The sequence below is a fragment of the Ammospiza nelsoni genome, chromosome 1, assembly GCF_027579445.1.
Source record: "Ammospiza nelsoni isolate bAmmNel1 chromosome 1, bAmmNel1.pri, whole genome shotgun sequence".
NCBI classification, from domain to species: Eukaryota; Metazoa; Chordata; class Aves; order Passeriformes; family Passerellidae; genus Ammospiza; species Ammospiza nelsoni.
Window position 1 is genome coordinate 114,065,771 of NC_080633.1, and position 72,089 is coordinate 114,137,859.

Sequence of the window (72,089 nt, forward strand, 5' to 3'; positions counted from 1 at the left end):
ATATTTATGGATACAAATACAATTCCAACATGTTATCAAGCTGGCCAAAATCTACTCACGTATCTGGTTCCAGGGATTTGGCTACTGAACTTGACAACAGGAAAATGATTGAATTGATCAGCATTGTAAGGTAAATATGATATTGTAAATGCAGGTCTACCGATGAAGGGAGAGAATGGCACACCTGACTCCATATTATCAGAAGGCTAATTTATTACTTTATAATAATATATTATATTAAAGAATACTATACTATATTAAAGAATACAGAAAAGATACTTACTGAGTGCTAAAAAAATAATAATGAAAACTTGTGACTCTTTCCAGAGTATCAACACAGATTGGCCCCAATTGGCCAATGAGTCAAAATAAACTCACACCAGAGACTAATGAAAAAATAACCTGTGGGTAAACAATCTCCAAACACATTCCACATGAGCACAACACAGGAGAAGCAAATGAGACAAGAGTTGTTTTCCTTTTTTCTGAGGCCTCTCTCACTGCCTTTCCACTTCCCAAGAGAAAAACCCTGGGCAAAGGAATTTTTTCAGAGAATATGAATGCCACAATATGACAGTGAGTTTGCAGGAGATCCGTAGCAGTGACCTGCAAGTAAAAAACCACTGCTGCTCAGATTCAGTAACATAACACTATATGAGGTCGCTTAGAGAATAAAATAAATTTCTGAGAGATCAATATCTTACAGAAAGGCCTGTGATCCCCTCATCCTGCCCTTAGGCAAGGGAATGCAGGTGCAATCACTCTTTAGCTCCAATTTCTGATGTAAATTGGGGAAAGGAACTGGGGGAACTGGGTTAGAAAGAGAACTTGGGCCAGGGAAGGGAGCAGGGCATCTATCTCCAGGCTTCTGTGGAGACAGCTGAGAAATCAGTCCACTAGATGGAAAAGCTTAAACTTCTCTGTCTTCTATGTTTCTTATATAACCAAAGAGAGCTCTGCCATAACATGTGCAGTCTTAAATATCTTATTAACCAAAGTAAAGTGAGACATTGCCTGCCAGCTGTGTTTTTCCAATGTCCCTTGGCTCAGCTGCACACCATCTGTCTTTAAATCATAAATATACTAATTACATTTACCCTTTAAGGCTCTAATCACCTAGGCTTGAGTAACCCTCAGACCACAGGCTCATATTCACCTCAAATCCTCTAGCCAGACCAGGTGCAGCAGACAGATATAACCTCTGCAAGATTTTCTTGATGAGAATAGATTTTTCTGAGAGCAAAATCAAATTCAGGTGGACTTGGGTTTTAGACATGGTACACATTTTCTGATAGCAGGAGTGTTGCCCACAATATGCTTTTCTTAAATATTTGTTCCATTAGCATTTAAAAATTCAAGCAGTAAAGCTACCACTGTATTAATTGAGAAATAAATCTACAGAAATCACTACAAAATGAAAACAACGTTGGATAATGATGTTCTTTTAGTTTTTATGTTTTACCTCATTTGCCATTTTGAAAAAAAAATGCTCATTTAAATGTTAAATATTTTGGAGACAGCTGAATAACTCAATGGTTTTAATAATATTTTCTTTTTACAGAACTTCACCATCTACTGTAGCTCCAAGACATCTTCTGAAGAAAGCCGTAAAGAAAGGAAAATATGAGGTTAGAAAATGTCAAACAGAGGTCCTTGGTGTTTTATACCTCCCTGTCAATAATTCTAAGGCCTCTTTTAGCACAGCTCAGCTTCTGACATGGTAACACTTCCTGTGCAATACATTTGTAGTGATATATTCATCTGCATAAGAGAAGAGAAACAAAGTAAATATCCTAAAGAAAGGATACAGAACAAGCAGAAAAACAGGAAAGCTGAAAAAAACTGAAAGAGAAGGCCAGAAGAAAAATTTGTCTTAGCAGAATGTACTCAGATATTTATATTCACTCCCTTTGGAAAAGCTCATTGCATCCTCTTTAGTGAAAATGAAGCAAGTGTGTCTTTTTTAGCATATGTGCCCACATATCATCTCTGTGATAGTGTAAGCAAAAAGACATAAATACAGAAAAAGAGAAGCAAACTCAGGGCAATTATCTCCCAACTTTTCAGGCAATACTCCTTTCACCTGGTACAGTTGCAATTTCAACTGTCTTTTACAGTCCCTAACTTTGCTTTCAGTAGCAAACAGAGCTTATTCTTCAAAGACCACTACTAAAACTGCTGAACTGTATTATTTTACTGTTCTTGATAGCTGGTATTTCAAAGACAACAAACAAAGAAAATGACTGATGGATATACATTCATAGAAGGGATGGAAAATTAAAGATAAACCATTATCTTATATGTGTGATGGTTTTTTTCAGATTTACTGTATTCATTTTGAATGACATTTTATGCCCTCAGGGTGAGAAGTTCTGTTTACTGTACAAAATAATCTCCTAAAATTCTTTACCATTTTAAAAGCAGACACTAATCTTTCCACCTGTGCAAAGATACAGCAGAAAAGCAATCTGAACTCTCCAGATACATCCAAACTACTTTGAAACACAACTAGTGCCTGACAACAGAATTTCATTTGGAAACAGCAGATAGAATATTTAGCATTGCCTAGTCACACCAAAAGAAAGAAAATAAGGGGGAATAACTGAGCAAACCCAAAACTTCAATTGAGGTATTACATATTCTTTCTAGCAGCTCAGTAGGATTTCATTGATCTATTATGAGGAAGTTAGGAATTTGCATCGCATGAACCATGGGTAGCAAAAAGCCAGTTGTGATTTTTACATGAGATTGTCACTGTGTGCTGTTCTCAGAGGGTTCTGCTTAATAGTTACACACAACAGGACAGAGTACAGCAGAGAAACAGAAGTTCCACGCACATTACCAAAAGAGGTGTGTGGAACAATTCATACATTGCCCATGAGGTTGCTAAATGATGTGCTAAGAACCACTCTATGCTATTATTTTTGACTGTTTACCTGTTCTTGCAGTGTTCTGACATTGTCTTCATAAGACAGTGCAGCAACCCTGATGCTCCAAACCACTGGATTTATCTGTGTCGCCAAAGTAATTGGTTTTCAAATCACATCTGTGCTGCAGAGTAAAACATTTTCCTAAGTGAGGATCTATACAACCATCCATCAGGGTCAAAGGGTCACAACACATGTGTTACAGCCTCAGAGCAGGTCTGTCTGAGCACTGTGGACAAGTGCTGCTGAGTGCCAGATGGCACACACATGATCTGATGTGATGTTCTTCTCCCCCACACCACCGAGCTCCGCGCTCTTTGAAGACACACGCTGCTGATGTGAGTTAGTGCACATCTGCCCCCTGCAGCCACCAGCCTCCTGCAAACACGGCCTTCATGCCTCTCCTCATGTTTTATATCAGCTGATCCTTGTCATCTTTCACATATACAAAGGACATATGGTGCGGATCTCTGGCATGCAGGGACTCAGATTTGGCCAAATGGGAAGCAAGCCATGAAGGACACAGAGAGAATGTTGCTTTCATCACAAGCCAAGACTGTGGGAACTGTTCTAGACATTAGCAGACCTTTATGTTGAGGTTTTTCAGCATGGAAGAAGATGCATAGCCTATTCCATGACAGCCAAAGTAAATAGTGCTAGCAGGACTCCCTTATTTCTCTATTTTTGAACTAGACATCAGAAGCAGTTGCCAACGTGATGGTGACTGAAATAAATTCAGTGTACAAAAAACCATCTTCATTGCTATTCATTGGCAATATTTTAATGCTGTTGCTGACCCTCTACAGTAGTGACCAGTCAGGCTGAAGACTGTTGTACATTTCTTTTTTAAGGTAAATCACACGAGGGGAAGTCAGGCCAATAAAAAACAAATACCAGAAAATTCTTTTTAAATACTAGGCATCATTATTTTTTACAAAAAAATTGAATAGGAATTTTTAGTCATAGCCTGGTTTTCATCCTCAGATAATTTAATGTCACAGTACAGCAAGAATTCCTGGGTGGTTTGCAGTTTGTATCACCCTGGAGAGACATGGTCTTTTCCATTTCTCTGTCCAGCAGTTATCCAGGACTCGCATAACTACTCACAGTTAGTGAGTACAGTGTAAGAGTGATGCTGGGAAAGTATGCAAGTGTCTTAAATATTTTTAAATTAAAAAGAAACATTCACTGTGTTCTGTCAATTTCAGAAAAAGTTAAGTTACAAAAACCAGTTCTCTCTGTCTGCTCTCCTGTCCCATACACAGCCACTTAGAGGGAAACCAAAACTTTGAGATGCCTCATTAGCTATTGACTCAGTCATATAGCAGGGATAGTTGGCTTGTTCCTGTCTGTCCTGTGTATAGAAAAAAGCTGTCAAGAAACAGTCTTAATTTTAGTAGTTTAGGGAATGAGGGAGGAGAACTGTCATTCAAAATAGTTTTTATAATTTATCTTGGAAGTACAAAAAAGTTTCTGACAGACATACCTTTGCATCTGAAACTTCAGGTGCATCAAAGGTATCTCTATTCTGTCAGTGCAGCATTAAAAAAATCTTCATTTTCTTGCAGGAAAAGGTAGGCCTAAAATGTTTTACAGGACTTCCTAATTATAGAGTACAGCCATTGCCAGTCTCCTTAAGTCTAATTTAGAAAGAAACAAGCAAAGTAAAAAGCATAGGCTTTAAGGCCAGAAAGGATCATTAGATTATCCAAATTTTTATGTGTTTCAGGCCAACACATCTTAATATGTTTAGCTGCTTACTAAGCCTAATAATTTATGAATTATCCTGGTACTTTTTTTTTTGAAAACACTCCGTTTTGAATTCTTTCCTAATGCTCCCAGAGAATTGAACATACCTCAATAGATTAACTTTTTTTTTCACAGATCATTAGTGATTTAGGGCCATTCTAAATTTAAATCTGCATAACAGCAGCTTCCAGCTTTTTGTCTTTATTGTACCCCTCCATACAAATTTATGAAGTCCCTTTGTGCCTTGCTCTTGGGAAAGTAATTAAACATGGAAATCTATTCATTACTTAGTAGCCTTTAAAAATCTACTAAGCAGGCTGAGCCCTTTAATTCTGTCATTCTAACATATACTTTCCAGCTCCCAGACATTTTTATTCTGTCCCTGCTCTCTCTCCACTTGTGCAGCAGATCTTGAAGCTGTACAGATAAACTACAGATATGGAGGTAAAAAGATAAGTTAAACTCTGTGATGAAACATATCACAAAGGTAGCACCACTTTTTTCTCCCAGGAAAAACTTCTTAGTACACCTAATATGAACCTAAAATTCTTCCCAGGGTTTTCAGGAAGTAATTCTTCATTCTGTATTTATGGTCTGTATTCCATATTTCTACATGTGTAGCCTTAGTTTTGCTAAAATATTAAAACAGGCCTGTCTTATAAATCAGTCTGGACATCAAATAATCCATATGATTATATTTTTTTGATTACTTAACATGACTTTTACCAGCAATAACTTCATAGTTCCAAATCATAAATCAAAAATATTTAATTAGCTTTAAAAGCATTAGTTGATGTGACGCCCCTTTTCAACAGCTCTCCCAATTAATAATGAGCTGTCATTGGCAGTTCATTTCAGATCATCCTGTCAGCTGTTTGCAATCTGTCTACAAAGGCAAAATGCAGATTATATAGAGCATAGAGAGTAAAATAAAAATGAGATAGAGGAAATTATAAAGTTTATTAAAGTGAGAAAAGAGCTCATACTGCCTTAAAAAGAAGCTGATTGAATTCACCCAATAAAGCAAGTAAAAGTGAGATGGATAAAGGAGTCTACAGCTTGGGGAAGAAAATCTGAACAGTCTTTATTTCATGCTGGGCTCCTAATATAGTCATTGTCAGTTAGGATCTCATAGACTGCAAGGCAGTGAAGTGAATAGACATGCTCTCCTCCCACTTCTAATCTGTTTCTCCAGACTCTCAGCCTGTTAAAACAAACTGCACTTCTCTGCTTATTTACATACTCAAGTTTGCTCTGGCAGGTGGTAACAAGGTAGAGACTATATAATTCTTAGCAAAGGCTACAGCCATAGAAGCACTGTGATGCTTAAAACCAGAATGCACTTTCCAAGACGTGTGGGATCAGAATATCTTAGTTAAAACCTGTGCTGTTACTCGTTTTGCTGTGCCCATGCAAGTCTCAACATTTTCTTCCCATTCTTCAGTTCCCCTCTTATGGAAACTGATATGATTAGATGTCAAAACATAAAACAAATTAATCTAACTTTTATCACTGGAGTGCTAAATCGTATATAGGGTGAGTCAAGTCTCAAGGTCACCTCCAAGAGTTTTTCTTACCATTGCACTACTTTAGTTAGCAACTGACAGGAATTCTATTTAGGAATGACAGATTTACTGTACAGACAGCTTCTTCTAGTGGAAGTTTTCACTAGATTTCATCTTCTTTGAGATATTTTGCAAATATCATGTTGCCAGTTATTATTAGACCTTATGTTAATTTAAAAATAAAAATTCCACTTGACAAAAATATTATCGTACATGTGCCTCCTTTGGCTTGAAGCTATCAATCATCATGATGAAGTAGACATAAGTTATGAGATTTCCATGGAGGAAAGAGTACTGGTCCAGTGAGAGAATGTTATAACCCAGCTGTAGCAATAATTCCAAGCAGCTTTTAGGCAGTGAAGTCTTAATAAACTTAAACACTTGTTTAAGCCAGATTTATTGAAGCAGCTTCACATAATGTGGTTCTGGTTTAGGGTTTTTCTATTCTGGGCAAAGCACCAACTGGAAAGAGGCCTTGGAGTATGCACTCCCTAGTCCACTAGAGAGTCCTCTGAAAACGTCATATACCTTTTTCTCTGCTCTTCCGTGTCCTCCCATCACATGTATTCCTAATATTAAATAATAAGATAGTTCACTATTCTATGATGCAAAAGTAAAATAAAAGAAAACCAAAAGGTTCATTTTTTATTCACCAAAAGAGGATGCATGTTGCTAAGCTTACACCTGAGACAGCAGGTTTCTGACAGTTCCCATGTGGGGATTTGCCATTGCCTTGGATATCTCTGAAAGCTCTTAGTGTTGCTTATTTAGCTTTGGTTTTTTTTCCAATAAGAAAAAAGTCCACTCTAAATTTTCTATTTGCATGCTTCATGTTCATTGTGTTGTTCTTTCATGTTATCTTGAACTCCCTCTTTTTTTGAAGTGTAGTTTGCCCTATATTTCTCCCTCCAGAATGACTTCTATTTAGATTTTGTACTTTAGTCATTTTCAGGAGCTATTTTTATTTGCATGACCACTTTTCATAGGTTTCTTTCCTCCTTCCTGACTTACTCAGAGGAGTTTTTCCATTGGTATCTATTTTATTTCTGTTTACAAATTTAAAGGCATATAATATAATTTTGGAAGTTCTAGCAATCATTCCTTCCTTTCAAACATAAGCCAGTCTGGAATTCATCTCTATTCTTTCCAATAATAATTTATACACATGAAAACAAAGATTACTTCTCTTGCAAAGCACATTAGTCTTCACCATGCTGTGGGGTCTCCAGGATCTCTTTGAGTCTAAAAAGATTCTAGTTCAATTCTAGTCTAATAAACTAAAAGCAATACCTGAAATATGCTGCTTTGCATTGTGCTACTAAGTCCCCAAATTTTTTGCTGCTTCTCCAAAAATTAGTATTGTGATGAAAAGATAAAGTGTGACCTGATCAGTGTTTCTTGTTATTATAGGATGTGGGTGAAAACTAAAACTGGAAAGAGAATTATCTCAAATTGTCTCTATTATTGATGCCATTGAGTCTTAATGAAAAATGACTGAAAAAAGTCTCAGTCCAAAGCCTTCTCCAAGCAAAGCAGTGACAATGACTGTGACACTCTGTATTGAATTTGCATTGGGTTTGAGGAACTGCTATGCATCCTGGCCTGAGGATATCAGACAGTGGAGAACAAGGCAGTTTCCTCAGAACTCTGACACTCAGTTTGGTGTTAGCTTTCAGCCATGAGACTGTATGAACTGGCTGCAAGAATTCAAGCAGTATCATGGATACAATTATTTCATTTGGAAAAATGCAATATAAGTCAATAAACTGACAAAATCCAGTCTCACCAAGAGCAATTCAGCCCCAGAACAACTTAAAAACACATTCCTGTTGTTCAGGTGAGAACAAAATATAAGCTGGTGGTTTATGTGCTGTGACAGTCTGCTGTGTACCCTGGGTCTGGGTCTGACTGGGAATGTTCAGAACCTCTAGGGTTCAGAAGCAGCTTTTTTATACTTAGTCTCTGGTTATCACCTGTAAATAAACTATGAGCCTGGTGAATGTGCCCTGAAAGCTGTACAGTTCCTGTAACAGAAGTACAGATTTTTCTCAGGGTATGGGAAATATGAAGGAATCCTTCAGGAGCAGGTATGAAGGATTTAGGACCCTTTTTCCCCATCTTGCAGTCCTCAGTTTCTGAAGGCATCAGTATAGGATATATGAATGGGAGAGACCTCTTAAGTTGCTGAATTAACATATTAGACAAATACATCTTTTAATTACCATAATTTAATAAACATAATTCAGTCCCCTAAAAAAAATGTTTAAAACTGCCATTAAAATACTCTCTCAGAATGTGACGGTGAAATTATTCAGGGTTTTATGCTTTCAAAGCATCATCCTGACTTTTGTCCACAGTCAGCTTCTGTGGAGTGCATCTTCATATAGACTTTTCAGACAGAGAATTGCTCCAAAAAGTTAATGACTGATGTTGTATGGGTAAGGCAGTAAGGATGTGGAGATCATGTGAGGAGAAATTATTCCCGTTGAAAGCCCTAAATAGCTCAAGTTCACAGAAGTTTAGAGACACAAAAACTTAAAGGAGCATTTCAATATAGCACTACCCAGGCACTCAAAGTTGCACTCAGGAATGCGTGAGTTATACAGATCCTCATGTCTTCCAGTTGAAGCAGGGACAACATGGTAAGGCAGGGACATATTTATTTGGAGAAGCAGGGTTCAAAATGGAAAAGAAAGAAAAGGAAAGGATGCAGTTTGTTTGCTTTCTTAGACCTCTCTTACCAAATGCAAAATATTCCCTCTATTTTGTAGAATTCCCTCTAATGAAGCACGATCAAAAAGTGATCAATTTTAAGTACTTTTGTTGATGATAACAAGTCACTTTGAGTATTCAAGATGAAAGCTTACCTGTAATATATTCCTACCAGACCTTAAGATACTGAGTGACAGGTAAACAATGAAAACAATAAATTTGACCTGGATAATCAGGAAACAATGTTTGTGAGAAAAATCATACTGCATTTTATGTACAGATATAATGATGGGCTTCAAGCTAATATTTTCTGAGATGTGGAAATGAAATATTTCCATGAAAATATAAATTCATTGTTCAGCTCTAACTAAAGTGAATGCTACTACAAAAGAAATTTCAGTTATAAAAATTTGAAATATTTAATTTATTTACTGTTTATAGAATGAGTTCTAAGGGAGGCAAAAGGCATAAATGGAGTTCATATTGCAGAGAACAGACTACTGCAAAATGGGCTTCATAAGTAGAAGTGCATGACCATCAGTGAAGGTTTCAAATAAAGATCACAGTTTGTCTGTAGTAAATTAATAAGTAATTATTCCTTGAACTGATTGCTTCATGTATAAAATGTCAAAATTACCCTATTGAATGTAAAAACGGACAGCAATTCTAATTACAGGACTACTTTTTTCAAGAAATATAGGAAGGAACAAACATTTTTCATACTGCAAGTAAGCAAATGCAAGTAGCAAATCAACTACTAAAGCAAGGGTCAGAATTACTGCACTTCCATAGAAGTACAGGAGTGATAAGGACAAATGAGAACCAAAGCTAAATTAATTACACTCATTACACTGTGCAGTGTAATTACATTAATAACACTCTACATGGATAGTAGAGTGATTCTAGTATGGTTCAAAAAATACTTATCTTTGGGTTTAAAAGCAAAAACCATCCTATAAAATGATATAAATTTGTCTGTCAAATATTTAAGAATTATCATCTAACAGTGAAGCTACATGAAAACTTCACAGATTATTTGCACCCTGTTCTTTCTTTGGTGGACTTTTAATGATAATGGCTTATATTTGATTCAATTTTTTTAATACCTGTCTGTGAGCAGGGGATAAGGTTTTTGTATTCATAGAGACAGTGAGGAGAGTTCAGCTATTGTATGGTTGATGGAGGAGGAAAGAAATTGGATGCAGACAAGCAGGAAATATTAGCCTAGGGAGTTCAAACCCATACTACAGAGTACTAAGTTCTGCCTACCCTCACTCCTTTTATTTGTACCTCTCCTTTCCTTCTCCATAGCTATCTTTCCCAGCTCAGGCCCAGTACTGGTAACCCCTGATTATGGGATGGTGAGAGCAGTGGGACATATTTCAGGCAGATACTTCCTTTCCCAGCATGGCAGCTACTCATCCTGGTCTTCTGCACCAATCAGTTGTCACAGGTCAGAGTCTCATGCCAAACTTTCTTGCGCTGGGTGACTCTGACAGGTCCATAAGCAGCATCTCTATTTCTGCTGACCAGTGCAAGCTACTGACCCAGGTGAATTAGAGATCCCATGGTGGTTAAAGAGGATCAGGTGGAACAAAAAGAATGTCTGTGAGGTGCTGGTTTCTTTGGTTGTGTTGAAATAATTAGGATTTTTACATCTCCTATGCCTAGAGTATTTATTTATCTAATGTCCCAACTTTACACATTTCCTCCTGCAGATGAAAACCAACATAGCCATTAATAAAGTATTTTAAATATAATCTGAACATATATTCATTTTGTTACTTTACATCTCAGTCACTCTCCCAACACTTTTGCTGGTCTTCACAACAGGTGACCAGTGCATGTGTCCAAGGTGAATCTTGCAGTTAAACTTTTCCACATTTTTTGCTTATTCTCATTTTTGGTGTCTTCCATTTTTAAAACTAATGCCTCATTCCATGGTAAAATTTCACTTTCTGACACCTACAAGGTATTCAAACCATCACTTATTTCCTATGTGGGTTCCTATGAGGGTTCCTATGTGCAGCACTGGGTAATTCTAATTTTTTTAGAAAAGCCCCTCCACAATTAGAGTCCTCATCACAGGAAGAGATCCTTGTAAAACTCTGATTGGCTGTCTTGCCCTTTGCTGTCAAATCTCCAAGTGATTTAGGCAGCTGACAATGGAGCCATTTTCCTCCTCACCAATCAAGAACAGTTCCTCGTTTCCATGTACACTTTCTTCACACTGTTTCACTCTGTGGCTTTAACCTCTCTGAGATGACAATAGGGTCTCTGTCCTGCATTTGAATAGCACTCAAAGCACAGACTACGAAAACTTTTACAGTGTTGTGATAAAAAATTAAGATGGTCTCAGCAATGAAGACAAAAAATTGAACTTTGGGTTGTAGTCTCCATTGACGCAGATCCAGGTTAAATTGCTGTTGGCCTTCTAACTGCAATGTGTCACACCAACAACAGTATTTGCTGACAGTGGTTTTCTTTAGTAATTCAGAAGTCTGGAGCAATAAAGTTGTTTGAAAAAGGTAAACAGTTTAGCAGAGTGAAAAATTGGGTTGAGGTACTACTCTAGATGCTGGCTCTGTCTCTATCCAATATTTTCCACCAGAATAAAAATTAGACAAATATTTTGAGCATGCAAGGACAACACAGTAATGGGAAAAGCCATATTCAGAAGTATTTCTGAAGACAAAATATTTTTTGATTTAATTTCATGAGAAAAAATGAAAGAAAATCTGGAAGAGAAAATGGTCATATGAAAACATGACAAAACTGCAATTTACCCGAGTGTATCATCTCTCAGCTTCTAAGGCATTTGCTTCTTTACTGTGTTTCCAAAAACCATCCTCTATACTTGGTTCGTAAAATGTAGGACCATTAGCAGATCTTAACAACTTACATTTCAGATTAAACAGGAAAGTGATTGTCTTATGCTACTTCATGGTTTTTCTGCTACTAACTTTAGCATCCCCGCATCTAAAAATCATGATGGTGACAAACAAATGTGTAGATGGGTGGTTCGAAAAAGTTGGATGTATTTCCAGCTACTTAGAGCATGCTGAGCATCAAAAAGGGGCCAAATTGAAAGAAGGGATCCATGCCACAAATGTCTCAAAGAATAATTTGTTTTCAGAAAAAAATAATAAATCTAAGTTATTTGACTTCTGGGAAAGAAGAACTACGGGGTTTTATCCCTTTAATCATTTCATGATTTCTTTTTTTCCCTCATAAATATTTTAACTTGTCATACCAATCTCTGTTTTGCATCTTTGTAACATCTGTGGATCTTCTCTAAGATAGGGACTTGATCACTTTTCAACTCAATAGAAGGAAGATTTCTTTATTTTTTCAAAGGTGAAGCTCTTGATTTAGCACATTAGATTTGAGCTCAAAAATTTTATTAAATAACCTCAATTAGGTCTTCTCATTGGAATTGAGATATCACAAAAAGTAATTTTCAGAAGAAAACCCCACAAGTGCCTGAATTATTTTCAGTTCCTTGAGTAAAGAAAGGAGAAACCTTTTTTAGACTGAGAAATTAGCTAACCAGAGTGGAAAAATCAAAGAGACTAAAGAAAAATGCATTTCTTGGAGACTGATTGTCAGTTCTGAGCCTCATCCTTTGTCCTCCCACTGAAGTGTTTTGGCCAATAATCCTTCTATGAAGTATGTTACCCACAGAGATCGAAAGATATCCTTCTCACCATTCAAACCACTGGCATTTTCAGTATGAGTATTGCTTTCAAGATGGATTAGAAGGAGACTTGAAAACTTTGCTCTTACCAGAAGAATATGATTGCAGAAAGTTAGAAAACCAATCCAGTTAATCACAAAGAGGACAGGACAACCTCCTAGCTGGGACTATGGATGGAGTACTTCTAAAAGTTGGGGGTTGGACTGCTTAGAGCATCACAGGACACTGCACAGCTTTGGTGCAGTAATACACTGAACATGTCGAAAGAAGGAAGAAAACCCCTTTGGATAACAAGGTTTGCTATGTGGTGAGGAATCCCAGGGCAAAGTTTTCCTGCTATTCTGTAGTGGGAAAAGTGCTGGGCATAGAAGCTAAGGGGCTCATGAAGCCCACAGTGAGGGAAAGGGTAGAGATAATATTTAATCTGAAGGGATCATCTTGAATGGTCAGTTAATTTCAAGAATTGTGATTTGAGCATAGTAATCAATGTGTGTTGTCAATTACTCTGGATCTGACTGTAAAACTCCCACTGGATACTAGGTTCTTTGAAAAGCAATCACATCAGGTTGCAATGGAAGAGATGAGATAGCAAATGTATAGCAAATATAACCAATACAATTAGATTTTAAATTAAAAATATGTAGCAGTTGTGCCCAGGAGTTTTCCCAAACATTTAAGAATGATGTATCACCAACAAAATTCATTCATTTTTCCCTTGGATTTGTGGTATTATATTTTAAAGCATTTTTTGTCTGTTAGACTTTTTTATTACCCTCTTTGCATACTTGCAAATGTTGTTCACACTAGGTACATGATGCATTTTTGTTTACACCTTATTCAACTGAAGAATAAATGGCTGAAAAAATTTACCTCGTGAAAGTGAAATGCTGTAAATATTAAACCCACAAGTCTGAAGTTCTCAGTGGAGGATTATTTCAAGTTCACCAGTAGAATAAATATATATGTATTAAATAAGTGACCTCTTAATATACTTAAATAACCCCTCCTGTAAAATAGTTTATTTTTATGTTCTTTATTCCACCAAAACTGCATTGCAGTTTTCCAGTCTTTATATTTACATTATTTGCAACTCTTTCCATAAGTGCCGGTACAAATGTAACTGATGAAAATCCAGAATAATCATACAAATGTTCCTGAAAGCAAGGTGCATTTCTGAGCAAATTTTTTTCTGATGCACAATAATATATATGTATATATTAACAAAGCTTCATAATATAAAATATCTTCCATGGCAAGTAAAACTTCCCCACTTACAGCTTATTCAGATTTCAGTTACACAGACTTCTGCATTTCAAGTTAGTGCAAATAATGAGAGTAAGAGCCTGAGCAGAACAATGTCAATACAACGGAACAAGAGAAACAGCAAAATTTTACCAACTCCCTGCATACGGTTATAACATTTAATCAGTACATCATTAGTATTCTTCATATACAATGTATTTAAATAATTGGCTTGTCTGAACTATAGGCAACAAATTTACAAAATAAAATAACGTTTCACACAAATATGGAATGTCGGACAAATATATGAAAATAAAATGCATCTAGTAACAAAACGTTGTAAATCAAAAAGATAAAAGATGTCTTCTTCATTTTTGAAGATTTCAAGGCACTTTCTTGGCAAATCAGAATTCTCTCCTTGGTAGAAAGTCTGCAAAAGACAAAGACATGCCATTTTATAGCTGGTTTAAAAACAGAGAAGCAGACTGCTTAGCAAAATTCTGTTCATAAAACACAGTTTCCCGTGGATTGCATAAATCATAAGATTAACTTCAAATGCCAGCGGGTCTTGCCCTCCTGTGAGCACTAATGAGTTTCGCCAGGACAAATCCTCAGCGTCAGTGCCAAGAGGTTTAACACACAGAGGTCTGGCTTCTGCACCTTGCAGGGAAGCTCCCCATGCACACAGCCACGTGCAGTTCTGCATTCTGGGTTTCATTAAATGCTTTACTTCCATTTGCAGGGATCTGACTCGGGAACTGATAGCAAACCCACCGAAACCTCTGAGGGCTGTAAGGGCGGTGTGTGCCCGGTACCCAGCCCCGGAGCCACCCCGGCGGCTGCCCGGGGTGCGGCGCCTCTCCATGGTGCTGAAACATCCCGGGGACCAGATCCGCGGGCCGACTATTGGCTTTCCCCAAGCAAAAGCGCATTTCGAGGAGGAAAAGACCATGTCTTCTCTGTATAGCCGGATATTTACAGATGAGGAAGGAAAATATTTGCATAATGGCAGTGCGGCTCTTATTTTTTAATGAGGGAAAGGCAGCCTATTTTAGTACTGGCAGGAAAAGGCTTAAAAACAGTTGTCAGTTCTTCAAGTGAGAGAGCCTCCTTCTTCAAGGCAACCAAGAGTCTCCAAGATCTGTCAGACGTTAAAGTGAAGGCAAATTTTCTTACAGGCAACGGGATCTATGGCCATGTCCCCTGTACTCTAGTGTGAGGGTGGTGAGGAAAACAGATCCCTTGTGCCAAAAGATGAAGCAGAAGCAATCAGAGAATTATGTTAGAAATGTTATGTGTTTGAGGGATGAACGTATGTAACTTCTTTGTTGCACTCCCTACTAACAGGGAAGAGAGAGAAACTCCTGCCACTCTTCACCCTTCTCAAGAAAATGTTTCCATTCCAAGAATCAGTGGATATGAGTAAACATGAAGATCTGAGGATGTCTTATTTATGATGGAAACTATCCGCTGTACTTAGCGGAAGAATGGGCTGCGGGAGCGCAGAGACAGCTGGGAAACAGTCAGACCATGGCTATACATTTTCCTATAATATTTTCTCTGTTTCTAACAAAATAGAGAGAAAGCCAGCCTAGATACAACGTTAAGTGAATGCAGTGCACACGAGCTGCTAGCAATGATTACCATTTAAAACCTTTCTTCCCTATTTTTCATGTCTTTGAATGTATTTTTGGCAGGCAAATTAAAACACCTGGCTTTGCAAATCATAGCAACTTTTGATCCTTTTGTGTTTTAAAGATGGAAATAGGATGAGATAGATGCTTCTGTACTGTGGATATGTAGGCAGATCTTTGACTCATTCTCTTAAAAGAAAAAGAAAAAAAAATTTGGAACACCAGAAATCTCTCTGAAAGCTCTGATACATGAATCCAGAGATGTAAATGGATACAGGTAAAGGAAAAACAGAGACTAAAAAGGTAACACTGCAGAAAGTAAGAGAGTGGTGAGATGTTTGAACAAGCTGAGATTAAAAAGAGGATACTAAGAAACAAACAGGAATTTAAGTACCCCCCTGCCCCTCCAATTTTTTTTTAAGAGGACATTCAGGAAAGGATTCCTTCATTGAGTCAGGAAAAGGAGATACAGGCAAAGTAATGAGATGCCTAATCAGTCTCTAGTTTGCTGTCCTTGCTATATTCAAAACCATCTGCAGCACCTGGAAATCAAGAGGCCAAAGAGACTGAAAAATGTTAAGAAGAAAGGAAGAGAAAGAAATTATGTCATTTCTTCTCAGAACTGAAATATTGCCATATTCTTTAAAGCACAGCCACCAAAATGAATCCCACCTCCACTGAGAAATCAAATCAGCTAACACTGACTCATATCCTACTCTTCTTTTCTTATTCTTGATTAGTATGAATTGAAGTCTTGATGCAGGAAGAAGTGACATACACAACTCCCCCAAGCTCCAAGCTTGCAGTATTTGTCAGGAGGAGGTGGTGAAAGGAAACCATCTTTAAAAAATTTCGATAAATAAAATTCACTGAACTTATACATTTTAGTGGTTAATAATAACAACCAGAGTGTGTATTTACAATTAATTTTTGAAATTACAACCATCTTATTATTATTCAAACAACAGAAGAAAACAAGTCACTTGGAGATGTTACTTTTACACTCAGTGACAATGCTGTGTAATTAACATTTGACATGCTAGTCATAAACAAGAATGGACTGGTTTCTTCTTCAGGATACTTAGTGAAACCTTTAGCTTTCTACATCTTTATGTTCAGTTTCCATCACCATGAAGTGGTTATTAACTTTTCAGAAATTCTCAGAAGACTGTATGGGAATGAAAAGGGGTCCCAGAAATGAATTAAGTGATAGGTCATCTATGAAGATTGCATTGGTAGACATGAGACCAAAACATTCGGTTTCTTCCATGGATTAACAACAAAGTTCTCTGAAGAATGGCCTGAAATAAATGTGCTGATGATGTCCTTGGGCATTTTCTTTCACCAAGCACACTTCTTCTTGAAATTTTGAACAGTAAGAGGCCACCCAGTGTATAACTACGGACTGCAGGGCCACAAGTGAGTTGTAGGAAATTACACCGGGGCTTGCCAAAGGTATTTGTTCTTCTATGTATTTCCAGGAGGAGCCAGTCAGTTCTGCAAAGCCAAAGCTGCATGTTGATACACTCTGATAATACCACATTTTTTTATGCACACCTGATAACAAGGTATAAGTGTGAAGTAAACCAGTAGACCATTCAACAAATAAGAAAATGAGTGGGGAAAATGATACTTACATAGCAAACATCCTAGGACTGTGTACACAAAGGGCTCATTGCTAATCTTGTTAGCAATCTTGCACACCTTTTGTAATCTATAAAACAGAATTACCCACAGCAATAATGAATCTCAGTTTCCAGACACCCTCAAAAAACTGCATAAAATTAAAGTAAAATTTGTACTTGAATTTCAAACACCCTACACAGTGAAACTGTTATCTGATGGAAATTAATGAAATTATGTGTGCAAGATGCAATGTTAGATTGTACCTTAGCATAGTGCTCTAGAGGAAAAGTACAAGTGATACAAGGAATTAAATTTCAACCAGGAAGTTTTCTACTGGGATGTGGAAGACCAGGAATTTAACTCATTAACTTGGAGGCTATTGTAACTATCATTATAACACAGTCAGAAGTCAGGCTGCTTCAAACATTTTATTGTTCCATTTCTTATTTACTATTGATTTAATTCCATATTTTCCACATTTAAGTACATCTCCTAATCATCAGATTAAAGATACTAACCTCCCACTTCCAATGCCCCTGTGTGTGCCCTTGGTTTAAATGACCACCTGGTTCAAGTGGATCCTGAGTCACTACTGCCTTGCTCTCTGGTATTTGCTAACAAGAAATACATAGGTGCTTCTGTTGCTTGATATGTGTTTTAATAAAACTTAATATAAATTGTGCCAAACAGCAAGAAAGTGATTGCTATCTGGGTTTCAGTTCCTCAGAAAATATTTGTACAATTATAACCATGTCAGAAGGAGAGGAAATAACTCATCCTCAGACATCCCATGATGACTAAGGTGTCCCTGACAGAAAATATCAAACCCTTCTAAAGGCACAGGGAAAGATCTTGGCTAGGATCAGTCTGAGACAAATTTGAAGATTTATCTCTCCTTTTTAGAACAGAACATTTCAGGTGAATGGAACTCATTGTCTGCTTTGGGTTTGCTTGGTGCAAGGGGGAACAAAAACTGTGCTGTGGTTTAAATCACTCTTTTAATTTTACAATTTGCTTTGATCGGTGAACTAAAACATAAGTTCTTTATATCATTCAAAATCACAGTCTTGTTTTTAACTTTAAGAAAATTTATTTAATTAGAAGAAAAATAATATTACTCTTTTTCTGGAGAAATAAAGTGAAACAGGCAATACATAAGAGTCCAAATAATATTCACATGCTTTGGATCCATGTTTCAAGGCATACAATATGGTATTTTTGTTGCACAGCATGTAATAGAAATATGCCTTGCCTACTCCTGTGTCTGCTTAGAAAGCTGCATGTATATATTTTGTGGATCAGCCATGGATTCCTACAATCCAGCTTCTAATAAGCATAAAAGCAAATGGAGATGAGGGCTGCTCCATCCCCTTTCAAACACTAAATCCTCTGATGTGCTGAGCAATGGTGAGAGAGCACCTCAGCTGCTCACAAACAGTGTTTCTAAGTGATGCAGCCAGAAGGTCCCATTGTTTTTTCATGTTAAATCCTGAAAAGCTTCCAAAGCACCAAACTTTGCCCACAGTTTGTGCTTACACATCCTTAATGAGATTCACCTTCTCTAAGTAAAACACACTGCTTCTTTTCCACTGACTTTAATTGAATTGTCCATTGCACTAGGGAATGCTGAAGTAACTTCTATTTAAGGAATTTCTATTTTGGGGTTTTTCTTTGCTTTTCGTCCATTTTATCCAAGAACACTTCTATTTTTCAGCGTCTCTGACAAAACTATATTCAGGCTGTGTTAAAGCAAAGCTTCTGCAGTCTCAGAGAGGAAGTTTGCTTGATGAGAACCGAAAGTATCAAAAACAAAATGATGAATCAAATTATTTTCTGTTGCTTAACAATGGGCATATAATAGAAAATTATACTCACAAGCTGAAATATACTAAACCCCAAAGATATAACTCTACTATTAAGCATTAATAGAAGGTAAAGAATGGTTCAAATTTTATCTTGCACAAGGAAAGCTAAAGAGAGCAAGAAGGAGAATATCTGCCCTCTGCATTAGCATGCCCTACTGATTTTTTCAGTGTAGTTTTGGTTTCATTTATTTCAGCATCACTTTGAAGGAACTCCACGATGTTCAGCTGACAGCAAGTGCACTAACAGAAACTAACAGAAAATCTTTATATATTAGAAGACCTTGGGTATGTTTTTTAATGTAGTGCTAAAGAGTAACTGTTAAAAAATGACCAGGACATCAGACGCTTAATAGATAAAGTGTGTTGCTTGCAAGCAAGTATCACAGCTAGCATTAAAAAGTACTTTGCTACTTACAGGTTGGTGTTGAGCAGTCCCTTGTGTTGTGGTACAGTCGATGAAAGTGCTTGCTGCACTCTGAGGAAAATGTGACTGGCCCTGTTTGAAAGTAAGGAGCAGTTAACAACAAGCTCTCAGTGCCACTTCTCTGCAACTTCAATGGATGGCAACAACACATAGCATTAAGTTCATTTTTTTCTTGGCTAAAATTGCATTTAGTCTTTTACTACACCTTAAATAACTATGATGCAACACAAGTAGAATAATGCTAGTGAAATAACAGAAAGAAATTCTGTTTCTGTGTCTTTATGCTCATGATATAGAAAATAGAAAAATGACACATTAAAATGATGGGCTGGTTTAGCCTTGAAATTCCAGTAATTCAAAATCAGCAGTAAAATTTCTTATTTGGTGAAAAATAGAATGACAATTACAGTAGAATTTAGTTTGTTCAATAGTTGTCTGTAGTCTAATGTAGAAGGAATAATGCACCTAGACTGAGGATACTGTTTGTAAATATAAATAAGAGCAACATTCTAAGCAAATATGAGTTTCTCACCCCTGGAAAGATTTCATGCACTAATGCTTTTAATTTGCACATAGATGGTTTATAAAATTCTTAATATACAGTGTAGGTGTTGACAGAAAAAAAAAATGACAGCTGAATAACATCTAGGAACCTGATCTCCTGTTAAAATAATCCAAGTAAAAAGGCATACAATGTGCAGAATGCAGGATACGTTTCATCTTTGGCAAGGCAAATCCCTGTATATCCAGGGCGTAGGGTGCAGCTCTCTTCTTTGGATATACTGTGCCATCTGTTTACATTAATATTTGACTAAAAAAATAACCCTTCTTATGGCTAGGGAGTTGGAACTAGATGATCTTTAGGATTCCTTACAACCCAAACCATTCTATGGGTCTATTTTTCTACAAAACATGGCTTAACTGTAACAAGTTGCCAAAGACCCCTTCCAAAATTGCTGATGGCCGCAGAAAGTATTACTGGTGACATTCAAGTTGAAAAGGAGAGCAAAAATGTAATACTTGCATCCTGTAACCTGCTTAGCAAGACTATCCTTGACAGCTGGGGATGAGTATGATGTGGTTTGGACAGAAAACATTGACATAAACTGACATTAAATGAATAAGGCTAAATTTAAATGCAAATTTAGTACAAGTAGGAACCCTGAATAAGAATAGCTTGCTTCAAGCAATGCTTCAAAATGATTCATATGAAGCAGACCTTGTTGGCCAACTTTCCTTTCAGAGGAAATCAGGAAGCATTTCTGGGAAGAAAAATACTTGTTTCATAACTTGAAAGATGGTTTATGGGCCTGGTAAAATATATCAAGCTAATTCTCTCTGAATAGTGAAGCCAAACCACCATGAGCTCTACAGAAGATTCTTCTCTCTGACAGTGAACATACTTGAAGATTAGATTTATTTTACAGTAGTACATGGATTTCAGTAGATTTTTTCAGCCACAAATAAGCTTTTCAACAAACTGGAAGAGCAGCCTTTGCAAGTCTGAACTGGAATATTTTTGCCATTCTTTTTATCTGAGTGAGTAATTAGGCTCAAGAAAAAGTATGCAATTTGAAATTATCCAGCATATATGGAGACAACACTGGCTTTTGTCACTAAATAATTCCATGTCCCTTCAGGTAATATATGGTTTTTTAGCTCTCTTCCCTGTCATCAAAAATAGGCTGTTAATTTTATTGTGCCTTACAAAACACTCTGTGTCAGCTGGCTTTCCCAAGCTAAATTGATAGATTACTTTATGACTCACAAGATTATTTATGATTTTTCCTATAGTCAAGGACTGTTACATATGGTTCTTATTTGGCTTTAAAATGTGTCTATTATTCCTGGTATATGAGAAGTGTGCAATAATTTTCTTAACCCTGAAACTGTAAAGCTAGTGTACTATAAAGATAATATTGATTTCAGCTTCTCTTTTTTTTTTTTTTTTTTTGTTTAGTTTAGGATGTCCTAATTCTGAACTAGTAAGGACTGTAATCAAAGAGTTTAATTAATGAAGGCTGCTAGAAGATTATGATTGAAACAGAATAAAAAAACCCAAAGTTCCACTGTATTTTAAGAAAATGCCCATGGATTACAGGATCTAGTAAAACTATGAAAAATAAAATAAAATATAAAACAACCGGCAGAAAACACCACCACTGAATATCTTAAGATACATTTTTAAAAAAGAGTGAAAGACAGGAAGAGAGAGAGAATGAGAAAGATAAAGGGATAGATAGATAGATAGATAGATAGATAGATAGATAGATAGATAGATAGATAGATAGACAGACAGATAGATAGAAAAAAAGGAAGGGAAGGGAAGGGAAGGGAAGGGAAGGGAAGGGAAGGGAAGGGAAGGGAAGGGAAGGGAAGGGAAGGGAAGGGAAGGGAAGGGAAGGGAAGGGAAGGGAAGGGAAGGGAAGGGAAGGGAAGGGAAGGGAAGGGAAGGGAAGGGAAGGGAAGGGAAGGGAAGGGAAGGGAAGGGAAGGGAAGGGAAGGGAAGGGAAGGGAAGGGAAGGGAAGGGAAGGGAAGGGAAGGGAAGGGAAGGGAAGGGAAGGGAAGGGAAGGGAAGGGAAGGGAAGGGAAGGGAAGGGAAGGGAAGGGAAGGGAAGGGAAGGGAAGGGAAGGGAAGGGAAGGGAAGGGAAGGGAAGGGAAGGGAAGGGAAGGGAAGGGAAGGGAAGGGAAGGGAAGGGAAGGGAAGGGAAGGGAAGGGAAGGAAAGGAAAGGAAAGGAAAGGAAAGGAAAGGAAAGGAAAGGAAAGGAAAGGAAAGGAAAGGAAAGGAAAGGAAAGGAAAGGAAAGGAAAGGAAAGGAAAGGAAAGGAAAGGAAAGGAAAGGAAAGGAAAGGAAAGGAAAGGAAAGGAAAGGAAAGAAACTAACTGTAGGCAGAAATTCTTAACCAACAAATAAACTTTCAGTATTTTGGATTGATCCTGCTTTCCTCATTCATTCCAACTAATCTTACTCAAGGAATTCCAGCAATTTTGATGGCAATTAAACTAAATTCATGCAGAAAAGGACTATTAATTTAATGAACGGGTCCAGAGACATGCCTTCAACTAGTTCTTTTCTCTTTTTCTCTTCTATGATTTACCACTCTCACAATAACTTCTGTAAAACTCATGGCTGTTTTTCCCTGGTTTTGAGTAATGAAACTCAATCTGTATTCATTACTTAGCTTCCCCAGATTCTTATGTTTCAGCTTTTTATGGTAGCTGAGGAGTTTCCAAAGCTAAAAATGAAAAGGAAATGGATTAAGTACTAACGTACACAAATCTCTCTTGTCTGTCCCTCCCAGGAGAGGAATATTCAGTGTTCCTCTGTCACATGGCATAGTTTGAAGCTCTGTGTTAATTTCTGTCTCATATGGACTGAAAATGATCGGGTCACAATTCCTCTTGTTTACTGCAAGGGTGAAGGGCCAGCTGGCTCTGGCACATTTCCTGTAGATTCTGTTGGGTTGCAGTGAGCCATTGGCAGAAAGAACCCTAGAGTTGTCCTTATCCCAAGGGTTGGAACACACTTCCCCCATGCAAAAGAGACAACAAATACCTTCCTTTCTTGTCAAGCACTGCCTGAAATTTCCAGCATTGAGGAAATGCATAATTATTTCCAATTCTCTTTTTCATGCACCAATGTCCAACTATTTCTCTAGCTTTTAGTTTCAATACTTGAAATAACCCTGAAAATCACCACAAGATTTGCAGTATCATACTTTGAGACCTTCACTTTTCTGAGTTAAAGAATGCTGGAACTAGAGAGCAAAGAATCAGTGCAAATGCCTTGTCATTGGCAACTCATATTGCATATATTCAGAGGGTACTATATTCTTCTCAGTAGTTACAATACAGTCCCAAAGTTAAATGCGTTATACAACTCCACCTCAGTTTTCAAGTACTTGGTTGTAATCATCATAAACTTTCATACTTGAAACAGCAAGTTATTTTTTATATTTCATTTACATTATTTTAATTCTTCCTTGTTCTATCTCTTTCCACTATTAAAATAAGTTTCCACAGGGAGACATCATGAGACAGATGCAAAAAATCTTCCCTGATTTGGTAAAAGCTTACTTAGCCACAAAGGTCTGTTTCTTAAAACTACGTGCAGTCCAATGAGAAGTTCTAAAATTAGTGAACGTGAAAGTAAATACGGAATGCACAATAGGAGGATAAAAGTTAAACAATAACTTTTAAATAATGTTTTAACTTACCTCATTTTGAAAGTTATTTTAGACCAGATAGTTCAGTTGATTATTCAATGAAACCAGAATTCTTCAAAAATTTCTATTTCTAATATATGCATATTTAACTTCAGAAATGTTGGCCTCAGAAATGTTGAGCTTCAAAAAAATTAGTGGTGTGACATTTCTAGCTACATAGAATATGCATATGTGGGAAAACACAAGCAGCTTCCTTACCTGTAAAATGTTTTATGAACTTGTCTTTTAGACTGGAATCTCTTGGAAAAATTTCTGAGGAGAGAAGAAAAAAAATACATTTATGTAGCCTAGGAATTGCAATAAAAGCTCTGAAAGCATAATATGCCAAGATGTCTCATGTACAGAGACCAAATAGATTCTGAAATTAACTATACTAATAATTTCTGTAGTTGTAGGAATGCGGGCATGTAAACAACATTGTGAAGTACTTCAGGTAATTCCCAGATGAATACTAAGCGGTCATCCTATGACACACAATGATTTTCTGACACTAATTTCTGCACATCTTTGGTCTGAGTGGGGCTGTTAGCATAGAAAGACTGCAAATAATATAAATATAAATTATCACACTTACAGTATGTAAGTACCTGAAGTATCATACTTACAGTATGTAAGTACCTGAAGAAATTATGTAAAATACATAGATAAATACAAACTAAATATTACTTTTTTGATTTTGAAATAACAAGTGCCTGAAGAGAAAATTCTCCTACAAATCGCCTAAAATAGACATAGGCCATGCACATTTTCATTTCAATATTAGTTAAAAAATGGTCCTCTTCTCCTGTGAAAAGTGCTGTGAATTTTAAAATATTCCCTTTCCATTTTTGGCATTTTTTCCCAGAAAGTACAAGAGAGTTGAAGCCTCTAGTATAACACACAAAAGAATCACAAAGAACAGAAAATGGAAATAATACAAAAAAGATAAAATTCCTTTTTATTTCTTTTCCTCTTTTTTTCAATGGGATGCTGCCTCCAGCTGACAGCAGAAACATTTGATGTGAGTAAATACCCTCAGAACCAGTACAACTCCCCCTAGTCTCACGAATTTTCCACTGAAAAAAATTATATCAATATTTTTGGGTACCTGCAGTTATTACTGGAGACAGTAACAAGCTGCCTCTTATATCAAATTCAAAGAACCTCCCAGGCAGTACGACAAGGAACATTGCTAACTTGCAGCATTGGGACCTGCAGTTAAATAAATTTATTCACTAAAAATATTTCCTTATATCTAAAGTAATTTTAAATCTTTCTACTCTCATACATTTTTATTTTTTCAATTCCCAATCTGAGTTAACATTTAGCTCAGAAGAGAGCTAGTTTCCTTTCATACTACAGGAAGATGGTTATCTGCCAAGATAAATTCTTACCACTGGCTTTAGGCAGTTTCTCAGAGGTCACATGGGTTTATTTTTAGGCTGGGATTTTAGGATAAAATGCCCAAGTCTTACTCAACTCATCTAAGTAGGAAACCTGTTTCCAAGAAGGAAATCTATTTCACTTAAGATTCCTTAAATATATCAGTTTTAACTGATTTCGTTTCTCATTGCAGAAGAAATGCCACCCCTTCTCCAATAAACTTAGCATTGTACTGATAAGAAATGTCAGGTAGTTTAAAATTGTACAAAATGAAGAATATAAAAAGCCAAAATAGGGAAACAATTGGTGTGAGTTTTGAATGAGACGCCTCAAATGGGCAAGTGCTGATGAATAATCACTGCCTGGTGAAGTATAGGCTAGGAACTGGCCGTCCTTGCTCAGACAAAGTGCATTTAGATACAGACACTTGCAAAGGGCATAGAATTTCCTGTGGGAACAGTAGCTGCTTTTTGCCCTATAAAATTCTCTATTTGCCCCATAAAATTCTTTAGGAAAAGCCTGTACACAGCCAAAACCCCACCTCTTAATGGCCAGAAGGTGAAACAGGAGGAGAGGTTGGTGCTCTGTCAAGGAGCTATGCACTGCAAATATACAATTGCAGCTGTAGCTGTGTTGGGAAGCCTGAGAAGGAACACTGCAGAGTCTGCTTTCCATGAGCAACCCCCACTGGCCCAGGGTTCACACCAGCCTGCCCCAACAGGGAAATCTAGGTCAGTTGTGTGTTGAAAAGCAGCCGAGTGTGCTGCCTGTGTGGCTGCTGCTCCCCTGCTGCGGCTGCTGTCTCTCCGGGCTGCAATCAGCTTTTCACCATGTGCCCATGGCTCAGCTTCCTCCAAGGGCTCCTTTGCTTAACAGTGCAGTGCATGTGCTGGGTGAAACACAATCAGTGAGCCCCAGCCCGGCACAAAAACAACCTAAGCTCATTTGTATGGGAATCACAGGCAGCACAGGTTCCTGGAACGCTTCTGGCTCTCATGGCAGAGGCAACTCCCCCTGAACCATGAATTGCCCAGCACAAGCACAAGCATAGTCATTTTCTCCCCTCTTCCAGCAGCGTAGGCAAGCCCTTCTGTCTGTACACAACTGCGAGTCTGAGGTCTCAAAGGACTTAGCATTTCAATCAAACTAATGAACATCTCCTTTGAATACAATATGTGTCACTGACTCCTGATGACGCTGCAGCCAGAAGCAGGACATCAATCCATACATACTTCTGACAAGCTCTTCTATAGAGCAGCAAAAACTCATCATGAAAAAAGCCCCTGAACTAGTTTTTTCTAAATAGTTCTTAGTTGCTCCAGTCATATTTTATGTTTTATCTATCACTTATTAAGGTGTCCATTTTCACAACAAAGGCTCATATCCTCACAATGCAAGCTGAATTCCTTTGACATACTAATTTCACAATAGAAAAGCAGAAGCATTAATATAATAAAATAGATCGGCAATTGCTAAAATCAAAACACTTCAAAGGCACACTGTGAAAAACTAAAAAAGAAACAGGAAAATGAAAAGCAAAATGTTTTAAGAGCAAAACCCACATAAATGGGAAATATTGAGTGGAAAGAGCTTATTCAATCCACTCTTGCCTCAAGATCATATTAAACAAACTATTAAATTACAGCCAGTATATATCCTATGGGATATAGTAACATCGGTTTTATTAATCTGGGAGAATATTTAGGCTGTGGCATTCTTGTGCCCAGGCTTACAAAGTCTACACTGCTCACCACAGAGTACATCTGGGTTAAAAGGCTCTTGAGCTATTGACTCTGTGTTGGTTCTGAGCATAATCTCGGTTTATAATCATAAATAACATTAGTTCTAGGATTTATTTCTTATCTACATTAGGACTTCGATGCGTATCCTTCGATATTTACTCATCCGGGGCAAAATATTGCCTGTCCTTCCAAAGACAGCACTGGCCATGGGCAACTATTAAATGGTGCTAAGATGGATTTCCCATGGGCTCTTCTGTCCAAAATAGCAGAAATATTTCTGGTAAACTCTAGGGACAAGACAAATTTTGAGGGTTTTCCAGCTCTGCTTCACAGACAGAATGGTTAAGTTTATAATGCAAAGTTGGTTCTAAACCAATTCATACTCTTAGTTCTATCAAGCTATGACATTTCAGAGATCTCACAGCTTTTGGTAAGAGGTGACTAGATCTGCCTGAGTTTTATCCCAGCTGGGATAAATGTGATGATGAGGAGAGCTAGCCAGCTCCAAGCTAGAAATCAGTATGCAACACCTGATCCAGCTCCCCTCTCTCAAATTTTGTTATAAACTTTCCAAAGTTGATTAACCACTGTTTTAAAGCTAATTCCCGAGAAGATTATTCTTTCAGTTGTTATTCAGCACTTAGCAGCTGACAGAAATTTTTAGTTTTTCACTAATTTGGGTTAAATTACAAAAAGCTCTGAGATTAAATAAACTACAGCCTGATCTCAGTGCTTTAAGTTCTCAGCTTGCAACTTAAGACATAGTTGCTCCACCTTCAATGGGTCTTTTCACCTTTCTGTGCCTTCAGTTTCTCTGTGTTTTGTCTGTTCAGACTGCAAAGTTGTGACAGCACATGCTGATTTTTACCCTGTGTTTGCACTGTCTCCTGAATCATGTCACCACAATTGTGCCAGGAACATTCATGTCCTAATGGAGTATAAATAAAAAGAACTGTGATCACAGCCCTGAAATAAGCCAACTCCACACAACAGTTTGTTGACTTGGAACACAAAACTTCCACATCCTCAGGCACAAAATTCAAGATCTCCTTTTGTTTATGCTCCCAACAGACAACTTTTGCATATTTTTAGTTTATTCAGAGAATTAGTGTAAATCGGACAGCGAAAGTGCTCCACTGGTCAAGGCTGGGCCAATCAGAAATGGTGGTGACACCTTTGTGATAACATATTTAAGAAGAAAATAAAAATAAGTTATTGTACAGCCAGAGAAGAGCAGATTGAGAACATGGAGAGGAACAACTGTGCAGACACCAAGGTCGGTGGAGAAGGAGGAGGAAGGGGAGAAAATGCTTCATTGTGCTTGAGCTGAGATTCCTCTGCAGCTGGTGGTGCAGACCCTGGTGATGCAGCTGTGCCCCTGCAGCCCATGGAAGTCCAGGGGGATGCAGAGATCCACCTGCAGCCCCTGGAGGAACCCCACACCAGAGTAGGTGGATGCCTGAGAGGAAGCTGTGAACCTGTGGTAGGCCCACAATGGAGCAGAATCCTGGCAAAGATCTGCAGACCCATGGATAGAGAAGCCCACTCTAGAGCAGGTTTCCTGGCAGGACTTGTGACCACCTGACAGGCTGGTCCAATGGGAAACCACATTGGACCAGCCTGTCCTTGAAGGACTGCACCCCATGAAATGGTGGCCCACGTAGCAGCAGTTTGTGGAGGACTGTTCCCCTTGGGATGGGCTCCAGTTGGAGAGGTTAATGAAGAATTGTCTCCCATGGGAGGGATACCATGTTGGAACAGCAGCAGAAACAGACCTAACATCCATTCCCTGTCTCCCTCGGCCACTGAGGGGGAGGAGGTAGAGCTGAGAAGAAATGAGGGGTGGGGGTATGTGTGTTTATAAGGTCTTACATTACTTTTCATTATCCTGCTCTGATTTTTTAAGCAGTCAATTCAATTAGTATCTCTAATTCTAGCCTGTTTTGCCCATAACAGTATTTGGTGATCAATCTCTCCAGGTCCTTATCTCAACTCATGAACCTTCATTATATTTTCTCTCCCCTGTCCAGTTGCATAGGGGAGTGATAGAGTGGCATTTGTGGGTGTCTGGCATGCAGCTAGAGTCAATCCACTACAGTTGTGCATTTTTTTGGTTCTGTCTGTGAAATAGCAGAAGAAAACTGTCAGCAGTAAGATGCAGCTGACTCTTCTATTATAAACCCAGATGCAGGCTTCCAAAACGTTTTGGCATGAAAATAGCATGTGGGGTTTGGGTTTTTTGTTTTGTTTTGTTTTAGAAAGAACATTTCAAGTCATGAAACTGCTTACAACACAGTATGTTTTAGCAGAGTTTTAAATAAATGTGACATTTTAAAGGACAAGACTCTCCAAAGTTTCAACTTATACAAAGGCTCTATTAGTTCATAGTATACAAATAAATCTTGCAATGGTTGAAATTTCATGCTCCCAAAAATATTGGAACTCTGTCAGCAAAACTGTCTCGAGTACTTTCACAGACAAGTCACATTTATTTGAATGAAGCTTTTCTTTTCTACAAATTCTTCACCTTGCCTAAAGATGGCAGCTCTTGCCTACTGCAAAAATCAAGGTGAAAAACTACGAGGAGGAGGTTTGCATACTTTCAACAATGTCAACATGGTTTACTTAGCACAGAACATAAAATGTTTGGAAATAAAAATTATAACAAAATCTTGCAAATGTAAATTCATAAAGAATTCTATAAGTTCCCAGAAGAATTGAAGCAATAGAGATGGAATTCAACCAGAACATGATAATAATACCCAAGTAAAGTGATATGCTGGAAAGATGAGTGAATAGAATGACATTGCAATGCCAGGATAAAAGTATCCTCAGCATGATTGTCCCAAATATGAGTGAAACCCTAGAAAAAACAGTGTTTAAAAATATATATATATTCAAAAACTTAATGTCCCAAAGCATCCTTTCTCTGCATTTAATCTACATTCATAACTATTCCTACAACTTTTAGATATAGATGTACTGCCTCAGTTTAACAACAGATTAAAAAGAGTTTTGCTCAAAATAGAAAACAATTCAAAGAGCAAAGATAAGGCATCCTAGTGGAGAAAAAAAGTCAATGTTCATTTGATAAGAATTCAGTGTGGTGTGGAGTAAAACATAGGTGTTTTACTCAGCAGCAGATGACACAAGCATGGTTGAATCAATTAGCATATACTTCTTTCTTCAGTTCCCCAACCAGTTAAAAGGTCTTAATTTCCTCCTTTCATTTTTACACTTTGGTTATGACCAGATTACATAAAACTCTTACTTCTGGGCTCATGGCTGGACAAAGTCCTTACCTGAAAAACCGAGGGCTCCCAGCAGCTTTGGCTTGGCTGAAATGCTATATTGTATTTGCTGCTATGCCATTGCCACCAGAGTGATATAATTTTTTGTTCTCTACACAATAAATGTATCAGTATAGATTGAAATGTTTTCCTGATGTTTTTCAGACACATGGGGTGTCTGAAACAGCAGAGAAGCGGAACATGCACTTTGTTGAAAAAATGAGACATTTTTATTCCCTGCTAAGGGACCACCAATTGATTCTAAGGTCCTTAAAAGCACTCAAAATCCTTAGGATGAATTTGCGGTTGTATTACAGCTCAGTCCACAGACTAATAGATTTAACACTTTTCCTACTGAAATCTCCCATAGAGAGGGGAAAAACCCTTTGTGCAAAAAGGAACAAATCCTTCCATCATTATCAATCATAAATCATTGAACATTTTATAGTTAGAAATAACTGCCATATGAGAAAACATCTACTTAAAAGATGTATTTTAATTCTCTTAGGCTACTCATCTGTAATTTCTATTACATAAACTGCATTTCTGCTTTTGTTTTGTTCTTTTACTTCCAGTTTTCTGAAATTACAAGTTTTAGAATAACTTTTAATTATCTTCGTAATTTTTTGTTTATACACCCCCACCCTGACTCACATATCCAGCTTCCCCCACTAAATCTGCAATTCATTCCTTTAGACAAGGGAAAATATCTATTTATGTGCGCAGTATTCCGAGAAGTCCGTGCTACTACTCCTGTTAAGTAACACACACAGTTCCCACTTGCTGAATACTTTTGTTTTGAGACTTTGATGTGTACATACTGAGCATAGATGGAAAATGAGTCAATGCTCCAGACAGACACATTCCTTCTTGGATGTAATATTACTGTTGAAATTCAAAACTTACCAGATTCCTCCAAGTGCTGTGTAATGAAGATTACAAACACTTAGCAGTGTTTTTTTCATTTTCTGTCACTTTCTACTCTAGCAAGTGAAGAATTATCTAGTACCTCAGTATTTTCTGGGGAAGAAGAAGCTTCAGATAAATCCCCAAATCAACACAGCCTGATTCACAGAGGCAAGAGTGTCTGCTCAAGAGAAAATCCAGAATTAATGTATTACTGCATACCACTGCCATCTACTGAATGTAGAATATGCTGAAAGTACTCATGCATACCTTCCTGCTCTGTGAGCAGAGTTTATCAGGCTTCCCATTTCCCTGCCTAATGGGAGCCCTTTCAGTTCCCACAACACAAAGTATACTCCAGAGCTTAAGGTTTACGCATAGAGTGCAATTAAGAATTCATAATTAATGACTTGGTCAATTTATCCTCTCAAAGAGTAGTTATAAACACTATTCCAATCTCTTTGGACTTATTTGCTGTCCATAAAATCTTTGTTTGGCATTACAACTTTATTTATGCAGAAATTGGAAGGCACATTGCGATATATTACAATACCTCATTAGTCAAGTCCAAAAATGCTAATTCTGCTCCCATGTCTAATACATGCTTCCATGTTTAATTATTTGTCCAGGCTTGAATCAGTTCTTCTAGGGATACTTAAACCAATGACTTAACACTTACTTGCCTTGGTATTCATTCCAGTAATATTTTTCTGATGTGAACATGGCAAATAATACTCTTCTTAAACGCCGATTAATTGATATATCTTCAAATTCTCCCAACTTTAGTTATGAACAGAATATCTGGTCTTGCATATATAAAATGTTAAGGTTTTATTCTGGAACATTCACCATAAACTTGAGTAATGAAGTGGGCTGTGACATCAGGCAGTTTAGAGGTACAATGGAATGACCGCAAAGAAAAAGCCTACCGGGGTCTGCTTTTGTCGTGGTTGATGAAATTTACCATGTCAGCCACATTGTCAAGAGTATTACATTTAAAAAAATCAGTGTTGTTATTAGCTATGCTAAAGATGGGTATAAAAGGAAGCACTAGCTTCCAAAATCACAGTCTGGCATTTAGTCACCATTTCTATTTTTGTCCTCTCTTCGCTCCAGAGTCAACCATTCACTCTTACCCCAGAACGTCTACTCATGTATGTCCCATCTCCCCTGCTCACCTTTGTAGTCTTATCTATATCAGCTGCTCTCTTAAAACCAGGGGGATTGTTATCTACAGGGCATTCAGGGGCATCAACTTGGTTCTACCAAAACTGCAATACTGCAAATAATGGACATTTAAAAAAATGTGTAAATTATTGCACAGTGGGATTCCTAAAACTGACGGAAAACCCCAAAACAGATAAGGACATCTACAAATGGTAGTAAAATGTGAAAATAAGCCCGTTAAAAACATACAAAGAGCAAAGGCACACAGCTTTCCTAGTTCTACATGCTTAGATTTTTGTCTGTAAATCTATGTAGATATGGCCACATAAAATTTGTTTGATGGATTGACCCCTGCACACTACAGATGTGAATAGATTTGAAGTATAGCAAATTTCTCACTATTCACCTTCTTCTTGGAATGGAATGTTCTTTTTTTTTTTTTTTAAGATTTCTAAAAATAATCTTGAAATTTAATTTGAAATGCTGCCTTTTTACAGAGACCAGAGTAAAATTCTACTTTTACTGATGTTCATATACTCCCTCTCATTCATCAGCATCACATTCATATAATTGCAAGAGAATTATAGAAGGCATTTTTAACTCAAGTAATTTTCAGCTTTATTGTTATTACAGAGACCTTCAGGTGGATACCAAGAAAAAAAATTACAAATGTGAGACACATAATTTCAGTTGGATTTAGAGAATTTATTTGAGCAATAGGGCAGTAAATTTTAGGAACACTCTTAAAAATAGTATGGAAAATTCTGTACATACTGTAATATAAATAGTAACACAAATGATGTGACTCGGATCTTTCTTCAAGAATAAAGGGGTACTTTTTTATCTCTAATAACTGATAAACAGGCAAGAGAAGTCTTACATTAGCTAGGCACATTCCATTTATTTGAAAAAGGTTATGAACAAGATTCTTGGATGTGCTGATAGCTGGATTCAATAAATCCAATAGGCTTCAGCCAAATTATTCTAAATGTGAAATACCAATTTTAATTTATTTACCAATTTATGTTCTATCATCCCCATTGGATCATGGTCTAAGAGGGATAATTTCCCCTTTAAATCCCTACTTCTAACTCTCTCCTGGAGCCCTTCTGATTACACCCTACATCTTACCTAAAAACGATGCAAGCTTGTAAACCATGAACCAAAACACGTTCTTAAACCTTGAGAAGAAGTGCATTTATCTGCCACAGTGTTTTATCCCTAAATCCTCCATCCTTTGTTTACTGCAAGTCACTAAATGGAGTCAGTTTCTGAATTAATTCAGTTTACTTACTACTACATGCGAAGGAGCACCTGGGTTTAGAAATTAAATGTCTCAAGCTCCTTGCCACATTTCTGGCAAATCTGTAAGTAACATCCTACCGATTCAGTGCTAGTTCTTATGAAAAAAATTGCTTGTTATTCAGGCCCTTTTTGGATGTTTCAAACTGTAAAACATCACTGTTTTTAGGAAAAGAAAATGAACTTTGGTGTACATCATGAGACAGATAACTTTTAAAGCAATCCATTTTTTTCAATTTTCTCTTTCTGAAGCACCAGAGCCGTAATTGTGCTGCTGTCTCAGAAGGCGTTATGTGCTCATTTCTATTCTAAATTTATGTTCTAAATTTGTGCTCATTTGTATTCTAAATTTTCTTCACTGCTGCAGTTTTTTTCTCCATTCATCTATGGTAGAAAATGAATGAAGTCTTTTTTGAGAAAGCAAGACCTTCAGTCCTGTAATCCTTGCACCTCTCTATTAAACATCACAGGACATACTGGGAGCAGATTACCCTGGCCAGGGATGCTGTGCTATTGCAGTTAGGATCATGGCAGTCTTGCAAGCACAGTCCATCCCCAGCACAACGTGGGATGGACTGGGGAAACCTGCCCTCTTTCATGCAAGTGCAGGAAGGAGAAGAAACACAAAGTCCTCTGAGACAAGCTTTTGTCTCCAGGTTTTCCTGTGTTTCAGGTGAAATCAATTTTTCAATAAAACCTTTCACAAAATCAGATCAGTAAGAGTAAACAAAGTAAGCACCTACTGATTTTACTTCAGTTTGCTTTTTCGTAGTATTACACTGCTAACTAGAAAGAATACAGAAGTCCTGTCATTTCCCAGCTTTCTGACTTGAACTCCATGTTTGAGATACCACAACTGTTCATGTACTCTCAGTTTCCCACTCTCTGGGATCCACATCACCATACTGCTCAAAAGTAAAAGCACCTGTGACAGTGCAAGGGCAGAGGCTGGAAAATTCATCCAGACGTAAGACAAAAAAAGTAGGACAAACAGGCATAGGAGTATTTGGTGTTCATCTTATTATCCCTTGGAGCACTTTCAATGGATACAAAACACCTTCCCACCTTTACTCATACCAAGGTCAATCCTTCAGAAGCTATGGATGACAGCTATATTTAACCAAGGCTCATCAGTAGCCTTAGAAGCAGAAAAGGTTGGCTTGCAATCAGGGGAGGATGATACAGATCAGTTCACATCCATGGTAAGGACCCAGACAGATACTTCCCCCTCTCTTCCCTGTGTCTACCCTACCCTTGCCAAGCCATTGCCCTTTGCCTTCTCCCCTCCCTTGTGTTCTGCTTGGCCTCTTCACCTTGTCTGGACTCTGCAGAGCTGTGAGTGGGGGCAGAGAGTGGCAGGAATAGTTAGCACAGAGAGTGACAGGAATAGTTAGCAATCGCTGCTATGAAGACGACTAACGGTATGAACAGTAATTCCAGGGAGGCCTTCCCACCTCAGCACAGCAATGACTATTTACAGCCTGAGAGGGCTTGCCAGCCACCAGTTCAACATCCTCTTAAGGGCAACAGATTATCCCTAAAGTTGGCTCCTCCAAGACTGGGCTCTGGACTGTGGGAAGGGCATAACCTGAAGCTGGTGGGAGCTAACCCACTCAAGCTACAAGAAACATTTAATTGTGTCTGAAGTGTCAGGATAGGTGGACAGGGAATGGGGAGGATAGCTTCTTCTGCTGTGAACTATACACATTTTTCAGCACTGAGAATATTATGTTCCTCCTCTTCCCCTCAAACTTTGATTTTTCTTCAATTAATTCACCATTTTTGAAGGAAACATAATTGCTCACTAAGTGCTTAGACACTGTACTTCCATATTTCAGAAAATGAAATCACAGCTCAGTTCTGGTTAAAAGACTACTCTAATGGTATTATCATCATCACAAGCCTAAAGAAGCTGAGCCCTAGCTGCAGTATGAATGCAGAAACCAGCACGTAAGAACTGCCCTATCTAAATCAGAATATTTCCCACAGCATCTTCCAAGTATGTCTAGAAATATGATACTAAATAATTTCTCTCTGCTCTGTTCCTTTGTAATGTATCAGTTACATGCTGTACCAAGTCATTCATCATCCAGACACAATTTGTACAAATATATGTCAGTCTATAAATTGGCTGTAGAAGTTTCCAAATATTTTTTTTCTGTCACACGTCTACCAGTATTTCACCTTGTCACTAGTACTATGCAAAGGATCTTAGCCAGATAATGGAAATGTGTTTCAATTGTACATGTGAAGTCTTGTCCCAAAACAATCCCATTCTTCCTGAATGTAAGATTGTCAGTCAGCTCCAGGTAATTTAATTTTTGTTACAGCTAAAAATTCTTTTCAAGTTTTCAGGTGCTAATGTCCTTCTTTGGATATTTTCCTCACTCTTATAAGGCCTTCATAATTAAATATGGGGGGGGGGTGTTTGGTTTTTTTTTTAATTTTTAATAGAGAATTTTAAAATACTAAATGAAGCATTCATTAGTGTAAGATTAAAAGTGGTGTGATTAAAAAATTCTCCTTTTATTCATAAAAGTAACAAATCTCTTAGATGTTCATTACAAGAAAAAAAATCTCTATAAAGTTATAAGTCTTTCAAAAGTCCAGTTTCCCAAGGGGATATTTATAAGCTAATGTCTGTGAGCTGGGGCACAAGTCTAATTCCAAGACTGGAAGAGCTGTAATGCAAGAGTGCAATAAAGGGAGGAAAATAAGTGTACATCTCAATGTATCTCTTTAAGACTGGCAACTGCCAAAAACCACTGTGTGAACTGGGAGTTCCAATTGCCGCACTTAGTGACAGAATCCATTGTTTTTGTTGGAATAAAAACCAAGAGCAACTAAGAAAATAGGTTCTGTTTAGTCTTGTTGCTTATGTTTAGAGCAATAAACCACAAAGCAGTTGTATAGAAGCAGGTCTCTGGATTTTCGGCTGGTGCAATTAATCTAGGTGCTGGTGTACTCTCAAAGAACACATTTTTGAGGACTGAAAAATGCTGGAAGGAGAATATGTCCTGATTCTGTTCTCCTTGATTTCAACAGGAGCAAAACCAGGTCCTCAATCTGTGTGTAATTCACATGATCTACTTAGCTAAACAATTAAGTCACAGCTCTGACATCTGATATTTATTTTAAGTTCTTTGAGCCAGATTCTCTTTTCTGAGCCAGCCCTTTTTTCTGTTCTGGTGGCACAGAGTCCATAACACCATGGATTTTCCCAGCTGGAGATTCTACCAGCATGAATAAGTCTTTACCCAACTGGCAAAATCAGCTTTCATGGTATTTCCTCCTCTATTTCACCCTCTGAATATTTACCATACTCTTATGAGAAAGAGTAAATTACTAGGCCTGGGCTACATTCCTCATTACCATGCTTCAAATATCTTTAGCCTGTATACTTGCCTCTTCAAATTAAACCTATATGGTTAATTTTAAATAATCCTTCGGCTATTGTGACTGAGGTAAAGGCATGGTCTGCTCTGGTGCTTCTTCTGTGGTATTTCAGAAGACATACAACTGAGGATTCTTCCAGGGTATGTCACCAGTGAGATACCTCAGAAGCTCTAAACCCATGTACTCTGGGTCACTTCTATCTGTGCAGACCATGCTTAATACTTTAATCAAAGTGCAAGGTCACCCCTAAAGAGCCTTAATCCAAGCATGCCAACCTCTTAACCCCCATCTCCACTCTAAGAGAGCAGAGGGTGAAGACAGGTTCAACTGAAAAATTCCACACAATCTGAACAGAGTGTTTGTCAACCATTGTCTGAGTGGGGAACCTTACGGCTCCTTCTATGCTATTGTAGGGGATGCATGCAATGAGAAGAAATTAAGGTGAGACTAGTTTAATGGAGGTGAAAAGAATCAGGATACTGCACTTAGTTGATTCTACTTTAAGCAACAATGCGGTGTGGAAGTGATCTGCTGGGAAATGTGAAGGCTCACAGAGGGATTGCCTCCTATGTGTGCTGCCGGATGCAATGGACAATGCTAAGACATTATGAAGGGATCACCAATTATTCAAACTTCATCCACACCTTTGAATATGTTCAGACTGTCAAGGATCTGGGTCCAATCTCAAAATGCATTACATCCTAATCCCTTATGCCTCTGCTCTTTTCTGATTAACAAAGATTTGGAGGTCTCCACAAGTATATGCTGGTACATAGTGTAGGCCACAGGTCTTCCCCAGTGCCTCACGGTGACTTCAGTGTCACAAACAGATATTTTCACATTATAGACTCTGCCTTGGGCAGCTGAAGAGTCATCGATTTTGGAGGGAACTGGAAACTGGTAACAAACTGGTTTACCAAACAGAAGAACAAAAAAAAAGAAGTATGGAAAGTGTGGTTTCTAAGAAGTTAAAAGTCTGCTTGGGCATCTCACTTATTTCATTTTATCCCCTTTAGCTACGATACAGTCGTGCCCCACTTCTGGGGAGAATTCTATTCTAAGGTGTGAGTTCCAGTGAGCACTTATAATGTTCAACAAAGAGCTACCTACCCCAATTATCTTTCAAAACAGTATAATGGTCCAAAAAAGTAGGCTCAGACCCTCATGTGCAGAGCTTTTTGGCCAAGGAAATGAGTCAACTTGGGAGGTAAACAACATCAAAGAGAGCAACATTTAAAATGCAGCAGCCTCTTCTGATTCAATGCTTTTTAATCAGCCACTTTCCAATAATTCATTAAGACTTGAACAAAGAGATTGAAGCATTGGCTTCTTCTAGGGCTTCAGTCAAGCGTAATGAAATTATACCAGGATATATTTACAAGGTTGGATATCTTGAACTCAGCTGTAATTATGTTTATTAGTAATTCTTCAATAGCTGCTCAGAAAGCATATTTGTATTAGTTAATCCTTGCCTGTGGAGACCCTTATATTAGCTTGGCAAAAGAACATTAAGAAGGATGGATTTTTTTTTTCCCTCTCAGCAAATCCCTGTTTCCATCAGAAAATGCTGTGGGATCAAGAAATAAGCCAATTGTAGAGTATGTGGTTACTTTTCTGCTATTACTATTAGCAATCACTTCAGAAAACAGTTAAAACTAGAAAGGATAAAGATCTAGGTTAACATACTCTGTGCATACTTCATCTTTTTTCCTTTCTCCTCTGCCAGAGATGTGAGCATGTAAAACAATAAAATACATATTTATTTTAAAAAGTAAAGAAAAAAAAATCTCAAAATTATTACAGATCTGCACTACAGAGTTTAAGCAAAAGATCCCTCTTTCAAAAAAAATCTAATAAACAGGATGGCATATTCCTCAAATAATTGAAATGAGAAAATTTGGGGATTTTGAAACCCTTGCTATTTTGAATATTAAGCTGTGAATATGTACTTCCCCCTTTCCAAGAGGAAAGATGTATTACAATGCTAATTGTTCATTAAACTTACAAAAGGATAATTCACTGAAAATAATGAGGCATATAGAAAAAACAGATTGAACTATTCAAGGCATTATTTACTGAAGTTATCGTTCCCTATTCAATTCTATAGAATTGAAATTGATCTGTTGAAAAAAATTCTATTTTTTTATGCAACAGAAAATGCCTTTCATTAATTTGTCAATTAGCTACTCAGAATCATTAAACTATCAAGATATTTCAAATGATATTTCAGATGAATTCAGAGACTCCAAATTCTGCCTGGAAAGTTATTGGAGGGCTCCTGACTGAAGGCAAAACCGCTCATAGGATAAAATACAGACATGACATATATCTAAGTATTAAGAGGAAATTCACTTTGCGCAATTCTGCAGGACTCCATGCAAAACATTTTGGTTTAGCTATCATGGCTGCTAATAAATGTAGATTTTGGAATATTTGCATAAATTAAACACAAGAACAGCTGCAATACATCAAAGGCAATATATGAACCAGTTGAATTGACTGAATGAAAACTGATGACATGTGCTTAACTGCATGCAAGCCAAACTGAGCACTGACAAACACAGCAAACTCTTGTTGGTGTGAAAGGAAATAGAACTGAGTTTGCCAGAGCTTAATTAGACCCTGCTCTTTTTTCTAAATATGAATAGGCTCCAGGTTGATTGCTGTGCAAATGATAATGTTTAACTGTACTTTACATTTCCAACTGTACTTTACATTTCCTGTGCTTATTTTAGAAATGTTTCTATTTCTTTCCAAATTAGAACAGATACAGAACTGTCACAGGTGGATTAATAATGTACCATTTCTCCATCTTAGATACTTTATTCTAAACTACTACTTTAAAGATGTTTCCAGGGATCATATGTCAGGTTTATATTCAAGCTAAGGTCATTTTACTCTATCATAGTCACATAAGGAGACATCTTATAAAGCATAACTAAGATCAAAATATTTTATGTGAATATTACATATAAATGAATCAAAGATAGTGAGCTAGTTACACATACTAATACTGGAAGTTTGATCTTCATAAACAGGTGTAATATACATGCAAACATACATTTCAGTGGGCCAAAAGGTACTGAGCAGAAAGAGCTAACCTTAAATTAAAAAGCAGAAAACACTTTCTATAGTTTGTGACTGAGCAACTTTAACATTTCTCTGATTTTTTTATACCACTGTCACTGTTATCCTGGCATTCTGAGATAGAGTGTGACTGCAAAGAAAGTGGTCCCCTAATACTTGAGAAGTTTTCTATTTATTCTAAGATAATACTTAACATATTTGTAATATTTAATGTCCAGATTTTCTCCTTCTCTCACTCCTTGTTCTGACAGGAAAGAAACAGCTATCCCAGCAAAAAGTAAAGATGGCTCTTCTGCCATTAGATGCTCAGTTCTGGAACAGTGGACTTCAGTATAAATGTGTAGCTAGGATTTATTTCAATGATTTTTAAAGCCCTCACTGCATCTTACATAAGTGATCCTCCATATTCCCATGCAGCTGAATCACACATCCATGCATGGAGTGACTCCATCATGTAGGTAATGTGGAGCCACCCTGTTCATGAGAAGCAGATATGAGTGTAAATTTGCCGTAACTTTGCCAGTCCTATCAACACAAATTATTTATTTTGTAGTGATCCCTTTTCTGAAAGAATGAAAGTTGACTGATATCTAGAAAAGTGACTTGGTACTGAATAAAGGGGGAAATCTGTACATGTTATCTTTATATAAACACCTGGTATTTGATCATATAATAATGGGAAGCCCAAATTGTGGTACTTTGATAATTTACTGGTGACAAAGAGGTCTATTGAAACTTTAGGTGCCTAGTATCAAATGCAGGCAATTATCCTGCTCTAGATTGACTTCTGACCCAGAAGGTTTCCCTGAAGGTGACAAGAAACCCTCTTATTAGTCATCACTTTTAATTTACTGTGTGAAAGACAAGTTCTGAAAATCTTTTTCCTAAATTTCCTGAATTGAAATTTGTGACAGCAGAGAAGTCTCTCATGTATTAGGCATGCTATGTGATTAACAGACTAAGAAGTAATTACTCTATCATGATTAGAGTAATAACATCACAGCTATCTCCTTACTTATTTTAATCCAATGGGATTTAAGGGTTTTACTAATCCAGGGCATACATCCACTACTGCCACATATACTGACAAGGAGGCATTTTCTGACACTTCATTTCAAAGTCATCATAAACAGTGCAGGTTAAGGAAGAAAAATTGTCTGGGTGTTTTCCAGTAGGGTTTTATTTTGCTTTTATACTTTATTTTAGAGGCTTGAGTAAAAAAGGAGAAAATAATTTGAGTAGCAAAGCCTTAATTAGATTTGTGCTATGTCACTCAGAATGCTGTCTAAAATCTGCAAGGAACATGACAATAATTGCTTTGCTGATGTAACTTTAAATGTTTTTCTTTAAGCCAAAGACACAGATTTCAAACCATGTAGTAAGACAACACATATTAAAATGCATTAGAACCAACTTACTGGAATTGAGAAAGAAAAACTTACTAGACTTCAAAAAACAACAACAACAGCAAGACACAAAAAAAAGTTTAACTGTTCTTAGCATTCAAAATTGTGCCTTTACCATGAGAGGTTTTTGCTTGGCTACATACATTTTGACCCTGTCTTTAAAAACAAAGAATTAGGATCAAATAGTAGCCACAATTTGTAACTCCAAACAGTATTTTCACTGGTGTTAAAGCCCATACTAAGCAAATACATTTTTAAGCACCGTTTTTGGTAAAATCAGTGGAGCACTGCACATCAATGACTTCTTTACACAAACAGACATACTAAAACATAGGATAATATCAAAATGGACACTAGTCAATCAAATGCTTGGATCCTTCATGTGTTAAATCTTGTTTATAACCTAAAGAATTGTGCCCTCAGTATGTAATCAATAGTCAATTAAACTCCTCACTAGAGCAACTGTTTTCCAATTGGCCAACATTAAAAACCCACAAAACCTGAGTAAATAGCCTCTAGGACATACACAAAAGTAGTAACCTCTAATTCACAAGTGACAAAATGAAGCACTCATCCTTAAATTGGATAGAAAGGCCTAACCATCAACCACCAAAGCCAAACATAAGCAAACAACTGAGCTGTTTTCTTTCTTTTTTTTTCAGTACGATGTCATCTGAATGCATGTAATGAAAAAGAAGATATTTATCATGACTATTGAAGTGTACTTATTCAGTATGTTTTAAAACAAGTCTTACAAATAATTCATATAGGATAATGTTCCATTTCAGTTTTGGGGTATTTTTACTTCTGTGAAATGTACTTGATAAACCTCCAAAAATTTTATTTTTCTAGAAAACAGGTGTTAAGAAGGGGGATCTTTTCCCCTCCCAAAAACTACTTTTAAGTGACTTGGAGAGATCTTCTTTAAGAATAAAATGATCTCAATGCAAACAGTGGCCTTGCATATATTTTAGGCATGGAGCCAGTCACTCCTTTCTCTCTGCAGCCTCTCAGTGGCTCTTTTTGTAGATGGTGCATCTTTCTCGAGCATCTCATTGGCTATGAAGTTTTGTTTATAACTTTCCACAGTGATCACTACTTTGCAATTATTTTTATGCTGAGTTAAGTACTTCAGAAAAGATAAGCCTTTATAATTCACATTAATAATATTATTCACATTAATAACATAATTTTAGACCCACATGTGATTTAAGAGATATAATTCACCAATTATATCTCTTAAATCACATGTGGGTCCAAAACATCACATCATTCTCATGCACATTGCCCTCAAACCTTATTAATTAAAAGAGGAGTCTGTGTGCCTAGATGCGTGGATGTATGTATAATTCTTTTTTTCATATCTTCTTCCCTGTATACGTGCTTATTTAAAAAGCAACATCATCTCCACACTTGAAATGGTGTGAGGCTAGAGGCTTCCTATCAAACAATAAATGTATTACAAAGCCTTATACCTGTGCACGGCCCTTCTCCCACCTCTCAGAGGCTCTCCCTGACAGACTAGCACCTGAAATAACAAACTACAAAAACACAAACACCTGCCATTCTTTCTTGATAGAAAAATCAAATTGTGCATAATGTAAAGGAAAAAAACACACCATATATATGTGTATATATATATGGATATATCTGTCTATATATATGTGTGTGTGTATATATATATATATATACACACACACATACATATGTGTATGTATATCAGCTCTTCAATTTGCTCACAGGCTCAGGGCCAAGCTAGACTAATACAAAATTCATGCTGCTCCTCAACTACAGATGGTAATGCATGCAGATTTACTTTGAAACCAAACTTCTGTTTTCTTTGCTATTCACTTTGCTGCATATTGGAGAAGTCCTGGTGTAATACAGTGAAAATTCTGACATTCACTTTTTTGGGGCCAGAGCTGCACACACTAGTAATTGGGTTTCTTGTTGTGCTAAATACAAGTCTTGTAAAAATATTAAATGGGACTAAAACAAAACCCAGAAGACCTCCTCATATTTATCAAAGCAATAGCTCAACAGAAAAGCTTTTCCATATGCTGACATCCTATCTTGCTCCTGGGACAGCACAGTGCACTCTGAAATGTTTGCTGCTCAGGGTACTGCAGTTCAATGAGGCTTCTCCCTTTTTGTGCCAGGACAGCATAATGCCTCAGAAATCCTTCACTGGGATTAATGGGAGTGAGAGCAAAACCCCTTGGAGCTCACTTCATTTGAAACACTGCTCTATACTTCACTATATTTTAGGTCTCCATGTATGCAATAACTACATTTTATCTTTGCTCACTCCCTCATCAGCTCTCAGGGTTGGTCCATGGGCCTGACATTCTCCACCACGATATGGAAGACTTCTGTCTCATCTCAGACTTCAGATGCCTTTTGTTCAGTGGCCTGGCTCTACTGTCTGGCAGTTCTATTTGCCAAGCACAGAGTATTGCTGTTAAAAGGCATTTTGCACAATACACCTAAAACCCCAAGCAAGTGGGGACAGGAATGTAGCAGTGGTGTGACAGATCTCAAAGCCATCATAACCATGATTGGTCCAAGCACTGTGCAGAACTGAAGGAACAGACAATCTCTGCAGTGTTTGGGACTTCCTTTCATCAAAGGAAATGAAAATCTATCCTGCTGGCTGGTATTTTTTGGGTGGAACTGACACCTAACCATGGTACAAGCAGAGATAATGGTTCTTCCCACCAAACTCTCTATAATTTTTATTAACTCTTATCTTCTTCTAAGCTTCTAAGTCTCCTGAATGCCCAGCAATTCCTGTTAACGCAATACAGTAAAAAAAAAAAAAAAAAAAAAAAAAAACAAAACCCAAAAAAACCCCACTAGCTTATTTACAGGAATAATTATCAGATGAGACTTAAGTATTACAAAGAACACTGTGTTATGTCATATCATATATTTTAATTTCTTAGAGACAAAGTTTACATTCCTTAATGGTCCCCTTTTTTTATTCCAGATCTGTAATTACATTCACTGAAGTAGTTTTGTGTTAGGCACAGCAGATTTTTCAGAATTTGGGACTTCCAGCTGTAATTATCACTACAGGAGAAATTATCATTACAGGAGATTTCTTTAAGTGAGGAAAAACACCAAAACTTTTCTTATGCCTTACATAGGATACATGAGTTTGATTTAACCATAAACTAAAATAAACTTCAAACATATTTTTCAAACTTAATTCATGGTGAATAATGGTTAAACTAGCACTATGTCATAGCACAATTTAGTTTTCTGCTGCTGATGTGTAAGAAATTTTGGCATTAAACTGAACTCCTAAGTGCACCCTCAAAGTTTAAATATTTTGAGGGCCAAATTCTCTTCTCTGATATGTTATTCTAAATCTGAAGTAGATATGCTCAGGAGGCTAATTTGAACATACTCTTAAACTCAGAGCAATATTTGTCTTCATTCCTTCATGCTTGAAAAATGACTACTCAAAATGTTTTAAAATGTCTTGTTGGTCTCCCAGGACAAAAGGGAAATTTCAGCTCCCTAACACTTGTAAGTTCAGATAGTTCCTTTCTCCACTGTGGTGGGCAATATGTAAGGAAAGAATAGTCAAGCAGATTTTTTTTATTTCTTAAGATTCTTTAAATCTAATTACATGGAAGCTATTCTGGTTTTGAGGAAAGTGTTTGGATAAATGTAACAAAGAAAATCGAAGAAGAATGACAAACTATTCTAGTTCCCCTGACGTGACATCCAAAAATAACCTGAAGCTGAATCTTCCCTTTGTGAAAATACATGCTTTCTTCATAAAAAAAGCTGACCACAGTTATGCATCAGAAGCAGGGGATGGTTATAAAAAAGATTACCCATTGAAGAGCTTTCATCACTAAGACTAAAAAACTTTAAGACACTTAGTGAAAAATATAAAATCACACTCAAGCATGATAACTTCATGGAAATCAGGCAAGTAAAGGATGTTATGACAGAAATTTTAATCATCCTGGATATAATAACTCTAAGGAACAACTTGTATTTTTAGTGTCATCCTACCAGGAATCCTAGAAAATACGAAGCTTGCTTTTTGGGTAGCTGGAATTTCTTCTAAAGGTACTGTTCAGAGTAAGTGCTCATTCTCATTAACCAGGTCACCAAGAAAAACAGGGACAGATCTGTGTGAGATAATACTTTTGAACATGTAGGGATAAAAGAAATAAGAAGTTAAGACAGCTAAAGTGTTGGTGAAACTGGTATTTCTATTGCATTGTTAGTGTTCTGGGTCATACAAGAACCATGACACAAATTTTCTAATGGTTAAGAAGCACATGACATGGAATATAACCCTGGTTATTAAGGGGCAAGAAAGACCTAAAGAGTCCTTTGCAGGCAGGTCAGAGCATCACACTGTCCCACACAGCTGAGCAGGTTTGAGTGTCCACTCTGTTCAGGCTTGCCCCTTTGCCTGTGACAAAATCACAGGAAGTAGAGCACAACTCATTCCCATGGCATAGCTCTGGCCCAGGAGCTGTCCATGAACCACCTGCAGGCAACATCCAGATGGGAAATCACAGAACAAAACCACTCTTGCTTTCATATCCCCTTTAAGCATCTGAACTGAGTGGTACATGTACAATGTCTGACAGGTCAGTGTTTCACTCTTCTTTTTCCTGCCTCATCAAAGATGCCCTGTGGGTGCTGTGCTTTTCCATTACAGCCTGAGCTAAATGAGCAGGACCCCATCAATCTAAGGAGGAGGTCCTATCCTCTCTCAGAGCTCTCCCCTGGACATGTGCTGTAGCCACTTGCCCCGTGCCCTAGAATTTACCCAGTGGTACTCCAGGTCAGCTTTCTCACAATAGAAATAGATAACCAAGCCCCTAAATGAAATAAAAGAAAGGTGATTGAGGAGGTGCAGCTCAGTGAGTGGCTAGACTAAAGCTGGAGAGAGTCCTGAAAGTGAGGGAATGAGAGAACAGGAGGGGAAGCACATTTTAGTCCTCCTGCTATTTAACTCACTGATAATACAGAGTGGCATCCTCAGAAAAGACCCAAAGAAAAGAGAAAACACACAGAAATCATTTGTCTTGCATTCTCTGTTCTGTATACAGCACTACTTCAGAAGCTTTTTGTTTCAAACAAAAGAAGTAATTAGCTGCTCAATTGTCTTTTAAATCAGACACTTGGGTTTGATTTTCAGCAGCTACAGACAATCAAAATACATAACTCCAGTTTCAAATGCTTGGCTGAAAACTCAACTGAATGCAACAACTTTCCTGTCTGAGGGGGAGATAAGCCCTCTGTTCAGCTGATGATCAGGTACTACCAGCTGGAGTAAAAAGCTGCCATTCATGTGTTGGTGACAGGAGTTATAAAAATAGGCTAATTACTTGTAAGAAAAGACTTGTCACAGTCCTCTATCCCAAAAAACAAGTACACACCATCATGAAAGGTACTAATTTGTATCCTCGGTGTTGGTAACAAAAAATGAGATGAATATAAAAATGGGACTAATATTATTTAAACTTTAGATCTGCTCTTTCTAGGCTGGAGAGACAGCTACCTTTGTGGCTGCCCCTAGGACACTGTACCTATGTCAGGGACAACTGGAGAATTTCTCTAAGGATGTTCATCTGTTCCTTTTGTGTACAACATAGTTATTAAAAGTAATAACTAACAGAAAACACTATCTTACTGTGTATAATACTGATGGGTTTAAGAAAATTCCCCTTCAAAGTTATATAAATATTATGAAATATTTCTACTTTCTATAGTTAAATAGAATTATTTAGTTAAGAGCAAATATCTCAAATGGGAGAGGCTGCCGTTCAAAACAGAATTTTTTCCTTAAACTGCCTGATAACAGTAATTCTTGCAATAATTATGGCAAAGTATAAACCTGAGACTAATTCTCAGGTTTATACTACTCTATCTTTCATACTCTTGAAAAGAACAATGTAAGACTTCAGGTACTCTGCTGTGAAAAACCATTTTACTTTTTTTCCTTGGGCTGTGGTCTTGTCCACAGCACATAAAGAATTCAAGCCACAGTAAATAAACAGTTATGACCAGTCATGCTGATAACCTGCAGCATCTTGTCCAGTCAGCACACAAATCCGTGGCAATCTGGTTTGGGCTGCCTTTCCATGATTACCAGAGACTTTACGGTCTGGAAAAGCAAGAATATCTGGAAGCTCACTGGGACATTACAACCCCTTACAGATGTACAGTGCAATACCTGGAGCAGATCAAGATGAGAATCTTCCATGGCCAGAGCATTGTTTACTTTTTGATGGATAAATTTTAGCCCAGTTTCTTTAGAATGTGCAGCAATCTCCCTGCACAAGTGCCGCCCTACCAATCAGTTGTTCTCCTATTAAATTCTCAATTTGTCACCCAACTTCAAGTTTTTCGAAAATGGAGCCTAATTTCATTTAAAACAGGCTACTGAACAGAAAAAAAGTCTGCCAGTGAGACTTGAGGAGGGCTGCATCTCAGCTTCACCCATTACCAGCCATCAGCCACAAGGGCGCTCTCCAGGGACACAAATCCCTAAGAAACTGAACTTCCTTGGGTTTCGTCAGCGTGGTTTCTCTCCAGCAAGGTCTGTGGCAGGCAACAAGAGAGAAATATTAGTTGGCCACAGCCAGGGACAGTCACTAGATTCTCCTTTTTTGTGGCACTGCACCATCCTAACTCACACAAAGCCCTCAGGCAGCTCCACTCCAGGAGGAAATGCTTTTGCAGGCTCTGCATCAAGCCTGGCAGTGTCAGTCTCCTGGGCAAGGACAGTGGAACTGTCACCAAGCAGCTGTGCTTGGCCCTGAGCTGTGTCTCACCAGGCAGCTGTGCTTGGTCCTGAACTGTCCCTGCTGTCCCTGCCAGGCCTGGGCCGTCCCAGCCAGTGCTCTCTGTCCAGTCTGAGCATCCTCTGAAAGGTGAAATAAGCCCCATGCCCAACTCTGTCTGCATCTTCTGCACCTGCCCTGTGAAACTAGAGAAGTGCATCACATGGGAACCAGCAAAGTTGGAGAGGAAGTTTAAAGGAGTACGTCCAGAGAGCTGCTGCTCAGATTGGTCATTCATTCTCTTTGTGCCCATCAGAGCAGCACTCCTCAGACTGGGGAGAAACAGGGCTCCCCCAGGGCTGCGCTGCAGTACCGGGAAGTTGGAAAGCTTGCTCTGAGGGGCTGTAGCTCAATGGTGGTCACAGCTGACCCCCCGGCCGAAGGTGCCGAAGCCCCAGTGACCCTGTCCTCCCTTCTGTCTCGGATACCCCACAGCTCGGGCCGGGGAGCGGGGCTGGGCCGTGCTGCCCTCAGCGGGGCTCGAAGTCAGCCGAGGCAGAGCCCCCGCCGCGCTGCCCCGGCAGTGGGAGCGCATCCCCGACCCGCGTTCCGCTCGCCCGCCCCCTCCCTTCCGCAGCGGGACGCGCCGGCCAAGGAGCCGTCGGGCTCGGCCGCCGGAGGCAGCGGCAGGGACGGGATCCGAGGGGGCTGCATCCCGGGGCTCCTGTCTCTTACCTCCGTGCCGGGCGGCGGCGAGGAGCCGCGGGGGCGGCGGGGCGGCGGCGGCGGCGGCGCGGGGCTCTGTCGGAGGGGCACCGCCGCCGCTGTAGCGCCGGGAGATCACCCGCTCCCTGCGCGGCGGGCGGGGCGGCAGCGGGCGGCCCTCGTCGCCCAGGGCTTGCAGGAGGATGTCGAGGAGCGCCCCCCGCTCGGCTCCGGCGGCGGGCACGTCCCTGCCCTCGGCGCCCGGCGGCGGCGGGGCCGAGGCCAGCAGCAGGAGCACGATGGCGGGCAGCGCCTGCCGCTTCTTCGCCCCTCGCATCTCTGCGGCGCTGGGAGGAGGCAGAGAGCGAAGGCGGTCAGACCGGGCCCGGCCCGCACCCCACCCGCCCGCCCCCCATGCCGCGCCCGGGGCACCCCCGCCCGCCGCTCCGCGCCCGGGGCCAGGCACGGGGGGCGCGGAGCGGGGACACCGAGGGGGCGCGGAGCGGGGACACAGGGGGGCGCGGAGCGGGGACACCGAGGGGGCGCGGAGCGGGGACACCGGGGGGCGCGGAGCGGGGACACCGATATGCCGCCACCCGCCGGCCCCGCCAGCCCCGTACGGTGCCGCCGCGCTCGCCCGGCTCCGCGGAGGCTGCGTTTAATAGACACGGATTAGGGGAAGGTTTTTGAGCGCGCCGCACATGTTCGCGGTGCGGGGTTTGGGGGGATTTGCTCGGCTCCCTTTGGCCCCGGAGTCCCCGCGCCCGCGGGCTCTGCCGGCGGAGCCCCCGCGATGGGGCAGACTTGTCCACTGCCACACCGGGGTTCGGGGAGCGAGCACGGACGGCAGCCGGATGGAGTTCACTGAGAAGCAGGTTACATTGGAAGTGCTGCACGTCAGGGTAGAAAGGGCGAAAACAATTACCGCAGGCTGCGGCTTCGAGAGCAGCACTTAATGCCCTAAGTAAGCTATTCTAATTATAGAGAACGGGCAGGATTAAGAGGGAGGGAGGGAAATTCTGTTATTTACAAACTGTTTTCTAGCTGGCCTGCCTTGCAAATCCTCTTGGGAGAAGGAGTTAACCGGAGCCTCAAGGGAGCCGGCTTTCCCCGACGGCTTCGGGCTCTCCCTCCCTCTCTCGCTCCCTGCCGTGCCGGGGCGCACGGCAAACCCGGCACTACCCGGGGAGCGACCCGCGGCTCGCTGCCGGGGCAGCGGCACCTCCTCGCTCCCCGCCGAGATCCCCTCCGGAGAGCCGGCCAGCTGGGGCCGCTTACCTTCAGGCAGAGGCGAGCGCGGCCGGGTGCGTGCGGGCTGCGGAGCGAGCTGCGGTGCCGCCGGCGCAGAGCCCGAGTGCCCGCGGAGGCTCCGCCGGGCGCGGAGTGGGGCGCTCGGTGCTGCGCCCGGAGATGGGGGATGCGCCCTTCAGGGCCATGCGCTTCTCTTATATAGTCCACACCGGCGTACTCATCTGAGTACTATCGACTTTAGGTGGGTGGCAGTCGATGGAGACACCTCTGGTAATCACTCTTGGGCTCAGAGAGGGTCTTTTCTGACAAACTTCCTCCTCCCCGTTTGTCCCCCGGTGGATGGCAACTGAAAGCTGCGTTTGAAGTGACTCTGATCTATTTGCGAAATTAGATTTCCCCGAAGATTGGGGAACGCTTACTAATAAAGCTGCCGGCTCAAGAGATTAAAATGTGCTTTAACTTAGCGGGATTCCCTTGGGAGTACAACAAGGAAACTATTTAATTCCCCCCTTTTTTTATTGAACCAAGAAGCCGTGAGCAAAGTCTGAAGTGTGTATAAATTTGGTTCTGTTTTGATGTCAAGGAAAGTGGTAGTCTGTCTTTGGCAGGTGAATTCACAAACCATGAATCGTGTAAAAGTTTGCTTCTTCAAAACAGCTCTTTTAATTTTTGACGATGACACTTAATGAAAAGCTCACAAAAAAGGTAGTGACCTAACAAAACCATTAAACCCACAGGTTTAAAACCTTGCCTCCTAAAACCCTAAATAGATCAGGCAAAAATTAGTCAATACAATCTCAACTTTCAGAGAGCAGTTGTATCCAGGTGGTCTTGACAGATTGAAAAGCAATATACATTTTTCAAATTTTACCAGACAATATTTTATGTTGGTATTTTTTTTTGCAAGTATAATTCTTTGTCATAAGTTACTACTTAGATATTTATTTAATAAGAGTGGGACAAAAAGAAAAAAAGATTTGACACGTTCTGTAAGATGTGAAAATGGGGAATTTAGATATGAAAGAGATTTAAACTACTCTGAAACTGCCTGGCACACAACATTTCTCTACGAACTTTGTCTCTTTTCCCAAGCTCCTTCATTCATACCCTTCTCTGGTTGTCTCAGGCAGCACAGGCTCTGGGCTGTATCTCACAGGGACTGTGTCATTGCTGGTGATGGGAACCAGCTTCTTCCCCACATCATTCTCTGCTTGGGCCATCCTCACTCACCTTTGGGGGTGTGATCCCACAAAGATCGGAGATCAAACCATGTTTAACTAATAAAGGCTTACAAAGGGTTTTATCAAACTAAATTTTTTAGAGGTCAGTGTACTGCACAAGATACACTGGTCTGACCTGTGGATTCCCAGGATAACTGAAGCAAGGTGTCATTCTATTTCCTGCTAGGTGATTTCCTGCTTTTGCATCTTTACTGGGTGCATATAAGGAGTTTACTTTTGTCAAGCTGATGGTTAAGTTCAGTGAAGAGGGAAAGGGGAGCACTAATCAGCTGAGAAATAAAGCAGCATATTAATTAACCAGCTGCAAAATAAATCCAAAATTTTCTCTCCATTTGCTCATTTGTTTCTATTATTTTATTATTCTTTTATTTTGCCCTCAGAGACAAAGTAAGAGAATAATAAAATAATGACACCACAGAATGGGACTGAATTTTTCTATGGAACCTACCAAAGTATTGCCTTGACTGGAGCTCCTCTGCACAACTTCATTACTAGTCATGGACTAGGTTTACATCTTCTAGCCCTGGAAGCAGGTCACATGGGAAGGAAATCCATGTGGCACTGCTAAGACAGAATATTTTTGCTGCTCATAAAAATCCCAAAGTCTTTATTGGATGTCTGTTTGAGGCAGATGGCAGGATACTCATAAGGATTAAAAGCAGTATTGTCAAAGGCAAGCAATTAGTCCCTCTATTCTCACCCACGTCTCCAGAGAATATCTAAGGGAGTCTGCAGACTGGCATGGCTGACTATCTAATGTTGATGGACAACATCCTGGGGCTGCCAGTTTGGGGAATTTCTAACCCCTTCAGCAAAGATTCTCAAATATGTCACCCCACGCAGCAGGTTCCTAAGATAAAAATGCTGCTACAAATACTAAGGCCATTAAATTTTGGTCTTTAATTTAAATGTTGATTATTTTAAGCTTTAAATGCTTATTATTCGGAGATTTGTATTGGAACCCAACTAGGCCCTTTATGAGCCACCCAGTTTCACCCCTGTCCTTTACCTCTGCTGTAACTTGTTTCTCTCCTTTGGAAGATCTGTATCCTTCTTTCCTGGGATGGACATTATACCCACCCAGAGGGCAATGAACTGTTTTATAATTAGTTTTAAGTTAGACAAAATAAACAGGTAGGTTGCGTCATTTCTTATCCTTTTTTATGTTATCTTTTGGTATTTTCAAAAGAATAATCAAGAAGGTTAGAAAACAAGAGTGGGCATCCCTGCTGAGAAGCTTGAGAGGCAGATCTATCAGCCCTTGAAGTTACTGCAGAGATTTTCATCCACTTCTGTAGGAGTTGGGACAAGATTAAAATGAAAAGAACCAATTAGAACCATAGCACATCTAAATCAGAAGTTTTAAGTAGCTTTTTCAGATTCTTTCTATGCTCAAGAACCTTAAAGTCTTGTGTAAAAACAAAACAAACAAAAAAGATTTGTTTTCTATTATTGTGCAAAGCCTTGTCTCCTTTTAAGTTGTTTTGATATGTGAATTCATCAGAGAGCAGTTGAAAGAGGGAAGACCAGACTGCATCCACAGGATGATGTTTTACTAATCCTGGGCAATTCTGGCAAGATGAAACCCCATTCTCATTGGCCCTTTTGTTAGCAGCTCTAGTGTTTCTCCTCATCATTATATGGAGAAAGCATCTCAGCATGAGATTTACATCAAAGAGAACATCTTAGGGCTTCTCTCAGTATCTTATATAGGAACAGAAAACCTGTTAGTAGTGAGCCTAACTAAGTCTGGTTATTTGCTTCCTGTAGCAAACAGATTTAAACAGGTACATCACATTATTTTTCCTGTGACATCTTTTTATTTTCTGGTGTGCCTTAGCCGCAAGTATGTCTGATTGGAGTTAAAAGCAAGCTAGTTATGTTGAAGTATCATAGGGCTGACAGAGACTCAGAGAGATGATCTAGTGCTTTCCCTTGCTCAAGGCAGAGACAACTGTATCTATGTCATCAGGGCTCAGCAAAAAAACTTTTAATTTCTCCCGTTAAGCTCAACACTTCATCACAAATCCATTAAATGAAAAATTGCTAAATGTGGGTTTAGAAGTGACATTTTACCTCGGGATTTACACTGAAATATAAAAATTATCTAAATGCATTCCCAAAGCGCACACTCACATAAAAGTCAGGCTAAAGTGATTTAAAATTTGGGTGTCTTGCTGTCTCTACATAAATCTGTCAGCCAAAGATTTCCATGGCCACTCATCTAAATCAAGAAGAAAAACAGAGAATACCTGTTTCTGTTGAAGTTCATGGGAATTTTCCTGTTGACTTTGTTGAGCAGGGATTTAATGCAGGGTTGTTACTAAAGGAGAGGCAAAGAAGTGAGAAATCACCTCAAAAATATGAATGTATTAGCCAAGGCAGTAAACTATAGTAAACTAAAGGCAGTAAACATTCAAAAATATGAATTTATTATCCAAGGCTGTTGTAATTTCTGATAAGTAACAGAGGATTCCAGCTGTTTTCAGATCACAGCATTTCCTTAAAATCAGAGTTTTTACACAGCCATACGCATGTGTGCCTGTTGAGGCTCAGTGCAGAGGACCTGATCAGAAGGCCTTTTGAATACTTTTTGCAGTCCTTTGTTTCTATCAATCTATAGAGGATTTTTGTGAGTGCCTTTTAAGGCACAGGTCATGCTAATGAACTCTCTGATGGGAAGGCCATACAGCTAAAGAAGCAAAACAGTGTCACTAAAAGAAATGTGAGAATCAGTGTGCTGTATTTATATCTTAAATGAAAACTTAGTGCATCTCATAACTTGGTGTTACTTTTTGAACATTTTTGGTAGAAGTAGCACAGCAGAGAATTGTGGCATGTTCTTAATTGAACTCTAGATAGAGGCTTCCAGTGGTTATTCCATATAATGAAGATCATCATCATTCTCAATAAAGAATAACATATAAGTTTTATTATTACAAATGTATCTAAGCATTTTTAACTACAAAGCTGTAATGATCTTTACTGGCCTTATCATTAATAAATTCTACAATTAAGTCACCTTTAAGGTTTGGGGGATATTTTGCACCCTCAATTACAGTATAATGAGTCTTTTTTTTAGGCCCCTTTCTCCCTTGTGGTCTGGAAGGCTGAGCTGGAAACACGAAGAAATTTCTGACATAGAGATTTTAAAAAATAACCTGAAAACTAACCTACAAATTGTTTAGCAGGAGGCAGAGAGGACCTAGGGAGAACACTGAGGAGCCAAGTTTGGTAGGACTATGAAATAAGTCCTTCTATATTCTTTTATTTTTCCTGAAACAGTTTCAGTAGTGGAGGTTTTGTGTCTGCACTGACTGTCTGTCTGCAGCTGGGACTGTTCAGCTGAAGGTGGCACATGGCACAAACCACCAGTCTGAATCTGTAGATGTTATTTCACAAGAACTTGACCCAAATAGCTTTTCTTTTAGCAGAGCTGATATTGAGAACTTAATAGCAAGAAATAAACATGGCTTGCCTTTTAAATTGTTCCCTGGACAAAATCTTCTAAAGAAAAATAAAAATACTTTAAAACCTTGAAAGATTTTCCAGGATCTGAGAGTTGTGTGCTGAGGACAACTGGTCTCAAGGGCTGAGAAATAATATGTCTGCTCAAAGGACCCTTTGAGCTGCTTGCAGTTCTTCACAAATGCTGGAATATGGAAGGTATGAAAGCAATTATTTGTATTACTATGTCTCTGAAGACTGACAGCTTAGCTAACTTTTAAAAAATATCCAATAGTGGCTTGGTTTGTTGTCACCTTTTGATTTTGGCCAGAATTACATTTAAGAAGGACAAAGCAAACTCTCCACCACAAGAATCCTGCTGCAGGCACCTGCTGTTATCTGACCCCAGAATACCAAAACTAGATACCAAATTGTCCCACTGGTTTGAGCCTTTTCCTCAGCTCTGTCAGATGCACTGCAAAAGACAAAAGTTCTTTTTCTGAGGTACTAACAGCTTATTACACCTGCCATTATAGCAGCTAAAAGAGTTTCGTTGCAGATGCAGCAGGTTTAAATTAAATCTCCAGCCTGGCACAGAAGACATCTTCACCATTATGCCCCTTGGGACAGCAAATTCATGACAGCAGCTTCCTGACAGCACCAAAAAGCTGGCTGGTGACCAGGATAACTGTGCAGGTGCCATGACTTCCTTGAAGAGATCCATCCAACCATCCATCCATGAGGATCGTTACCCAAACTTTTCCTCTCGACAACACCAAAGACTGAGTGACATTTTCAGGGCTTGGCAACAAAGGCAGTATCAAGACTTTGCATTCAAATCATGGAGTCACTGATTCAGAAAAAAAAAAAATTTATTTCATCTTGCGATGAAAGCCTTCATCAGGAGGGCCTGAACCTAGGGAATTTTGTGGATGGAAAAGTTCAAGGGCTACCTTCAATGCAGGGGGAGAAGCATTCCAGGTGTGCTGCAGCAGAGTGGTCTGAGTTTAGAGCTCACTGACCTCCACTGCTGAAGTTATCAACTTTTAAAACAGAACAAGAAAAATTGGATGTAAGTGTTGCATCAGTGGTGAAAGAGGAGGCTTCAAAAGTTTTAGAAGAAATGAACTGTAGGGACCATTCCAAATGAAAAAGTCTTCCAGCTTAGCTTCATGTTACTTCCAAAGCAGAAGTTAAGACATTTGATGCCATCCCCTACAGCAAAGATATTTTCTGATAATCTATTACATTAAGGATAGATTTCCACAGTTGTCTCCTGTGAATCTTTGCTGATTTCTTTTCTGATTTCTCATCAGACTGGCAAACTTTCCAGACTTGCTGCATATTGCTGGTTTCAATGCAAAAGATTTCTAAGAAGCATTTGACTTTGTGCCACTTGACAGTTTAGATGAGAACTTTAAAAGCTAACATGGTTTGAATTCAGTGGATTGACTGGTTTTCAGAGGAGATTAATGCTAAAAATGTTAGTGGGGTAATGTTTATTTGAATAAAATGCACATCAGTGTTGATTTGGTAAGACGTTTTCAGCAGGAATTGATTTTTAGACTGGAAAGAGGTAAAGAAAATTGGTCTGTGTTTTGCTGGCCAATATGGGCACTGAGAATGAGGGGACACAATCATAACACAGCCACATGCAGAGAGAGGAGCTCTCTGAGGGGGGATTCCTGCCTGAAAAAGAGTTAGCCAAGCAATGCTGCTGATGTCCAGAAAGAAGAATCTCAAATAATACTGTTTCCCACTGGTGAGACTGCTGATCAAATCTTGTACTTTAATCGTCAATTCAGACCTCAGGAAGAATAACAGAAACTGAAGAAAATTAAGGAATATGCTTCTAAGTTTGGAAAAAAAAATACTTTAAAGCAAAAGACTCAAGTTTATGAGGAAGAACTTTGAGCTTGGTCTAAAAATATCTACTCAGAACACAGAAATTTAATGTTAGGAATCTCTTTTATATAGGAACATGAATTTGTAAAAGACCATCGTGGTCATTCAGTCCACAGATCTGAAGCTGTTAGAGTGCAATAGACACCTGCTTCAGACAAAGTATAAAACATGCCCTCCACATGCCCCTGCAGACTTCAGGTCACACAATATCATTAAATAGTCTAGAGCAAATTTAAAATGCCTGTGACAGGCCAAAATCTATAATATCTGGAGATACTTCAGGAAGATATCCAGAACAATGCCACAGCCTTGAATGAGCAGGGGATTTTTAAAATAAACCAACCTGAGGAAGCAGGTCATCCCCTTGCTATGAATGTCAGAGTTCTTCTGCCTACCTGAACTAGAGGAAAAATTTCATGATGACTCCAGCCCTGGTGACTGACTTAAAGCTGAACCTGTGATTATGATACACAGCCAAGCAGCTGAGAATTTTATAAATTACTAATGGATCTTTTTGACATATTGTCTCCAGCTGTGAAAATCTCCAGTGACTCAAAGGGAAGGGAAAAATACCAATCTGCTCCTCCTCTCTGCCTCCTGAGGCAAAGAAGGCATCAAAGGGACACCTAAGGAATAGTTCCTGTTTCATCAGGTGAGAACGTGGCATTAAAGCAATGGGAATTAAATAGGTGAGCAGTGCTCCTATAACTTCTGATATAGTCCCTGTTAATTTTCAGAGACTGCTTCTAGGTCTGGTACCCTTCTGGTAGTAGGGGCAGTGGGTCCTTCAATCTTATAAATAAAAGAAATAAACTGTTTCATTTGTTAGCACCAGGTTTGAAATGCTTTTAAGGACCTTGCCATATCCCTGATCCCAACTAAAGCTTTTGATTGTCATAAGAGTAACTAATAAATTACACATGATGTAATTTTATGTGGGTTTTTTTTTCTGGTAAGTTTGAAAAGAACAAGCATTTAATTTTGCTTCCTTTCTACTGTGTTGCAAGACTGGACTGTTGAAGAACTCAGCTCCAAAATAATACAAAAAAAATAAGAACTAGATCTTCCTAACCATCTTCAATTTGACCTTTTTTTGTCCTCTTTTCTATTGCACTTCCTGTCATGTTACTCCTTAGTCTTAAAACATCACTTAACCTGTTCCTTCAGCTGCCTCAGCTCCTTCTTGGTATACTTTTTTTGATCCTGCCTTCCTCTTTTCAGCCATCCATCCCCCACACTATTTTTTTTTTTTCATTTAAAATGACACATGACGCTACAGCTGAAATATCAAATATATTCACTCATGTAGTTTTTTACATGTCCCTCATATTTCTAACAAACAGAAAGCCATTTACTAAGTTCTTTGTTACCAAGGAAAGAAAGAAGAAACCATACTAAACACATCCAAAATATTTGTTAAATATTAATTTTTGTCCTGATCTATGACAACTTAATAAAGAAGCTGAGTAACACTTTTAATGGTTTTTAATTATTTCATTTTAATAATAATTTTTAATTTTGGTGGTGGTGATGTATTTTTTTTTCCTGTGGAGTTCTTTTTCCAAATTGACTTGGACATTTTTAAAAGAATGAAGATTGACTGACAGAAAGTCAAGCTGTGTTAATTACACAGTGTATTGTTGTTGGAGATTATTTTCAGTTTAGTTGAAAATAATATTAAAACTGGAAGTTGTGCTGGGGTTGTACATTCCTTATTCTGAATTACTGCATCTTTTGCCATAAGGCCTGGCAGTGAGACCCTATGGGAACAAAGCTGTGCCTACCTAATATCTTCCACTGGATCTCTTTTTGTTCACCACTGAAGGGCCTCCACAATTCAGATAACACATTTTACACCAGTGTCATCTCTCTGTCAAAATAGAATAACTTCTGATATAGAAAGGACCAAATGGAGCAGAAAAAAAAAAAAAGACAAAAACCCAAATATCTATCAGTCCTTTCCAGTCGTGGACAGGATTAATACGAAACACACCATGATCATAGAGTCATAGAATAACCTGAGTTAGAAAAAAAAGAAGCTGAACTGGCTCAAGAAACCATTTTGAGCTGAAATGAGTTCCAAATGGCTGGTTCCCCACCAGGACCACTGGATAGCTCACTATTCCTCTTGGCAAAAATATGAAGAAGCAGAAACCATGGAAATGTCAGTGAATTGCTGGTAGCAGAGGCGAGCCGGAATGCCTCTTTCAGAAGCCTTGCTGTCTTAGAGTATTGATAAATTTGTGGGTCCAAATGAGACTATGGTGCCCTCTGTCCATCTCAACAACATTTGAGTGCATTGGACATTTGAGCCATTTTGACCAACGTACAACAGTTAAAGATATGCTCATATTTTTCTAAATATAAAAGACCAAGTCAGAGCAATTCATTAGTGCGTGGAGAGCAAAAGGAACTGAAGACCTCTGTGAGGGATGCTGTGCTCTTCTGTTCCCCTTCCCAGCTCAAGACAGAATTGGCTCAGCAGGAGGTGGACCCAGGACTGCATTCACTACTGCTCCATTGCTACTGTCTCATCTCCTGTTTTCCTTCCTCCACAATTCTCATCTCACTGTCATTGTAAGAATTTGAATATGCTGCAGAGAAAACTGCACTGGGCTCCTCACGTGCTGCCTGCTCACCTGGTAGGTGACACCAATATGTGCAAAACCCAACAGAAAACTAGGCGAAGACTACCTTTCCAAAGCCCCTTTCTTCCTTACACTTCTAAACCTGTTAAATAATTTTTTATCTGCCAGATGAGATGTTTAGACAGTTTATAAAATGCTGTGAAATATGTGTTACTAAGGCTAGTGGATCTAAGATAAGATCTCCTTGGCCCAGACAAAGACCCTTAGCTGTTTGAGGAGAAAGACTAAGATTAGGGATAGCCTGCCACACTGCCTGCCTGCAACATATGAGCCTTTACTAAATCTGATTTCACAAAGTTTAACTTACTGGGATGTACGCCCTAATAAATATTTGAAGATTAAAAACAAGCAAACAAACTGACCTCTTTTTGCTTTGTACGACAAAGTGTCAGCTCTGTAAGGCAGAAGAATAAATTCTGCAGACAATACTGGAAAAGAAAGCAGAATATGGATGTCTCTGACAAATGGCTCCAGTGACACAGTCAAATCACTCCCACTTGGTTATCTGAAACAGCTACCTACCTAAAGTGAAATTTGCAGGTACTTCAATCCCTAGCCCAATTTTCCCTCAGTAGAGGATTACTGAAACAACAAAATGATGGAAAACTAAACAAGGACTTCATGGTCCCATTAGGTGCCATTGCCTTCTTCAGTTCTGTTCACTTCACCTTTGTCTCTATGGTCTCTTTTTATATTGTCAGGTTCATTGGCAGAGATCTCTTTTGATTTCTATGGAAGGCTTCTTTTCTACTGTTATTAACAATAATAACACTGAATGAGTCAAGGAGAGAATTTAACTAGGGAAGATAACAAGCTAGTGGAGGAGGTAGAGAAAAAATTGAAAAGAATATTGAGTGAGTACAGAGAGGAGCAGTGATGCAGGGAGGAGGAAAGATGCTGGGCACAGAAGGGTTAAAGAGGAGCAGAATAAAGTCTGAGTCAATGCAGAGTAGGAGGAGGTAATTGAGAAGAAATCAAAAAGTTGAATGTGAAAAGGAAGGAAGATTTTTGTTAGAGTGAAATCAGAAGGGCAAGGAGAAAGAAATGGAAAGACAAAACAGGCTGAATAGGCTGAAGGAAGGAAGTTTTGCTCCACAGCTTTTTCATAAAGCGAAGAAACTGAAGCAAATTGAGACAGGATGAAGGAATTGGAATACATGAGGTAGACAAGAAGAAAAGAATAGTGGGCTGCGGTAGGAAAGGAAATTATGAAAAGCAAAAATCATGTGTTTGACATATGAAGGGGAAGAAGCTGAAATATTGGTTTAAATATTATATTCACTGTATTTTCCTAGAAAATGAAGGGGTCTTTTTACAGGAGAGTTAAGTTGGAGTTGAACACCTGAAGATGGGAGTTAAAAATCCCAAGTAAAAACCTTTTATAAACTGAGGGAGAGGTGTTTACTAGAGAAATACCTAAACCTTGACATCACCAAATACATACCTGAAACGCATACGGACAGGTCAGATTCTTTTCATGCACTCTTCTCAAATATGAATTGTGCTAAATAAATTTTGGTTGGTATGTTAGTTGGACTTTATGTCATTTACTAGCTGAAAAAATCCCAAAGCAAAACATTTTCTCTGGCATAGGGCAGTATAGAGGTATTTTGTTTGCTACTGAGGTAAATGAAGGATGATGAACTTGTCTTTGCTGTTGCATAACCAGGGGTGATGTTCCCTTAGCTATGCTCCACTCATGCAACAATGCTGAGCTTTTATAAATTGGCTCTGAGCGTTTCTGAAGCAGGACACACTTATAGCTTTCTATGTCTAAAAGCTGGCTCAGGGTTTCCCCCCCAGCTTTTTCCCATTCTCTGAGATCATTTCTATCCTCCTGAAAGGCCCTGCTTGCTCATATATTGAAATACCTGAGTGTCTTTCACTATTGTCAGCTTTCAGGACCCCTGTGGCTCTTTTTCAGTTTTTCTTGAGCCCTATTTGAATATGGTTCTGATACATTGGCACATCCTGGAAGTGTGCTGAGCACTCATTAGTGTAGGTGCAGCTAAAGGGAACATTTGAGAAGAGCACTCCTGCATGCCACAGAAAATTACTTGTTTTACTGAGGAAAATTACTTTTTGTCCCTGAAGGATCGCTGCTCCTTGTGGAAGTATGAATTAAACAGCACGTATGAATCCTGCAGGAGTCCATAAAAAATTCAACAGAAATAACACAGGTTTCCTTCTACAAGGCTCCAGCTAGCTGGCAGTGGGGTGGCGAGGTTGCCTGCTCCCCATAATCCTGCACTTGCTCCTTTTTGGGAAGAAAAGGAGCCTGGCAGCTAGCAAATCACAAGAGATATTAGAAGGATCTCATTCCCATGAAAAGTGTCAGCTTTCTGACTTTTCATCCATACCCAGGATGAAATATATACATGTGTGTACATATGTTGATATATAAGCAAAAAAAATGTCATATATGTCTCCATATAAGTACACCTGTTTGAAAATGCTATTTTTTGTGAGAAATGAAATCCTTATTCCAGTTGATCATAATGAATTTTTGCTGTTCTCTGTCATGAAGTTTCTAAGGAGGCAACTGAAGGCCAAAATTAGGCAAGAAAATTTCAGGGACCACAGCTGATTATAAAAAATGTCATGATGTTGTCACTGCACATTATCACAATAAAATATCATCCAGGGCATGAGGTTAAATTGATAGAGCAGAGATTTTTTAGTCCTGCATTAAACAACCATCACTAAATGCTTTTTCAAGCTTGATTAAGTATGAGGAAAATAGGAAGGCAAAAGGAAAAAAATGTAAGTAATTTAATTAAATTTTAAAATATATATTTATGTGAATTAGGTCTTCCGTGTCAGCAATATTTGCTCTTACATTTCTCCTGTTCCTATTTGTAAGAAAAAATATTCCTCCGTTTGGCAACATTGAGAAAAAAAATAAAGCACGAGCTGAGAGGATAATAAGCTCATTCTGAGGACTTTCTGATCCTGGCTCTTTAAACCAAAGGGCAAATTAATGGAAATACTAAAAAAAAAAACAATAGCAAAGGCTGAAAATGCTTTAATGCATACATCACTGCTTCAGACAGAGGAGCAAGCTCTCAATTTTGGCAGCTACTGATGGAGGTGGCCAGCAGAGCCACAGAAATGTCCTGAGGGTGCTGCTTTCAGCTGGCCAAAGGCACAAAAGCAGTGTTTTGAGGACTGCAGTCCTGCCTGGCTGGACCAATCAGGCAGTGGTTTTGTCCAGCCAATGCACAGAGCAAGGAGGAGAAAGAAGACTGAGGGAGAGACACACAGGTGTGTACTCTGTGGGTGACCCTGCACTGGAACACAGTGCCCAGAGAGGTTGTGGAGTATCCCTCTCTGAAGATATTCAAGAACCATCTGGATACAATCCTTTCAATGTTCTCCAGTGACCCTACTCCAACAGGGAGGTTGGACCAGATGGCCCACTGTGGTCACTTCCCACCTGACCCATTCTGTGGTTCTGTGTCATTCTGGGTCTGGAAAGCACAAGTGACTGGCCTGAAGGGAAAAAACCACAATTACTGTGTTTTAGAAACTCCCTTGTATGTAGAACAATGGGAAATTATAACAAGAAAGAAGTGTGAAAGATGCAGGAAATCTCTCCATATGAAGACTTTTTGTCTTGGATATGGAAATTGCTCCTTCCCCTAAGCCTTAAACAAGTACAGAAAAATATTACATTTTGTATTCTTTTAAAGAAAAAAATAAAATAATTGAATATTATTTCATAAAATCATAGAATATGCTGTATTTTAAGAGACACACCTGGATCCTCAAGTCCACCTCATGGCCTTGTGCAGAACACCCCAAGGGTCACACCATGTACCTGAGAGCATTGTCCAAACACTCCTTGAACTCTGTCAGGCTTGGTTCTGTGACCATTTTCCTGGGGAGCCCATTTCAGTTTTCAACCATGCTCTGGGTGAAAAACTTTTTCCTTGTATCCACCCTAAATGTCCCCTGACACAACTTCAGGCCATTCCCTTGGGTCCTCTCACTGGTTATGAGGGTGAAGAGATTGCTACCTGTCCCCCCTCTTTCCTTCTCAAGGAAGCTGTAGACTGCAATGAGGTTTTCCCTGTGTTTCCTCTTCTCCAGGCTGAGCAAACCAAAGGACCTCAGCCACTCCCAATAAGGTTTCCCCTTCAGACCCTTCACCATGCTCTTAGCCCTTCTTTCAACATTCTCTAATACCTTAAGACCTTTCTTCTATTATGGTGCCCCAAACTGCCCCCAGCACTCAAAGTGAGGCCACCCCAGGGCAGAGCAGAGCAGGAGGATCCCCTCCCTTACTCGACTGGCCATGCTGTGCCTGATGCCCCCCAGGACAGCGTTGGCCCTCCTGGCTGCCAGGGCACTGCTGACTCGTGTTCAACTTCACACCAGCCAGGACCCCCAGATCCCTTTCTGCAGTGCTGCTCTTCAGCATCTTCCTCCCTAGTCTACATAGACAATCAGGGTTGGCCAGGTGCAGAATCCTGCACATTCCTCACTGAACTTCAGATTGCTGGTGATTGCCCAGGCCTCTAATTTATCTAGGTCTCTCTGAAGAGCCTCTCTGCCCTGAAGGAGTTGACAGCTCCTCCCAGTTTGCTGTTGACAGAAAATTTATTAGATAATGACAAATTAAGAAGACTTTCTTTTTAAAGAGAAAGAAGTTTAAACCAAAGTTAACAATATAATATTTCTTCTATTGATAGTGAATTTTTCTTCTCTTCTGAAACACCTCAATAATTTAATACAGTAAACCTGCAACATAAATATATCCATTGATGCCAGCATGCTTTGATCCCCTTAATACTGGCAGGCCTCTGTTGCCTCCCACTCTTGATTTTGTTAACAGTAATTTAAGCAGCAAATCTTTCAAGATAAAAGGATTACAACTATATGAAAATTTTCTCTTGCAGAATTCAAACAGCCATTCATAAAGCTTGTTAGGCAGCTTTACTTGCCTTGTATTTCCGTAGCACAAGACCCTGAAATCCTTAGTCTATGCTGAGCAGTTTCCTCCTACATGCTAGTAATCTTCCATTTTATTTTAATTTATGGTTCAAGTTGACAAAGTTTTCTTTACTGCTCCAAACACCTGAAAAACATTCATCTTAAATGAATGAGAAATGAAATTTTAGGCTATTTGAATCACCATTCTGCTTTTGCATCAGTTGGCATCTTACTTGGTGAATGTGCAGTGGCCGTTTAGGGGAAAGGATGTCAGCTGAAGTAATTGCAATCTATAATTGGAACACAAATATGGAGGAAATTTGGAGCTTCTGAAAAAATCCATCTGTTAATTTTCAAGAGAAACTAACAACCTTGAATGTGTTTAGCAAGGTCTATACACCATTGACAACAAATTGGAAAAAAACTTCCTTCTTCCAAATTTGTTTTGACTAATTCCTAAATCTATAGTCACAATAATGCCACTGAAGTATAAATTTACACACAACAGAAAAACTTATATTTGTGTTAGTTGCAACACAACTGCAGCAATGGCATCACTCATGGTAAATTTATATTATGTCTTTCTAGAACAAATAGCTCCAACTTCTAATAAAGTTAGTGACATTGAGCCATAGAGGATGTGTCTAAAATTAGCTTTGAATTATTTATATACAGGTATGAAAATCTTGTAAACACTGAACATTCAAAATAAAAGTGTTGAAAAACATTACTTAGTGCATTATTACACTTGTAAGCTCTGTACAATTAGTACCCCTAAATATTCAGATATCAAAGAAAATATTTAAGATATTAATAAGGGGTTTATCATTTACTTTGTTTTGCCTGTGATTAATGTCATAGCTTCTGGTAGGGACAGTTCTCCTTTACATGTTTAAATTAGTAGAACTCCCATGTTGCAAGCCTTTTCCTTTCTTTGCTCTTAAGACCAGTGTACTAATAACGAACAAAATGTGACAATCAGTGCATTTCTTTTAGAAGATCTTGTGGTGTTTCTTCTCATAAGATTTGTGCCATGAGCAAGGAACTGAATGTGGTGCTCAGTGCCTTCTTTGAGAAGATCTTATGGTGTTTCTTCTCACAAGATTTGTGTCATGAGCATGAATTTTTTCCCTCAAGCAACCAAGTTATCTCATACTTGGAAATTTCAATTTTTCAATCTCACGAAGATGTCCTAGCCATACGTTTGCTGGAAACAGGAGCACAATCTCATGCAAATCATATAAATGGATATTTGTGTTTTAAGAGACAAAAACATCCAACTAAGGCAAAGAAAACTAGCATAAGAAGTGCACATTTCACATGGAGTAATATTGTCATTAAAAGAAAAAAAGGAAAAACAAAAAACTTTAACAGCAGCACGTTCAATTTCAGGTCAATTGTGTAATTTCTAGCGTATTTTCTCAGTGGGATAGTAATGTTAGCTTATTTGTTGCCAATAGATGGCAGTGATCACTCAGTTTCCTGCAGGAATAAAAATTCTGTTACAAATTAAATGTTGGGAGATGGGTAGGTATTCAGGCAGATCCTTCTATAAATCCTGAAGTTACTACTGTTGGGAGTTTAACCAGAACATTTCCTTACTTTCATGTCTTCCAACATCAGGTAGTCCTTGGATTGAGGAAACCTCTTTTGGTGCTTCCTTTGAAGCCAATTTCATGGCCTGGTGTCAGGCTGAGCTGAAGCCCTCCCAGTACACTGCTCCTCCCTCCTCAGGAGACACATGGGCAGGTGTTCTTCCTTTGCTAGTTCATACCCTATGGTTTTTAGGCACCTCTTCCCTGCAGTCTTCCCTTTCTGCTTTCTGACATGTCCTTCTTGCTTAATGGGCAGCTGCCAAGGGCAGCTCAGCAGCCACTGGCCACTCTCTTTGGAAAGGTACAGTCAAAAGCAGACCTGATGGACAGGAAGCTTTGGGGTTTGAGGATAGTGAATTGCCTGAATTGTTTGTGTCACTGGTGGTGCAAAGGATCTCCTCATCTGGCATATGAAATAGATTCAAAATTTCCCCTTTCACTCACTTCCTGTAAGCAAAACAGAAATCAGCTGGGATTGCTGTGACATCAGCATGAAAGCAAGAGAAGAGAACAGCAAATCCTCACCAATTCACTGGTGGGGTTTTTTCTGATCCAGATGGTACCTACTGTGCTTGAATCCCGTGTAGGTCTCAGCAGTATGGATGTGTTTTCTTTGTGTGACTCAGAGCACACAAATATTCACTCTTTTACAAAGTTCAGACAGCCTCCTGAAGGGTCTGAGTATGCAAATGGTGAAATATGCAGCACATTCAAAATTTTCTGTTTCAGCAGTTGCACAGCTTGCCAAGACACAAGGTGACTTCAGCTCAAATATTATCTCTGACAGATGCGTCTTCTCACAGCTTATTTCGGTCCACATCAAAACATCTCATAGATTTGGTAAAGGAGTTAACTGCTTTCTTTGTTTTAACTACTTCCACTCTCAGTTGTTTTCTTTCCACTGTGTTAGAGGAAAATGAACCCTTCCCAAACATTTCTTGAGACTTCAGGAGCCTTTGCATAGACTAATCACCACAGATCCATTAAGGGACTTAGACATTTTACTTCTCCTTTAAATACCTAAGTCAAATCTCTAGATCCTCAAAGTGCCACACTTATCTATCACTTAATCATGGTTCCATCTGTAGTCTGAAGCCACTTTTGGTTTTACAGAGTCTTTATATATTTGATGATCAGCCAGACATTTTCACTGCACCAGAGTTCCAGCAAAATTAACAAATTAAGAGCTTCTCTTCCAAGTTGGATGAGACTGTCCTCAGAACAGTATTTGTACACACATCAGCAAAACAGAAGCAACAATGGCAGCATATTTTTGCTTATTAATACTGTGGTTAAAAATTTACTTGGAATGAAGAAAATCAAAGCTAGCTTCCTTTCCTGCTTGAAAATAAAAAGCTTTGAAATTTGACAGCTGCTCTAATCTGTACAGCTGCAAATTCACAGGAATTCACAGGAGGTGAGCACTTTTCCTCCTTTCTAAAAATTACCCAAGCCATTCACTCATTATTTCAATACCCCTTTTCTCTTCCCTACCACTGTTTGTACTGCATTACTGTTTTCGTAACTACAGCACAAACGTCATGGATATGAACATCATAAAAAGAAATACCTATTTTCCAGCCTTGAGATAAATGTCAGACTTCCTAGAGGAAGTAATGGTGGCTGAATATCCATGTCCAAGACTTACAGAAATAAAAAAGGGATGTGTACCTATAGTACTGCAAGTACCAACTTGAGTTTCTGTTTGATTTCTAGTACACCTGACTGAATTTGGATCCAGCACACATTCCCTAGTCACAAAGGTCTCTTCTAATCAAAGAAATAGCTTCTCCAGGTCTCATCTGTAGTACTGATTAGCATGAACCAGTATGTACATGAGGAGAACTGCTTACCACATTTGGTGTCTTAGAGTGGGAATATCTCGGGGATTTAAGATGGATCATGGTAGGGATGAACAGGTATTTCTCATCTACCAAGCTTCTACATTAATGCAAACACATATATGGTAATTTTCTCTCTGTGACTCAGTAATGACTCAGCTGATACAGTAGGTTTTTCATTTAGATCTGATATATCACCAAAACCAAACTATTTCAATATTTGCAGTCACATGCTCATCTGGTCTGGTAGAAACAGATGTGTTCCGATACTACTTCCCATGTAAAATAATCCAGTCTCAGTATGCCCAGGAAAACTAATAACTATCATGGTACAAGCAGCTCATGAAAGACAAAAGAAAAATAAAAAATAATCCACTGTATTTTCAGGATGTCTCCGACATAACAGGTTCAGCAGAATTGGACAAAATTGGAATCCAAACCACAGAACTTGTATCTAATATCCTCTATAACATCTCATTCCTTTATTGCACCTGTTTCATAGTTGATACCAATAATATTCAGCATCATTCCCCTTTCAACACTATTCAAAAGAAGAGAATAGAAAAGAAGGGAGAGAATCTGAAACAGAAAACAAAGAAAATTAGTTGAATTTTCTCTGCCCTTCTGCCTTAGCTTTCAAAACTAATCAGCCATGAAGCTTTTAATGAGTGTACATATATTGCCTAATTTCTCTTCATATACATCTGCGTTTAATTTCTCAGTACACTTCTTCTCTGCATTGAGTCTGAAGAATCAGCCAGAATCATAGATCATAGTTTTGACATGTGTTTTACTGGACTTTATTCCAGTGTAAAATTTTAACTTATCTGTGGCCCAGACTTCCACAGCTGACTCAGCGTATGACATCCATAAATAATGTAATTTATGACACAGAGCTTAAACCATCAAGACAAGATGCCAGGAAGTTTTCTCAGTTCAGAATCCTTTTTTCTCATTTGAGCCTTGATTAGTGTCAACAATTTTTCTTTGACCTTTTTAGAAAGGAATTCAGACTTCTCACTCTTAAAGTCCAGCTAAAGATTGCTTTGATGATATTTTGAGTCTCCAGACTGTGCCAGAAGAGTTGCCAGAACAGCAATACTTCTGTTTATTTATGAATTCCATTGGTTTCTCATTCACCTCTGAATAATTCCAGAGTCGTTATTGCATGCTTTAAATCCGCCTGAAGGTTTTTTGCTTTGTTTTGTTTAGGCAGAAACCTGAGGATCTACCTCATTTTTTGATCTGATACAGTAGCTCTGAAACATACATGCTCTTCATCTAATTGGCTTCAGAAGAACTGTTATGGTTTTACTGACTTCAAGATCCGAGTGCCAGATTTGTTGTTGTGATCTAAGATAAATCTGAATGGAAAAGAAGTCATTAAGAGTCTGAAAAAACATTTTTAAAATTTTGAATTCTTGGAAAAGTAGGAACACATTATTAGATATTTAATTCTATATTGAGTTCTATAAAAACCATATATCATAATGCACTTAATATTTTAGAACCAAACCATTCATAATAAAGATTAGTAAACTAAAATTGGTAATTGAGAACAGATGTCAAACAATCTGTTGCTCTAATCATACAGTCCTTGATTCAGTGAAGAGAGAACACAACAGCAGCCCAGCAATATATATATATATGATCTATATTTGGGTGAGGAACAGCTCCTATTTGATGAGGTCCCATGCAAAACACACAGGCTTTTAAAAGGGAAAATCAACCCAGAATACTTAGACACTGACAGAAATGTATTTTGGTCATTGGTTGGTATCTCTTTAGAAAAGCGAACCATTTCAAGGTTTTCAAAAATCAGAGCTCCTCTGTTCATCCCTGGTTTACAACAGAGGTTGTACTTGAATTGGAAAAATACCTAATTGTAACATTAGTTGAGTTAATATAGAAGAGTCTTTTACCAAATGCACCAGGACGGGAGGGAAGGCAAAGTGATACAACCTGGGACCGATGCTATCACAACTTGACAGTCAGGATCACTTCCAGGTCACTCAGAGAAGTTCCAGCGGATGCTCACCCTGTTAACTGTAGGTGGTTTAGCTCCTTCGGTAGCTTTTTAAAGATTCCTTTCCTCTTGTGTGTTCTAAGTTAGAATAAAGTTTACAAAAGACTTGGGGCTAGGTTTAAATCTACTCATTTCAATGGAATGGCTATGTTAAAATAGAACAACAAATTCAACACACCATAAAACAAAAAATGCACTTTAATATTTCACCCAAAATTTGTAACTGTTATATTAAATCTGTTCTAGAACAATTATCTTGGTGATAATGACATAGATTTGTTTGATCATTACAGATATGTATGTTATTATTTCTCTCTTGGTTTCTGACCAACTTGCTATGGCTCTGATTATAAAAATCTCATTTGTGAACTGCAAACATTTCATATTAACCCATTAATATTAAAACACAACACAACATCTTCAGAAACAGCAATTAAATCTTAGAATAAACACATTCTCAGGCATATAAATAGAGGCTAAAATCTCACAATACCTTCTATTAAAACACTATGCACAGTTCTAACCTACAAAGTTTAGTAAGGGTAAATGCAATAAAGATCACACTACTAAAACAAAATTATCATCTGGGAAAATAATTAGTTAAAATCTCTAAATAAATTTTGAAAATATTCGATCTAGAGTTGACCAAGTTATTGAGAGTACAAGCGGCTGCAAATGGAAAAAAGGTAATCAAAACAGTAATATTACAGCCACAGACCGTAGGGATATACAACTGGATGACAAAAAAAAAAAAAAAAAAGGTTTACATGGCTTACATACCAACATTCACTTGAGAATCCAAATGCCCTAAATAGGACTCTGGGAGAAAAAGTAATTCCCTAGTAGGCAATACATCTATTGCCTTTGAGACAAAACATCTCTGATCTACTTCCTTTTGAGCTCTGATCAAGTCTGGTCAAGAGGATGGTCGAGTCAGATGGTCTTTATTTCAGAAAAGAGATGGTAGGAAGATAACTTTCACATCCATCCCCCCTGACTCACTTCTCTTGCCACTTTTCTTTCAAAGGGACCTGTGACAGATCTTCTCTGCAGTCACCCATCATAGTTAGTAGAATTGTAAATTCAGGATCAGGAAAGGCTTTACAAACATTTAACTACTTGTTGTCCTGACTGTGAGGCACAGAGATAGCACAAGCAACAGGTACTTAAAGAGACAAAGGTTCATTCATCTCATAAAGGAAGGGATCAGCAGTAACATCCAAGGGAAAAATGGGAATTGTGCCAATTGAACTTCAGACTGGGTTTGCAGAGTGAACTTTCCTGTAGGCTTCTTAGTTTTCAATTTCACCAAAATTTTAATGTAGCTCTAGTTTAAATTTGACATGTTTTACTGGAGTCCACCACAGGGAATGTAAACCCCAAGGCACTGATGGGATATACAAGGGGAAAAGCCTGGTTTTGAAATATTTTTGCACAAATTTAGTCTCTCAAAATTATAGCAACATCACTACCATCAGTAAAATGTACTTAAAATCATCCATTTTATTAAATTTTTGTTGTACCTCCATTGCCGTTTTAAACATGTTAAAAGAATCCTCCTAGTTTGGCATTATGTTTAGTCATAGAGACTCATGGAACTGTAAGGGTTGGAAAATACCTCTGAGATAATTGGGTTGAGCCTTTAACTCAGCACAACCATGATCATCCCTAAACCATGTTCTCAACTGACACATCCACAAGTCTTTTAAAGACCTCTGGGGAGAAGACATTATTTCACTGTTCTGCATTTATTGAGGCTGGAATTAATCAACACATGTAAGGAAGGCTTAGACTTGAAGAAGTCTCAACAAATTTCTTTGAGGGTCCTCTGGGGATACACGCTGGTTCCTTCACCAACAGGGCTTCATTCAGGTAAAAACTGCAGAGCAAATTCCTGTGTTTTACCCAAGGCTGACAGGGAGTGAGCACCTGCCTGCTTTTGTGTGGTTTTGAGCTGTCACTCAGGCACTCCATGAGCCACTTCCTTTCTCTGTAAAATGGGGCGAAATTGCTTGAGTAGCACCCTGAGCTCCTGAGCAGAGACTTTGTGTAAATGTGGCTGTGCCGTGCTCGGCTGAGCCACAACTGCTGGGGGCCAGAAGCAGCAGCTGAGCTCTCAGAGCCTGGTGCCTGCAGGGATGGCACAGGAATTGTGTCAGTGCCTCCTCTGGAGGCAGCCTGCAGCTGGCAAATGCTTCCTCTTCCATTAGCACAGATGAAAGCAGAGGGAGCTTAGTGCCTGCAGGCACAATAGAGAAATGGCACTGCCTTCCTCGTCCTCATCCTCATCCTTCCATTATGGATCATAATGCTGCTCTCCCGCTTGCCTTACGTATGGGTTGATGGTCTAGCACTGGCACCATGGGAAGCACACTCTCCACTCTCCTCTTCTAGAAGAGTGTT

General features: G+C 38.8%; 1 protein-coding gene across 1 annotated transcript; it reads right to left on the minus strand.

Moving 5' to 3' along the window:
* Positions 1-17,175: 17,175 nt before the first annotated feature.
* On the minus strand, positions 17,176-49,134 carry ALKAL1 (ALK and LTK ligand 1). The gene is made up of 4 exons (XM_059490478.1): positions 48,828-49,134; positions 23,869-23,922; positions 19,433-19,513; positions 17,176-17,240 (listed from the first exon to the last, which is right to left on the minus strand). Exons 1-4 carry the CDS (start codon positions 49,132-49,134, stop codon positions 17,176-17,178), a joined length of 507 nt encoding a protein of 168 aa, XP_059346461.1.
* Positions 49,135-72,089: the final 22,955 nt, after the last annotated feature.

Bases quoted from the DNA above. Each gene is read 5' to 3' on its own strand.
- ALKAL1 (XM_059490478.1), bottom strand. From the start codon at position 49,134: ATGCGAGGGGCGAAGAAGCGGCAGGCGCTGCCCGCCATCGTGCTCCTG. The intron at 23,923-48,827 runs GTAAGAGACAGG...TTCTCTCCTCAG, and splicing joins CGCCGCCGCCCGGCACGGAG to AAATTTTTCCAAGAGATTCC. The intron at 19,514-23,868 runs GTAAGGAAGCTG...ACTTTCAAACAG, and splicing joins GTTCATAAAACATTTTACAG to GGCCAGTCACATTTTCCTCA.